Source organism: Lampetra fluviatilis, chromosome 26, assembly GCF_964198595.1.
Source record: "Lampetra fluviatilis chromosome 26, kcLamFluv1.1, whole genome shotgun sequence".
Classification (NCBI taxonomy): domain Eukaryota; kingdom Metazoa; phylum Chordata; class Hyperoartia; order Petromyzontiformes; family Petromyzontidae; genus Lampetra; species Lampetra fluviatilis.
In genome coordinates, this window is record NC_136300.1 from 7,761,298 (window position 1) to 7,833,386 (window position 72,089).

At 49.4% G+C, this 72,089-nt stretch overlaps 1 protein-coding gene across 2 annotated transcripts; it reads left to right on the top strand.

Annotated features, from left to right (window-relative positions):
* Window positions 1–16,117: 16,117 nt before the first annotated feature.
* LOC144942020 (uncharacterized) lies at window positions 16,118–48,910 on the top strand. Of its 2 annotated transcripts, none has more exons than XM_078868630.1 (5): window positions 16,118–17,407; window positions 37,445–37,702; window positions 40,898–41,888; window positions 45,599–45,659; window positions 48,445–48,910. In XM_078868630.1, exons 1-5 carry the CDS (start codon window positions 17,000–17,002, stop codon window positions 48,512–48,514), a joined length of 1,788 nt encoding a protein of 595 aa, XP_078724756.1. In that variant the 5' UTR covers window positions 16,118–16,999; the 3' UTR covers window positions 48,515–48,910. The 2 variants fall into 2 exon arrangements, with proteins under 2 accessions (XP_078724756.1, XP_078724757.1); XM_078868631.1 differs by lacking the exon at window positions 16,118–17,407 and adding an exon at window positions 17,595–18,423.
* The last annotated feature ends 23,179 nt before the right edge of the window (window positions 48,911–72,089 follow it).

Genomic DNA, 72,089 nt, shown 5'->3' on the forward strand with positions numbered 1-72,089 from the left:
CAGAACAACACCCACCCACCCTCCCCACCACCACAGGCACCACCATCACCACGCTCTCCCCCAAAGCCCGACTACCTTCGAGGCTCGCCCCCCCCACTCACACCCCATTAATGTCCTGCGTAGAGGCTTACACACACTGTATGCAAGGCAGCATGCTTTAAGCCCTCGAGCGAGCATCTTTGGGCCCTGATTGGTACCAGATGTGGCCGAGGCGAAGGGAGGGATGGGGGGGGGAAGCCCCCCTCCTTAGAGCGCGGTCTAACGGCGCTCATGCCGGCCCCTTTGATCTGCCAAGACCGAAAGTGACTTGCGTTTTGGATTCTTAGGATTCCGTGATGATAACACACACACACACAAAAAATGCCTTCGGGGGCCACCTTGGCGGCTAAAAATCAGGGGCAAACCCTCCCGAGATGGGAGCCAAGCGATGGAGACTGGATTACCAGCGGCTACGAGCCCCGCGTGCGCGCGCGCGCACAGAGCTGTGACTTTGAGCGCGCGGGAGCTTCGTGAGTAGGAGCCGAATGATGATTATGATGGTGATAATAATAATAATAATAGAGACTGTGATATGTCGCCGAGTCCAAGGTCATTGTGTCACGCCACCATACAAAACCGAGGGTGAGTCGGTGGTCGTCTGAGTTCGTGGCTCAGATATAAGCGGTGGGCATTCCACGTTCCCCTGGCTGCTGGCTGGTGTGGGGAGCAGTGCCCGTCGCACTATCCAGTTGCTTTTCAGTTCAGGTAGTCCCCGATTAACGCGATAGATGCGTTCATGGAAAATCGTCGAATAAGGTGAAATTGTGTTCATCGAACACTGATATCCCATAAGAAATTATAAATAAGTGTGGGGGGGGGGGGGTAAAGTGTAGGTACTCCCACTTCCTCCGAGACGTCCGGCCAGTAGTTACGACTGAAGGCGAATTCCCTGTCAAGGGGTTCCTCCATAAACCTCCCTTTCAGTGCACGTATTGTTCTGCTAACAGTGGCTTGAACCAGCAACCGCAGGGCTGCAACGTTGCCCGTCACCTCTCAGAGGATACAGACGTCCTGGGCCGACTGTCCGTTCAGCAACGCTCCTCGCAAGTTGCCCACCTTGCGTATAGGACGGGAGATTAACGCCTTCGCAGGGTTGGCTGAGCGGAGGGGGAAAGCGGAGGTTGCGCGGAGAATGGGCTGAACCCACGCCGAGGGTGCCCATCGCTTCAGTGGGCGGAGAAGGCTCCATCAATCCTAGTTTTCCCGCGCCGTGAACGCACCGACGGGGTCTTCTCGCTAACTACCGCAGTGGTCACGATGGCGTGTAGCCTTTGCGCCCGATATGACGAGCCTCAAGGACTGTGCGCCACCGTTTGGGATATTATTTCCAAACCGCCGTCATTTTTTTCTTCTTCTACTACTTCTTCTTCTTCTTCAAAACTTACGGTGCCTGCATTTTTATAATGGGAGTCATTATAGCGCGCGTGCTGGCTGTGGTCAAACAGGGCTCTCAGCCAATTCTACATACGGACACGTGAGCCCTCTGCACCTCGACTTCAACGTCGACGCGTCTCCCTGCTCGAAAAGGCAACGGGGTGCCATTTATTACCTCCATTGGCGGTCGCGTGATGCAAATTCCACGTTACCCTGGCAGGGGCTGTTTTCTCGTGCATTTGGCCACGTTGTTGGCTTACAATCAAATGGCACTCGTGTTACGGACCCCAGGGGAAGTGATGGGCTGCAGTGATCCTCAACCACGATTTGAACTCACCAACTTTGGGTGGTGAGTCACGCACAGAGTGCTGCCAATATTGTCACGTGACCATATCAACCCCTTTAGAAATTGTACGATAGCAGATAATAGATAATGCACTCTTGATGACTATGACCTTGCTGTAAGTAAGAATTTTGATTTAAAGCTTTCGTGACTGCAGGGATTTATATTCTTGGTTCTTTCGGTAAAGTCACGTAGAAGGGAAATAATAAAATAATATAAATATAAAACAATAAAAACAATATATTGATATTATTTTATTATTTCCCTTGTACGTGACTTTACCCAAAGAACCAAGAATATGTAAGTAAGAATGTTTCACTTGGCAAATAAAAGGGCCGGTGTGTTGACTAATTTGTCATCATGAGTGCTCATATTTCTGGCCACCTTACTTGGAATCATCATAGATATTTGTCTAATTATAATTGAACCGTGGTTGTGCTCCACCGAGCCGAGCCCTTGCTCTCTCAATGTGGAACTTCCACATTTTGTTTGGGCTTGGAGACACTGCGACTCACCTTTTGGTTACCGCAGAAGAATTTCAGATGCAAAATTTCACATTTTCTGAGCAGAAATAATAATAATAATAATGATGCCACTCATTAACCCAAATAAGCCTTGCTGAGTCATGAGACTCTTTTTTAAGAAGGGTCCTGCTTTGGGATGTGTGGCTAATTCCATTATTGAGAGTTTGGTTTCATGTGTTGGAGGAAACCAGAGAACACGGAGAGAATCCACCAAACCTGCGTGGGGGAGGGATTCGGCACGACCATCTCCTGGCCGCATTCCAGTCCCAAGCCTACAACACCTGGCAAGCTCTGGCGGTGATTGCCCCCCCACCCCCCTCTTTCCAAGACCTATCGAGCCTCATCGCTTTTTAGTTTCTGTGATCCAACGTGATCGGGCACATTCATTGCTCACAGGCATTTTACATGATTTGGTGGGAGTAGTAGTATTGATTTCAATATTATTATTTTTTTAAACAAGAATGCTTTTAATCAAATAAACTCAAAGTGTATCGCCGATTGAATGAGTAATGGGTCAGCATTCAGTCTCCGGGGCGAGCGATGGAAGTTCCATCGGTTACAAGTACGGTACATTCCCATCGCAGGGGCCAGTCTCTCTGTTTGATGACCACTGTTTTAATGTTATATAGAGTCTATAATATGACCGTCGAGCTAGTTTACTATTTCGTCTTCAAAGTCAACTTCATCCTGAGGGTTCATTTTTACACAGCCCATTCTTCACAGTGCGGGCATCAAGGGTCTTTGGAGCACTTTGGCGACAACCCCGAACCCAGGTCTGACCCTAACTCTGCACAGTTAAAAGCTAATCTTAGACACAACCCGTAGCGTCGGCCCGAAGCTTAATCTAAAGCAGGTTACACTTACAAATGCTTTTTGTACCCTGGCTGGGTGCCTGTTGCAGAGCACCGAGCCAACACTGCCAAGAAATCCGAGTTGCAAGCAACAGGTCAAGGTGCAGCCCTGCAATTGCTCGCTCGAGCCACTGCAGGCAGAAAGACCTCCGCTAGAGGGAGCTCTAAACACCCTCTCTAGAGGGTACCTGGGCCCCATTATCACTTTGACCAGGTTTTATTTTCTTTACCCCACCACACCCTACCTGCCGATTGACGGACATTGATGAACCCAATCTTGATTTGAAGCTTTCGTGACTGCAGGAATCCATACTCTTTGGTTCTGTCGTTAAAGTCACGTAGGTATAAAATAAAATAAACCACGACGTTTCGGGCGCAACACAAGCGTCCGTCATCAGGTGAGAAAGCTTTCTCAATAAATAAAATAAACCACGACGTTTCGGGCGCAACACAAGCGTCCGCCATCAGAAAGCTTTCTCACCTGATGACGGACGCTTGTGTTGCGCCCGAAACGTCGTGATTTATTTTATTTTATACCTACGTGACTTTACCGAAAGAACCTAAGAGTATTGATGAACCCGTTTCAACTGCTGGGTGGAGAGAGACGACGGGGTGTAGTTAAGAAACTTGCACCGTAGTTTCAAACGCCGCACCGGGGAAAACTAATCAAACCAAAATCGTCAGGTCGCGTGTGCTGGGGTAAAGTGCGGGTCCTCGTTCATTTTCAAACACGTGTGGTCAGCCTGAAAGAGAAGTGGGAACATTCCTCTCGAGGGGATCTCTTATCGGTCTTTCCAGTGCAAGCCCTTTCACCAGCGGTGCTGTGAGCGAGCAATTGCAGGCCTGCACCTTTACCTTCATAGCCAGATGGGTAGTGGTAGTATTACTCTGTTTCACTGAGCACTGAGTCAGCTTACACAGCCAATAGTCTGGTTACAAGTACACGAATTACCAAAGCATGCTGTCAGTTGTAAAAACCGACATTTAAAAAAATCCTGCCACATTCAAAGGAGAACAAGATCCTGAGCTGGTTCTCCGTTTTGAAAATTAATAAAAACCAAAACACAGCTTAAATTCCTTCGCGTTTTTTTTAGTCCAATCTATTGCCGTGCTCAATTCGTTCTTTGCGCGCGCTGATACAAATTGACCATCAAAGGGGGGGCCTGGAATGTTGTCGTCCAACTCAATTCGCTGCCTCGCGTTTTCTAGATTTCACACCGGGCCGCTGTGTAACGTTTAAGACAGTGTAGCCAGGAGCTCGCAGATTAAGGACCTCGAAGGGCACGAAGGGGTCGCGTCAACTTAAAAGGGGAAGCGAATTCAGCAAACGTGTCACCCGGCTCTCTTGCGCTGGCACACACACACACAAACATTTGGGGGGCAAGCAACAAGACACAGCCGGCCTGTGAGGGCAGCGGGAGGGCACACAGGGACCCGACCCACGCTGCCCGCCACGTTGGCACCGAGTTGAGAGTAAGCATCGCACTTGGGTGAGCGCGGTGGGGGCCCCGTTTGCACCTGCGTGCGCATCTTTCACATGAAACATTTATAGCCTTGCAAAGGAGCGACGATGAGAGACATTCTTGTCTCGGGTGTGGGTGTTTTTTTTAAGTTTAGGTTTAAAACGGTGCGCGGGACACAGTTTCGGATTTGTGATATTGTACTTGCTTGGGACATTTATAATCAGAATTTTTATTCATTCGGGAGAAATCCGATTTTTTTCACAGACGTCCAGTTGTTTCATAGATGTCCAGTATTTTAGGCACCCGCAAACGCTGGCCAAAATGAGGACGAGTTTGGGGGTTTGTTTACAACCGACACACGATGTGCAACTGGGCACCGCATTCTCCCGAGTTGTACGGTAGTTTAAGACGCACTCTCAAACGTGTGCCCGTGTCAATGCAATTGGGGCAAATCTGTTCTCGCACTCGCACTGAAACCGACGCTATGGAAGTACTTCTGGAATGAACTGGTAGGTCCCACCAGTTCGGTGTCGATATTTTCATGCCTGGTTTCAGTGAGCTCTTTTGGCTGAGACATCCAGGCAAGTAGGGAGGAGGGTGGGTGGGAATACAGGCCTTTGGCCTATCCTAACCCATACCAATTAATAGTTAGAATATGCAATTGTCATTTTTGTCAAAGGCTCAATGATGCATAGTTCTGTTGCAAAACGTAAACAAATCCAACGCTGTGATGTGTAACTTAGAGCTTCGTTTGTGTGGCCTACGTTACTGCATAGTCTTATGCTTAAGGTTTTCTTTAAAATTCTATTGTTATTTTATAAAATTGCAAATCCATTATTTCGGATATAATTCATAATATAATTGAAAAATGTTCACCTTTAGGCACAGCATTGTATCTGTTAGAAGTCATTCAGTGTAATTGTTTTTATTTCACATAATCCTGCACAAATTATATGAATTGCATGATTCTTTAAAGTGTGTTTGCATATACGCATTGGTGTCCTGTACTATGAACCCAGCCAACCGAGTTGGAGACCTGGCTGTGTCTAACAGAGAGGATTGATATTTGGAGTGCGCCTGGGCCCTTTCCTGCTTGACAAACCCACACCTAACCGCGTGCTCAAGCATTGCCACGAGCAAGCAGTGGACTCGCAAATGGATATGCATTCTTACGTAGAGCTTCATCCCCTATTGTTTATAAGTAGGTTAAAATACAGTAATTATACTGTTAAACAAGTCATCCCAATTCTCGATACTAATCTCAGTAGGCCGTCCAATAATCTCAATAGGCTGTCAATTGAATAAATGAAGTACACCTAATTAGTACACCTAATTGCATTGGTGTAATAATTTTCATATAAATCATGATTATTATCATAAAATAACGGACTGTATGATGTGTCGTTATTCACGTCTCACTTGATTGCGTTGCTCTGCGTGCATGTTATATTTGTAACATCAAAGTCCGGTCGTCGTTCCACGTCCCCATATCTCCTGCAGTGGCCTTCTCAATCGCTGGAGCAATCTTAACGCTTGTCTGCTTAATTGGTTGAGATGGAGACGCGGTGGGGTGGGGGGGTGTGGGGAGGGGTGGCTACATCTGGGCCCGCGTGCTTGGTTGTTGCTCATCGTTGATTTTGGCCTAAGGGACAGGAGATTATCAGCGATGCACCCAAGGACTTTATTACAGAGAGGCACGCGAGGGGGTATCGCCTCGTTTGGAGCGGAAGAGGAGCCATCATCCATCACCTTTTAAAGACCTTGGAACAACACATGGACGCATTCGCAAGAAGGAACCCTCGATTCACGCCTGCAATGAGATTATGTTTATGTTGTTGTTGTTGATGATCGTCGTTATCAGCAGCCGTGGTCAATCCACTGCTCGATGAAGGCCTCCCAAAGCTGCCTTCACGTATCACGATCCCACGATGTAATTAATCCACCCAGCTCCTTACACATACGTACACACACTGATTTCATCGCTCCATCTTCTCGATTGACATCCTCTCGGACGCGTTCCATTCCTCGTTATTGATGTTACCTGTCTTGAGGCTGCATTTTGCTGCAGGGCAGAGATTTCTTCCACATTCCAATTTTAATTGTACTTCTGTTGCTTTTAAAATGGTTGTAAAGCCTTGCTTGTTGGCACGCGATCTAATTCATGAAAATACCACCCATAGATGGCCACTTGCTCATACAGAACTCATTTTATGCATGTTGATGTGAGGAACCAATATTGCACATCCTATTATCTATGAAGTTATCCGCCAATTGACTCCACTTATCTTTCCAAAAAAATTGCAGATAACCTGCCGGCAATATAAAAAAAATTGTCTGCGCGACTACCCCAACCTTCCAAAACTATTTTGAATGAAAGGAAGCTTTTCCTAAAATCAGAAAGTAAAAATTCACTGATAATCACGGATAATAAAAGTTATCACAAACCGTACAGCTTCCATGCATGATAGGAGTCGCAGGTTGAGAGGGTTCTCGGATAAGACGAGTTGTCCTGTACTCTCCTTTGACAGCAGTGGAGGTGAGGAGATCCCAATGCTTTTATTAGCAAGGGGACGTCTCTGCAACCATTGGAACTAGAAAGCTAATTATGAGCCATGCAAGCTAACCACAGTGCCACCAAGGCCTGTATAAATCACCAGATGGTACCAAATTTGGTATCATTGAAACCAGATTGGCCTTCGGAACGTGAATAAATGATGAATAAATTGGTCGGTCGACAGACCGTAGAGAAATAAAAACGAAAGTATTCACGCGTGAAGACAACCAGGCCTTTAATAACGACCATGGTTCGCGATTTCCCGCAATTGTTTTTTTTTTACATGGACTGTTTATTAACTACAGTAATAAAAGAAACCTCATCACAAATCCGACCTTCCGATATCCGCCCCTAACCAACTGACAGCCCCCACGCGCAGTGCAAAATTGTGTTGCAACCGTGCAATTGACATCGACGCTAAAAGATCCGACGCTTTCAAATGCAGGAATGTGTTCTTGAAATCTCACATACATTCATTCACTTTCTTCTTAAATATCAGCATCCATGTTTGGAACAGTTTGCGTTCGATTTTTTTTGGCCAGTAACTTATTTGTCCACGATTGTGTTAAATGTCGATTGTTGATGTTGTTATTGTTGCCCATATCCGACCTTTTCACGTATCTGTTGGATAAGCGACGGCGTACTGAACTCGATTTGCACGACACAGCTGGTAGTTCTCCATCCTGGGATCAGCTCGTCCCTTTCCTTTGAGGTGTACACACGGTTATGTGTGTATTTGTGGAACGCATTGTGTGTGGTGGGGAGGGGCAGCAGACATGCGGGGTTGGTGGTGGTGGTGGTCTCAAGTTAATTTCGAGTCACGCCTGTCACTCCTCTTAACACCACGAGGTCCCCTGCCTTTGTACTCCCCTACGTCCACACAACCCATCACCCCATCCGAGCAATCGTTAGCGAATTTGAAAACGATTTGAAACCGCACACACGAGCGAAGCGGCTTGGGGTGAGAGGCGGGCGAGGCGGTGCTGGGTGGGGGTGGTGTTGGAAAGTGTGTCCAAAGCAGCCTTTAGTCACGGTCTCAATGTAACCACCACCATCACACCACACACACCACCCCCTACCCCCCTCTAACCACAACTCCACCTCCATCCCCGAGGGCCGTCCAAGATTTTTATCCTGCCCCGAAATAAAGTGTGAAAACAATAACGAGCCTTTAACGAGCCCCATAAATCATGGCTCTTGAATGGGGGCGAGCGGTTGGGGTTTGTGCGAGAGCTGGGGGCGGGGGGGGTAGTGCGAAGCGTGCGCTGTCTTGGCTGCTGCGGGAGGGTGCTGGTTAGTGGTGGTGGTGGGGCTGCAGGCTTCAGGAGTTGGTGGGTGGTGGGATGGGTACGGGCTGACGGCTGGGTCCTTGGTTGTTTTGATGGGGGGGGGAGGGGGGTGCGCGTCGGTTGCGAGCGAGGTTATTGGGGGTTGTTTAGGGAGTGAAGGGGAGGGGAGGACTTTAGTGACAAGCAGAGCAAAAGGCCAATTCACCTCTGGTCTCTAGTGCACTGCTGAACAACAGTGCACTGACAACACCAGAGAGCTTTTGGTAACGGATTTGTGCGTTTGTATTACCGCATGCGTGCGTGGGTGTGCGCGTGCGTGTGTGTGTACACGTCAGCTCTAGGGAGACAAAGACGGCCGGGCATGGTTATGGACACAACATCCGCTTTTGTGCCGTTCCAGCCCTCATAGGTCCCACGAATATGATTGAACACTTGTCCCTACAGTCTATGAGGCCACGATGCATCTTTGTTATCCTTTATGTAAGTCTAGTTATTTCCATTTCTAAGAGGACGTTCACCGCGGAGATGGAACGATGCAATCGGCCCTTGTGGCAGGCGATGGGTGGATTATTACATCACAGGATCATGAGAGATGATGGGGGCTTGGGGAGATCTTCATCCAGCAGTGGATGGAACATAGCTGATGGTGATGTAGGGCCCTCGTGTTCGAGCTCCTGTGGAGGGTTGTGGGTCTTTTGGATGAAATTATAACCATGTGAAGCCTAATCTAAGGTAAATATTAAAATGTAAACGACTCTAAAGTAATAAATTGATAGAAAATACAACGTTCAGGAATATTTGTGTCATCACACCCTGGCTTCGTTTAAGTGACTTCACCTTTTTGGGGAAAAAAACTCACCGACTTTCGACGACGTTTCACTGTTCAAATGTCATGTCGAAAGATGCGTCGTAAATTAAGTTATTGCGTCGTAAATCGATCCATTGTGGCATTATATAAATGTCGCAAATCTGAGTCTTAAAATGGGGCCGTCGTAAACCGGAGACCGCCTGTAATGTTTCCCAAATTTTTAAATATTTTTGTTCCTGACATTTATAAATAGAAAACAAAAAATCGCCCTGTAATTGAATATTACATTTTCACAAATGTTTATGCGTTCAAAAAACGGGCTTTGGAAAAAAAGCTGCACGTGACAAACAGAGGAACAAACAAACTTCACCCTTCCTCCATTAGTAGTATGAATGATGCGTAATTATGATACCGTGCGCTGTATATGTGTGTGTATGTATTATGTGGGGATTGTTTGCATTTTTCACTTCACCACAGCCCCAGCGACCTCGGTGTGATACTTACCCACGGTGCACAATGGCAGTGTCAATTACTTTGTGGACTTGTCTTGAGCATTCTCTAGGTCGACTCAGCCTCAAATGGTAATCTGGTGCCGTGGTGGTGGTGGTGTTGTGGTTCGCATCAGTGATGAAAAGACAAATGTGTGGTGCCGGTGATATTGCACGGCCCTGGCCACATTAACAACTCACGTGCCATGTCAAACCGATTAGGTCCTCTCTAACAGTGAACTGATATTCTATAAGACCAAACTGAGGCATCAGTGTGTCATTACCTGGATAAATGTTTGTTCAATGTGATCACAATGTCCAAGGTTCAATTCCTGGCCATGCACAACACCAATCGAATGTGACTTAAACGTAGACTGCGCCTCCATTAGATAAGGTAAGCCGATATTAATTAATTAACCATAAGGTGTCGAATGTTGTCAGATACCATCCCCTTGTGCCCCCATTGTGTATCATTCTAACCTTAATAGGTGCCAGCTGACAGCATTTACTCCAAACATATACGCATGCTAACATAAGGGATCCTTTGACTTATGGCTATGATATATTGGAAATATAGATTTCCTCATTACTTTTGAGTGAAAAAAATAATTTTCTAATAAAGGTGCATTCCTGCAATTTATGACAAGTACATCCGCTAGAGGGAGCTGTATACAGCCCCATACGATATTGTTTGGCCTACTCTTTGGCCCTGGCCAGAAGTCTTGGAATAGGTGAGAATATCCACACGTTACATAGGTCGGGGGGGGGGGGGGGTTAAAAAATAAACGTGCCCATTGTTTCCACTAACGTACCATGGGCGTTTGAACTTTGAAAAATCCCAAATGTTTAAATCCGAAAACTCATTCCGACTACCGACACTTGAACATACGGGCCAATTAACGTGCACTCTCTACATGCGCTCTGGTGGACTTAATAGGTAGTGCGGAATTTTCCCATAATGCTGTGCAGCCAAAATATATTTCATCTCAGCGTGTATAATTTGACAATTTGTTCTGGCTTGTGCTCACATGTTTTGTCCAGCTGATGGGGTTTCTCATCAGCTGGAGAGGATTATAGCTTGTTTAACAAGCCTTTATACTTTGCCAATTCCTCTTTTTATGAAGGCTCCACAGTTTATTGGGAAGGTCGCTCCATGTAATGGGTCTCGGCACAATCGCGGCTTTTGGGCAGCGGTGCAACATTGTACTGATGATCCATAATAAAGGTTAAACTGTTCAAGAATATAGCTCGTACCGTTTCTGTTAATGACCACACATTCAGATTGAAAAGAGTAAGCATATTGTAATTATGCCTAGTGAGAGAGAGCAGTGGTGTCACGGATTAATGTCTCACTCGATGTTTTCCAGAATGTTGATATCCTGGCGCAAGGCACTTCCACTAGAGTACACCCTATCTGAACAGTTTTTGTTCCATAATATTCTTATGATGTTTTGAACAGGTTCATTAAATTTCAATGCTAAATAAGGTGCCATGGATGAAACGTTCCGGACTGCGCTGGCTGAAATTAAGTCCGGGGTGCTTGTAAATTGTTGGCTCACAGTTCTAAAAACCTCGTCGTCTCGGATCAATTCCTGGCCTTGCAACGTCCCATCGATCTCCAACGCACAAGCGGGTTTCACGATTCCATATCCACGGAATTAAGTAGGCACATACGACATCGGCAAACACGCGTCGCCATTTCTCGTGAACCACGCATCACGGCAAACATTCAACATCAAATGATACATCTTCTTGGTTCTTTCGGTGAAGTCACGTAGAATGGAAATAATAAAATAATACAAATAAAACATAATATTATATTATTTTATTATGTTTTATGTCTATTATTTTATTATTTCCATTCTACGTGACTTTACCGAAAGAACCAAGAAGATGAATCCCTGCAGTCACGAAAGCTTTAAATCGAAATCAAATAATACATTGCGATGTTGCCACGGTGCACATGGGGCGCGCACTGGACTTGCAATCCAGAGGTGGGCCAGCAATCGAGAACACGTCGGCTCGGGCACACGCACGGCAGGCCTCGTGGCGAGAACGCTCGTGTCATTGAGAGGGAGCTTGGCGCGTTGCGCTGACACACATCGTGTGTCATCACGCCATTTCATCCGCGGGAGCGCACAGACGAGCCACGGAGCTCGCGTTGCTCTCACAGTGGGGGGTGGTGTGGGTGTGGGGGCTATGCTCACATCTTGTTCATCTTTGCACATCAGCCTGGGTCACATCTGGAGGCATTGACGCGATCTCACAATACTCCTATGCAAACAGTGCATCCTTTTTTTTTTTAAGCGGACGAGCGACTCAGCCCGCTCGATCATTTCTGGAACGCTGCTTCTAAAGCTGGCTAGGAGTATGGACTATCGGTGTAAGGCACTACCATCAGAGTAGACGTTATGCCTATCCATGCTCATATATTATCGTGCCGTATAAAATAGCCCGCGATGGTTGTGGATTACGAAAATAATTCCCGTAACCGCGTTCTGGACTATTTCGGTTGGGTTTCTAAGCACCGGTTACTGTTCATTCGAGGGTTAGAAGTAACAGAATGTAACCCTATACTTTGTTATATAAAAAAATAATGGTATATGTTTATGCAGATATAATATTGTATTAACACCTATGAAGGCTATCATGACACCACTTGACTGGTCATTATTTTCGAATCTTTTTTTTTATTCCAAGATTATGCTCGACTACGTTTCAGTATTATAGTATTACATATAAACAAAAATAATTTAATTTAACATTTAAAATAACACGAGTATTATTTAACTACATTTACCTCGGAAAGCCTCCCTGGCTCCCAAGACACCTTTATTATCCTGAGTGGGCTTTACCTGGTAGGATGGGGATGGTCTCGTTTTATTTGTGTTTGGGTGATGTGTTTACCTTTCTTGTACTTTGCACTGCTATCGTGTTTTTGTGCTGTTTGTTTGTTGTAACGTCCTTCCTGGACATCTGTGGGTAAAGAGCTTAATAGCTCATCGAATTCCCCCAGCATGAATCCATATTGCGATTCCGCTTTTCAGGAGGGTCCTGCAGTGTGGGGACCTTGGAGCGTTTTGTTCGCGAGACTAAACCGGGTGAAGCCTTCAGGCTCCGCACAGATAGATTCAAGAATCCAGTGCTGTAATGCCGTATCCTGGTCACGTTCGCAGCCCAAGTCCACGACGCCTGTTGTTTCAGCCAGTCTCTAATGCAAGCTCACAAAACAGACTCAAACCTGCTTAGCATACGAGCTGTGGCCGAGCACATTCCAGCTGCTTTGGTCGTAAACAACACGATGTGTTAATGTTCCACGCGCTCGCGAGCTTTGTGACGCGATCTCCAATTGAGCGTTGCTCTCTCTCTTCCTTGCAACAACCCAAGCGCTCAAATTCGTACATAACCTTGAGCAAATGCAAGTAAACGTATTGACCGACCTGTTGTGCCTTAGATAGCGCGGTGTGTTGCGGGTGTTTGCTCAGAAAAAGCAGGGTAACGACAACGGAAAAGCGCGTGGCAATAATCATTTAGAATTGATTTTTTTGGGGGTAATTATAAACAGTAATCAACAAATATACGGTAAGCGACGATAATCAGATCACACACACCGAGAAAGGGGTAATCGCACGGGGAGTATTGCCTCGACCTATCGGTGAGTGGGCTTCAATTAAGTCGGTGGGAAATACATCTTCTCGCCGATTTTGAACACGGAGACGTATTCAGGAAACGGGGATATAAGCCACCAGGAGTGTGGAGACGATCCGTCCTCAGCGTACCCGGCCCCACGTGGCTCCCCACGTTCTTAAGCAAACAACCACAAACATCGCTTCGTCGTGGCAATTGCTGCCGACGATGGTACAACTCTCCGATTCGGTTTTTTATGTGTTCCGGTTGTGTCGCGTCGCGTCGATCGGCACGATGTCCGACGTTTCGCTGCGCGTGCCGCTGAATGGGGAGCTTCTTTAACACGCACGGCCCGAGAACGGGAGACGGAGAGAGTTCTTCCGTCCGGGGATGAGAGAGCCTTGGGTCGTTGTGGGTCGAAGGTGTTCAAGGTGTTCACTTCAAGGAGACTCGGGGACTCTGTGGAGACGGCTATCGACATCACTCAATCCTTCTGCTGCATTTCTTATCATCGTCCCGTTCTTTCCTGTTGTCAGCGCTCGTAATGATTATTAAACAGCATCAACGCGTTAAAATATACTGCTCATGTTGCCTACATATGGTGAGCATACGCTTATTAAATAGGCAGACCGCCTCAGGGGTGGCATATCTGTCGATTAAATGCAATCGGAGTGCATGATGAAGTAAGGGGATATGGGCGGCGTGTTATGATCGTGATGTTGGAAGCGCTCGTTATTTATATTTTCTCGTTTAATTCCGTCACCTTTCTATGCTTTGCGGGTTTTCGCCGTCTCGTTTGTGCCAGTCTCGTTGGCTCAATTTTCTCAAGATGCAACAGCGTTTCATTTGCATGCAGTTAAAATGCACGCAACGGTGTATATTCGCACAATAACGTTGAGGAGTCCTTTAGCAAACCACTGCTGGATGAAGGCCTCCCCCACGCCGTGTCAGTCACGTGCTTCTGTTTGACCATACTTCACCACGCTGGTCAATGCGGGTCCCCTTAAGAAAGGGGGCAGGACCGGTTCAGATATCGCTCGCCACAGATCACAGCCAGGGTCAGAAATCAAACCCAAGTCACCGGTTTCACACCGCAGTGTACGTGACCGAGAAGTTGTCGCCGAGCAAATGGACCGCGTTCTTCTCGAGCGAGCACGTCATGCAGAGGAGATGGAGCGATTAAATCGACTCCGTGCAGCAGGTGCCTTGTGGATTTTGTGAGGGTTAGAAGACCTTCAGCCAGCAGTGGATTGGCTCTGGTTTGATGAAATACATCAAACATGTTCTCACACGCTATCCAACGCACGTAACCGTGTGCCTTAACAATGATTATTAATCGATGATCGTTACATCAGTATGCACTCGGGGGGCGGCGCGGGGGGGGGGGTGGATAGATTCATCAGCGCGGCAGGCATTGGCTAATGGTGACACATACATTGGAACATTGATACGTACACGCGTTGGGCTGTTAATATACAAATTAGGATGAGCCCAAAGGCGCGTGCTTGTAATTTGCTCTCAGCTGCCGAGACAGGGCGTGCGCAAAGCATCTCCCCTTCGTCGATTGTCCAAGCGCATTAACATCGAGGGAGGAGCTAATCACGCTCTTGCTCGAGCGAGATACGGAGACGGGGAATGAGAGTGAACGATAGCTGACGGCGAATTAGCCCACAGATGAACCGCAGGGGGGGGGGGGTATATTTATACGTTTGAAAATAGCATTGCCCGAGTGCTCATGACGGACGTGATGAATTGTTCTCATTGTGTCATTTGTTCTCGTGCACCACTGCCAAGCGCAGAATCACAACAACGCGCGCTTTATTTGCAAGGCGCTGAAGATACGTTCTAAGACAGCACTCTGACTCGGCGTGCAGCAATGCGGAGGGTGAGGAGGGAGGGAGGGGGAGGCTAGCAAATATAAGCGAGAGGTATCGGTAATTATGGGTTAACAGAGAGAGAGGGGGGGCGTAGATGGCTGAGATCGTCAACAATCAGCCAGCTAGATAGTTACAAGGGGACGGAGGGGAGGGATAGGCACATACTTGAAGCCAACAATCCGTGTGCCCTCTTGTTTTGAATTTCTGCCAGAAACCACGTAAGCCTGCGGTATAATCTCACGTTATTATTACTAGGCAGGTGTTAATGACGGAGGAGGCTTGAGAAGGAGTGATACCTTCCTTACTATAAAGAAAATGAGTATATACGTGGCCAAACGTACTTATTGAACTCGTACATAGTACAACCTTAATGGTGCTGTGTGTTGCTGGCCGCTGGGCGTGTCGGGTCTTTGGGGCTGTGCACGGCAAGGGGCGAAAGCCCAACAACACAGCCCCGTAGCGAGAGAGGAAGAGAGCAGAGCGTGAAATCTTGTGAAATGTTTCATTTAAAAGGGAGGGGGGGGCACATTAAGCAAAACATTGAAGAAAAAAAACCCGAAATGATGAACGAAGCAAAGTGCCGACTACACCGAGCATCTTCTTGTTTCCTCCGATCATAAAACAAAGAAAGAGAATTGAACAGACCGCCGGGGTAAGAGTAGACAGACCTACTTACACACCGAACTAAGACAATCTGAGGGGCGTGTTAACAAATCTAAAGACGAGAATAGACCCGAGTCGAGGCAGGAGATAGAGAGAGAGAGAGCGCGCGGGCGGTGGTGGTGGAGCGAGCGAGCGAGAGAGGGAAGAGAGGGTGGAGTGACAGAGCGAGCGAGGAACGCTTGGGAGTGGAGAGCGCGGAGAGGAGGGAGATAGGGGAGGGGAGGGAGAGAGAGAAGGGGAGGGAGGAGAGAGGGCGGAGAGAGAGAGGAGTGGGAGGGAGGAGAGAGAGAGACGAGGGGAGGGGAGAGCGAGAGAGGGGAGGGAGAAGCTACGCCAACAGGACTTCGTCATTCCCCGACAAAACTAATAATCTCCGCCGACCTGCTGAGACCTTTCACGACCTCCTCCAGAAATCAATATCGCCTACAGCGAGGCCGTCACAGCGCGCTAAACGGAATCTTAAAGGAACACTTTACATTGCTACTGTGCTGCTGGTGCCTAGGCGGTGCTGTTGCGAGTGGTGTGGTACCCGTGCGTGTGGCACGCTGCGCGCCGTGCTGCTACTACTGCTGCTGCTGTTGTTGTTGTTAGAGCCCCCAGTGCATGGGTAGCGAGTGTCGTTGCGAGATTGCGTTCACCTGCGGAACGCGTATTAAAGTTTGATCAGAACACGCAGCGAGAGAGAGAGAAGCTACATCGAGATTAGCCTAGAGTGAGTCCACTCGGCGTGCTGTAGACTACACGGAGAGAACGCGTTCTGTAAACACTACGACGACACTACAGCACCTAAGATCATCTGGACTTGTCATTTTTTTTCCTTCCCCTCTGGCGGGCACTTTTGCTTTTTTCCAACAAGGCAACGAAAGCGAGGCGAACGCCTAAACAGAAGCAACCTCTTCCAAGCTGCCGCCAACAGCTGCTGCCGAGTACGCGAACAAAAGCGAGACGCGCTGCCCAAGATAAACGTCGCGCTTTGCGCCAACACGACTTTGCCGACAACTCGGTGCGTGCGTGCGTGCGTATCGTCGGCGTGGGCTCTTTAAAGAGTGTGACAACGATCAAGTCGAATATCGAGGCGGTCATCCGCGCATAGAAGAACATGGCCTTCTCACAGCAACAGCAGCAAGGATATCAGCTCCGATTTGTACAGCAGCCCGGCTCTCCTCCCTCGCTTTACGCGGGACTGGCCGGCATCGCCGACAGACTGCCGCTGCCTCTGCCTCCTCCTCCTCCCGCCGCCGTGGTGTCGGCCACGTCTCCTCCTTCGCCCGTCCGGCCGTCGTCTCAGCCGCAGAACCCCGCGCAGCCATCCCACCATCATCACCACCACCATCACCAGCATCAGCACCACCCGATCCCGCCGGCTTCGGCGCCCGCGCCTCCTCCTCCGCCGACCTCTCTGCTCAGCCTGTACGCGGCGGGCTCGTACGGCGCGCATGGCTACTACATGTCCTACCCGGCAGCCGGGCCCATCGGAGGCGCCGACCTGGGGCTGTTCCCGCATCTGGTGGGTGGGTGGGTTGGGTCCGTGCGTGCGTGCGTGCGTTTGAAGGGATGGGTGAGTTGGTGAGCGAGTCGGTGGGTGAGCGAGTTGGTCGAGGGGGTTTAATGAGTTAGTGGCTGAGTTTGGTGGATGAGAGAGTGGATGAGCGAGTGAGTGTCTGAGTGAGTGGATGAGCAAGTGAGCGATTGGGTGGGTGAGTTAATGAGTGAGCGGTTGAGTGAGTGAGTGGATGAGCAAGTAAGGGATTGGGTGGGTGAGTTGATGAGTGAGTGGTTTAGTTGGTGGCTAAGGGGGTTGGTTAGTGAGTGAGTGGTCTAGTTAGTGTGTGGTTGAGTTGGTGAGGGAGTAGATAACCGAGGGGATACCCGGGTGAGTCGGTGGATACGCGAATGAGTGGGAGAGTTTGTACCCGAGTAAGTTAGTTGATGGGAGTGTGATTATGTGAGTGAGAGATGGTGAGTGGGTGAGTGAGTTGGAGGGAAGGTGAGTGCGTTGGTGAGATGGTAGATGAGTGACCTGGTGAGTTAGGTGAGTTACTAAGTAAGTTGCTGAATGATTAGTTGAGTTGTTAGTGAGTTGATGCGAGCGTGAGTTGGTTAGTGCACGAGTGATTTAATTGATGAGTTGGGAAGTTAAAGATTGAGTTGACGGGAGTGGTTATGGAGTAAGCTGGTGGGCAAGTTGATGGGTTTGGTTCTTGATGAGTGGATGGTGAGCGAATGAGTCGATGAATAGGCGATTGAACATTTGGATGAGTGAGCGAGTTGATGGTGGGTGAGTGAATGAGTAAGGTAGGTCAACGAGCGTGTGAGTGAGATAGTTTGTAGTTGACGGAATTAAGTGGTGGGGGAGGGAAAGGGTTAGGCAGTGTGTGAATGGTTCAGTTGAGTGAGTGAACGAGTTGTTGAGTGAATTAATGAGCAAACCGAGCTGGTAAATGGATGGACGAGCGAGTGAGTTGCATTCTGGGTAGATGAGTGAGAGTGGGTGGATGGACGAGTGATCGAGTGAATATATGGGTAAGTGTGCGAGTGGGTAAGCCCATCGATGAGTTTAGTGGATGAATGAGTGTGGGTGAGGTATTAGTGTGAGTTGATGGGTGGGAAGGGAAGCGAATGGCTGATTAAGTGAGCCGGCAGATGGGCGCGTGTGTGGATTCGTGAGATAGAGTGAGTGAGCAAAGGATCGCGTTAGCGTTGGTGAGTTAATGGGTTAGAGTATTGATCACTGGACGAGCGCATGGATGATCATGTTTGCGCGTAAATTAGCAAGCGAATTGGTGAGCAATTGAGTTCGTGGGTGAAATAGCAAGAGTGAGTGTACGCGTATATGCGTGTAAATTATCGAGTGCACTAACTACGTCGAAGATGAGTTTGCGAGGGGATGAGCGAGTGTGTTCACGTGCGAGGCAGATGTGATGATTCATTGCTAATGGAGTGTGGACTAGAATCGTAAATGACCGAGTGCGCGTACATGCGTTCGGTGTCGCGTGTGTGTACTCGAATTAGGTCGACTCGGCCGCAAATGAGTACCTAGTGCGGTGTGTAAACATCGCCGCGAGGGAGACAAAGGCGGTCGGGTGTGCCCACCCCATCGCGTGACGTGCCGTTGCGGCCTTGATATGTGCTAGCTCTAAGCACTTGTCCGAACAGTGTGCTACGGCTATACGGGTGATCTTTGTCTCTATGCGCGAGTTCTAGTAACGGCGGTTGCACGACCGAGCGAACGAATTGAAGAACGAATGGAATGGGTTGGCGAACGAGTTAGTAGATGAGTGACAGCGAACGAGTGAGTGAGTGGATGATTGGCAGGAAAAGAGGGGGGGGAGTGAATTGTGAGAACGGGTGAGTGAATTCTGGGGGGGGGGTTGAATGAGCAAATTCACTGGCGGGCGAGCGAGCGAGCCAGTGAGTGAATGATCGATGGCGAATCTGAGTGAGTGAGTGAATGAGTGATCGAACGAGTTGCGTCGCGAGTGAGCGAATAATGCGGCTTTTGTTAACCATGTCAACCGTGGACACGACAACGCATGCCCGCTTCCTTGTCAAATCAAACCAGGCGATATACACAAACTCACCTGTACATACAAAGACACAGATCCCCCGTATAGCCTTAACAGATTGTCGGGGCAAGTGCCGTCACCATACTCGCACGCACATTAATTGAATACACTCACCGGACCCACAGTTTGTTTCCTGCTAATCCCGTGCATAGCGCCGCGCACGTGGAAAAACTGACGGGCTTGACGATCCACAGATTTCGCACAGACAATTGGCTGTAAAATGATTTAGCGTTCACACGAACACGGCCATGCCAGTGTGTTAACATCAATGCCGTGGCACGAAACGTAGGAGGTTACGGGAGCGCATAGCGTACAGCATCATTATATAATGTATCGAGTTACATAATGTTGATGTACGTATATGTGTACGCGATTGATCTATCTCGCACGGTATATATATATATTTTATATACACCGCGTGTATAATACAGGACAAAGAGTGATTGATTAATAGGATGTTGTAATATATTTACCACCCGTGTTGTCAATCCACTGCTGGATGAGGAGGGACAAATCTTAATTTGGAGCTTTCGTGACTGCAGGAATTACTCTTTGGTTCTTTCGGTAAAGTCACGCCATGCGAATCGTGGGGGTCATTTGTCCATACTTCACCGCGCTGGTCAGCTTTGTAGGGCGAATTAAGAATTAAATCCAGTTGCGGGTGCTAAATAATAATGATGATGCACCACTACAGTTTGTTTTTTGTACATGCAATACATTTAAATCGCGTTGTTGTATTATGATAGACGATATGCCGTGTATGTTACCGTGAGCAGGAACATATGTGAATTATAAGATGTGTAATTGCACGCCTTTGTCATATGTGTGTCAGCAGCAGAACACAAAGTGTTTTGTTTACGCATTGGCAATGCTGCATTCCCACGCGCATCAGCCAAGCCGTACACATTTACACATGCGCGTGTGTGTGTACGTGTGACTCTGTGTGCGTGTGTGTACGTGTGACTGTGTGTGTGTGTGTGTGTACGTGTGTGGGGGGGGGGGCGGTAGTGTAGTGCTTTTGGCGCGCTGCGCTACGAACCCGGCGACCCGAGTTCAATTCCCGCTCACGGCCAACACCGGTGACGATTATCTGAACCGGACCTGGGCCTCCCCTAGGTCGACTCAGCCTCAAATTAGTACCAGGTCCGGTGTTGTAAACGTCGCCACTGGGGAGACAAAGGCAGCAGGGCGTGTGGTGCAAGGCTGTATGTTGTGTTCGTGAGCGTAAACAACGCAATCTGTGTATTTGAAAATGTATGCATCGGGGGGGTTCATCGTGCATCCAAATTTCTAAAAAGTACATTTGAACCGTGATATAAAGATGCACACACACATGACTGCAGCAAATATACATATACGTATCACAACCTGTACATACATCTTTATATATAAACGTGTGTATTATATAAACAGCATACGTACACACATACAGCGTAACTTATATCATGCTTCCACACGTATTATTGTATTATTCATGCGTGTGGATTACGCCAGATTGTCTGTGTGCACTGCGTGTGCTAAACGTGTCGGTGTACGTGGTCCCTACGTAACTCAGCTTCGCACGCATACACAGAACCTATATCATACATTACCCAAAAGTATAATTTATCCTTGTGGATTATGCGAATATAACTCTGCGTATACGCACACACTGGCGTGTTTACACGTCCGTGTAAAAATGGGTGCTTCGGTTCGACGAATCGGATTGTATCTGTGGGATACGGTCGAGTTTGTTCGTATTCACTTCCTCGGAATCAATAAACACTGGGAGGGGGGGGGTCTCAAAGCAATTTTTGTTCACATTACAAAAGTCGTTGTAACACAATGTCCGGATCGGTAGGAAACAAAAACTACACGAATTCTTGTCTCGAGAAGGGAAGTCCTTTCGTCGTGGCCAGCACAACTGGACATTGGCATCTGACATCCCTGGACATTGGCATGATATGCTAGAATAGAGTTGTGAATGAATGACATTATTAACGACCGCGTATGAAGCGCGCGCGTGTGTGTTTTGTGGTGTGTGTGTACGTCGACTCGGCCTTAAATGAGTACCTGGGGCTGTGTGCAAACATCGCCGCTGGGGAGACAAAGGCGGTCGGGAGTGGTGACGGCCACCAACCACCCCCCCCCTCGTGTGCCGTGCCGGCCTTCATAAGTGCTCGCTAACAGCACTTGCCCCAACAGTCTGTTACAGGCTACACGGGGAAACTTGGTCTTTGTGTGTATGTACTGTATACCAATGTGTGCGATTTAGTATCAATTGTTGTGTGGTGTATTTGTGCGTATTTTACGTGCACTATTTATATTTTTTTATTATTAATATATAAATATAATTTTTGATATTAATGCGAAACAAAAACTACGGTAAACGGGTGATGCGTTTGAATAACCAACTACACATATACATCAACTAGCAGTTGATATAACTTTACCGGTATATTTTACATATTTCGTGTGTGTACCACATGGTATGTATGTGTCACGCTGTATTTGATAGTGTAGGCAAGTGTACATTGTAATGCGTGATACATTTCTACTTTAAATACGTGTGTGCATTGTATATGCGTCAAACGAGCGAAACGCATCTGTATACGAGTACACGTGTATGTGATCTAATTATTGTACTGTACTTCTCACACGTCTCCGCTGTGAGCCTTCACCAAGCCGCAGTGACCACCGCGGTGAAGTATGGTCAAATAAATCTCCGCTGCCCGTGCGGCAGCGGCGTGGGGAGGAGACACTCATCCAGCAGTGGATCGACAAACGAATTGTAGATCTATGTGCCTGGACCGTATAGTTGTGCGTTGTACGTGTAGCGTGCGTCTCGTGTACATGGCACCACGGGTGAGTGTGTGTTGCCAAAGGGTAGGTCATTGACACTTAGACCGACTGTGAATAACTAGCACACGCAAAGATGCTCCTATAGCCTTCAGGGATTTCTGGGGCAAGTGCTGTTAGCGAGCACCTCAAGCAAAGCAAGGAGAGTTGTTAGAGCGCACGAGGGTTGTGGTGTGGAGAGGTACATGTTAAGGCCCAGTCGACCTAGCGAAAGGCGCCGGGTCCTGTTCAGATATTTCGTCGCGAATCTCGCGCCCTTGGAGCGGGTATCGTAGAGCGCGCGCCGCTCCGCGCAACGATCACTAAGACGCACCTCCCTCGTACCGCCTTTAACGGACTGGGGCCAATGTTTACATCTCGCACCGGCTACTAATTTGAGGCTTAGTTGACCTAGGGGTAGGCCCCAGGACCGGTTCGGATGATCCATCGCTGTCGTCTGCCCGTGAGCGGGTTTCGTAGCGCAGCGCGCTGATCGCTTCGCTACCGCTCCCCACTCTGCGCACGCACGCGTGGCGCTTGCACGCGCTATGATTATAATGTGTACATAACCTTACACACTCGCGAGCACAATGCAGCATTGTGCTCGCGAGTCAATTAATTGCGCTTCAAGTCGCACAGCGACTCCCGCCGCTGCTGACGTCCGCGCGCGCTGCGTCAACCGCGCTGTGCCTCCCCCCTCCGCCTCCTCCTCTTCCACCCCTGGCCGTGTCGGAAGCGCTTCCACACTAATCTTAGTTAATCTTGACACACACACACCACACACACACTACACACATACATAACGACAACGACCCCCCCCCCCCCATAGCCTTAACAGACTGTTGGGGCAAGCGTTGTTAGCGAACGCCTATGAAAGCCGACACGGCACACGAGGAGGTGGGTGGTCAGCACCACTCCCGACCGCCTTTGTCTCCCCCAGTGGCGATGTTTACACATCGCACCAGATACTCATTTGAGGCTTAGTCGACCTAGGGGAGAGGCCCAGGACCTGTTCAGATACTCGTAGGGTAGTGCGCTAACCACTGGGCTACCGCTCCCCACAATCGACACATAACGTACACAATAGACACATTACATACACAAAGACATACATCCACACACATGCCCCCACACGCGCGTGGCGTACACAGCCGTGTATATTGCACATACACACGCGCGCACGCATACTGATACGTATCTAGATGCGCACAATAACGTACGCGAACATGCACGCGTAGCTACATACATACACGCAGAAGCGCGCACGTACCGATACGGTACACACGTGTGCCTATCTCTACAGATAGTACAGAAGATACGTGCACGCAGTGTAGGGACATACATATAGTTATACACACGCACATTCAAAATACAGATACACACACACACATATTACGCACACATTCCCAGATGCCGTATATGGCTTAGACTGTTGGGGAAAGCGCTGTTAGTGAGCACCCATTAAGGCCGGAACGATGCACGAAGGGGTCATGTGATCAGAACCACGCCCGGATGCCTTTGTCTCAGCCACACGCTCCCTTTAAGTCTGAGTCGACCTAGGCGAAGGGTGGCGGGAGGAGGTCAGATCAAGGACCAGTTCCGATATTCGCCGCCGGAATCGAATCTTGGGCCCCGCTGTGTTCGTACGGCACAGTGCGGGTCACCACTAGGCTACCGCCTTCCCACCCCCCAGACAGACGGACGCTCCCACGTGGCACGCGTGCATCGCAGCGGGGAGGCAACGCGGATTTAGTGTCGAGGAGGCGACGTGTATTGGCCATAGGTCGCGTTATGTAACGCGATACGCGTGTGTGTACACACACATACACACACGCGTATACTCTATAGCCCACCTACTCTACTGGAACGTAAGGAACAGTTTATTAGTCAATAATATGAAATGGTGAATGTGAAGACGAGGGGCTGTTTGACCGGTACAAGTTAAATTGTGGTATTCGTACAGAACGCGTCCTGACGTTTCGTGTTCCTATAAAGCGCACACGCTGCGTGCCACTGCTTTGCTCACAGTGTACACACACACACACGTTGAACATTTGACGCCGGTGTTTAATTTTATTTTTTCACCTAATTTTGTTTACGTAAATTACGCGTTCGTTTGCGTGCGTCTCATTGAGTCTTAAATAAACGCGGTATGATTTAAATAAAGCGAGGGGGAGTATTAAATATATTTTGTTGTTGATTTCGTTACAATTTAAGCGTTTGGCATGCGTCGCATATATCCATTCGCGTGTGCGCACGACGGCATGCGTGAGCCCAGCAACATTACGGGGAGCAATTTGCGTCGAAGTTTTATTTCCCCACGTTGCGTATTCACGTGCGGGTATAAAAACCAACCACAAAAATAGTTACGACAATAATTATTTGGTCATCATTATCAGCAGTAGCCATGGCCAATCCACTGCTGGATGAATGCCCCCCCCACCCCACCCCCAGGCCTCCCCCGAACTGTCGCTGCCAGCTCTGGCGATCTTGCGATGTACCAATACGCCCAAAGGATAAAGATCCCCCCCCCCCCTATAGCATGAGCTGCCGGGTTGCCAGAACCACGCCCGGCCGCCTTTGTCTCCCCAGTGGAGATGTTTCCACGCGACACCACGTTACTCATTCGAGGCTGAGCCGATCTCGGGGGAGACCCAGAAACCGGTTCAGTTATACGCCACCGGTACCTGGACGTGAGCCGGAATCGAACTCGTTCGCCTCGAGAAAGATACCAAATAAATCTCGCGGGTTTGGCCAGGTTGAGTTCGTCTCGCTTCGTGCGAGGTCGCGATTTAAAGCGATCGCGTGTTTTGCAAGGGACGACGAAAAAATGCGCAACAAAATGCGTTGACGCGACACACTTCACGAGGCTGAGTCACTCTACGTTTCAAATCGCGTGTCGTATAAAATGCACGGTTCGTGTGAAAACAACCGCATGCGATTCAGCAGTCGGCGAACTTCTAATAAATACTGTCATCTACCGTGTTATGGTAAACGCAGATAAAGAAAACATTACAGTATAAATCAATGTATTTGTGCGCGGTGTGTGCGTGTATATTATAAGATGGTTTTAACTATGTATACGTGCGTGTTCGTTATATTTTCAGATACCTGTTTTAATACAGATAGTTTGCGCAATAATCGGATTATTAAGTCGTAAATAATTCGCGCATTACTCCTCCCAGATCTTTGAGTGGGATATAATTCCAGTGTTGGCAACTAAACCCTACAATTAAAACCAAATATATATATACAGTATATGTGTGTACGTGCAGTCTACACTCGTGTGTGTGTGTGTTTTTCGTTCCCACCTCACAACAGTACTGTGCTGTATCTATCTCGACAGTCTATACGGGGCGAAACGTCGATCTATGTTTGTGTATTTTTGGTTCCTTTTGTAATTATTCGGCTGCAATATGAATCGTTGTTTGTTGTTGTTTAGAATTTACATATATATATATATTCGCTGAAAGGGCAGAATGCGTAACTACATTTGTATCGCAATACAACGAAAACATAACCGATGGTGTTTATATAGAAACCAATTATTATATTTTGATGCAATATTCGAATTAATGTTAAATGTGAACGCGATTGACGCAGTCTTTGCGTACAATACGCGTAAGCTTGGTGAAACACGTTACATCGATTTGTCTTTTTTGTGACACGTGTGATGTGTTGTGCTTGTCTTCATTCAAACCTGTTTTTTTCTCAACGTATTAATATACATTTCGCGAGCTATTATAATAGTGCTGCTGGTTACTGGCCGTTTGGCGTTCCGTAATTATGGGACCGACTTGCGCTTGACAAAGCACGATTGAAAAAAAGTAAAAGTCAATATTTGTTTACATTTTTGTTTCTATACACATATTTAAGATGATAAATGTTGGGCTTTTGTAGGCGTGTACTGTGTACCCGGTGTGTGGTTTCAGACTGAACAGGTGCTCGCTAACAACCCACAAGGCTAAACATTCAATGCTTGTCTTTTGAATACAATTGAAACGAAATCATCGTTTTGATTGACCGTATTTCGCTTCAAAGATCTCCCACGCAAATGTTAAAATTCGTACAATGAGCACAATTAAATGAAGAAAATCGAACGAGATCATTATCATTCGACATAGTAAAGGGTTATTGTATTACTTTTCACATCTCATCGTCATCCATACTCAATCCACTGCTGGATGAAGGCCTCCCCAAGCCGCCGAAATATCTCACGATCACGCGATGCGCATTGAAAACTACACAACGAACATGGGTTACACATTATTTTCTTCCTATTCCTAAGAGCGCGTTAGATCATTACTAAACACAACGGATCCCCGCGTGTTTCGCCTTTTCAGATTGTCAGGACAAATGCTATTAGCGAGCACCTATTTCGGGGCACAGGGGTGTGGCGTGACGAGGCCTACGCCCGGCTGAGTCGACCTAGGGGAGCGTCATAGGGCCGGTTCAGAACTTCGCCGCCGATGTTCGCCGTAGGCGGTAATCGAATTCGGTTAGCCGGGTGTGTAGCACAGTGCACTTAGCCACCACTACACCGCCGCTCCCCTCTAATTAACCCACACACGCGCGCACACAACGCACACACGCACAGCGCACACACGCACGCACGCGTGGCTATATTAAAGCAATAGGTGGGACTACATTGCGACATCGGCTTGTTGTACACGTCAAGCGGTACCCACCCGGCGTGAGAACAGCTACACATGACGCCCCTTTGTCACTCCACTGCTGGATGAAGGCCATCCTAATGCTGTACTATGGGGGGGGGGTGGGAGGGTTTGGCCATTCCTCGCCACCGGATATCGCTCGCCACTGATGTCAGCCGTGGGCGTGGGAATTGAACTCTGTTTGACCGGGTTCATAGCGCGGTGCGCTAACCACTGCGCCACCACTCCTATTATAATTAATTATAATTCCCCTCCAAAACTGTAGGGATGTGTACCGTGTGTCGTTTGCGTTACAAGATCGCGTGGAGTGGAGTCCCCCGTGTTAGCATCACGTCACACGGATGTCGGCTTTGAGAGGTGGTGCAGTGGTTAGCACGCAGCACGATGGGCCCGGACAAACCGATTTCTATTCTCAGCGGTGCGCGTGATATCAACATTGTATTCTGCCCGCCTCCTTCACAAACCCGCACTGACCAGCGTGGTGAAGTATGGTCCGACAAAACACCATAATTGCCGGCATGGCGTGAGAAGGCATTTAATTGGTGGATCGGGAACGTTTGGAATGTTTGATTTTCATATTATAATACGAATCTCATGCATCGTCGAACGTTTGCTTGTATTTAACCGATGCTGTTGATGAGATGCAACTCCCAGAAGGCCATACGGCCGATGGGTTGTGTACAAAAATAAAAAGACTTAAGATTTTTGTCTTGTTGATCTGGACAGCCAAAAGTTAAAGGATTCGTTATTCATTGCTGGTCGCCAGGCACAGAGCGCGGTGCGCTAACCACTGCGCCACCACTCTCATCCCCCCCCCCCTTGTATTTAAATCGTGTGAAATATCTGCGCAGAAAGGCCGAACCCAAATGAATGCCCAGCGGCGCAGAGGCCCTGTCGGGAGGAGGAACATTCGCAAAACCAATAAGCTTGATGTCTTAACCAGGGCCCCCTTCATTGAATTCCTATTAGAGCGACACCCTCCGCCTCCGTGGACTCGCGTTGAAGAGTTTGTTTGTGTGTGCGAGGGACTGTGGCGCACAAGCACGCGAAACAAAACAGAACAAACAAACAAAAACTCTGACACATTCCTTCCGTGTCGAGGACTCGCTCGATCTTCCAGACTTGACCGATTCGTCTTCGAGTACACTGCAGGTCTCAAGGACAACAACCCCTCTCCCCTCGCTCTCTCTCTCCCCCAGCGTGTAGCCTGTAACAGACTGTTGGGGCAAGTGCTGTTAGCGAGCACCTTTTGAAAGGCCAGGAACGGCGCACGCCTGTGATGGTTGGGTTTTAGACGCACCTCCAAACTTTGTGGCCGGTGTCAATAAAAAGCGATATTCATCTGGGCACGCACCCCACACATTGCTTTTGCATAGAGGGGGCATAGTGGGGTAGGGGGGAGGTGCAGTGCGTCTTATAATCCGAAGCATACGGTATAAGTGCAACGCCTGGTGGTGTGGGCGATATAACAGTGGCCTCAGGTTTTGTTGTTTTGATTTTTTCTCTGACCACGAGTAGAGAGGTCTGTCAACGTCTATGAAAGCGTGTGGGGTGCCACTGACGACTACTGACAGTATACGCACCACACGTCACGGCGATACATACAAAGGTGAAACGGAGTTTCTAGCGATTCGTAGTCGAATGCGTGGCCCAGGTATTCTGTCATGAATCTCAACCATCTGTAAAAGCTCGCGTGTGAGCCCCGCTTAAATAGATCTATATATGAAGCCGAGTAGCAGTCACTTGAGTGCAACACAAGTATCGATACATGAGCGCATAGAGAATTAAAGTGTACTTTTGATGTACTGTACTAAAACACCTCTCCATTGAAGTCATGTTCATAGATATTTGTGAATAAGCGTTCGCAGTCGCTGTAATATATATTTTTTTCTACGACAGTGAATTGTACGTGTAGGCATATACAGCGATGAAATCGCGCGTGGGGTCGCCTGTATAAAATCTCGATGAAAGTCGATCGCGTGAAGACATCCCCTGTGAACTAAAGGATCACGCGCCAAACGTCATCAGAAACTCGGAAACGTCGTGGCGAGTCTCGGACACTTCCACGGATTTTACTACGAAATTAAGAGGCGGGTCATTTCAATGACACCTCCGCGGACGGGAAGTTGCGACCGCTCCCGAGTGCACCCCCGACACCGACTCGGCAAGTCGAGGGGATTGAACGCGTTCGAGAGGACGGTCGCAACACCGAACAGCGAACGGGGAGACGGAGCGAGTAAATCATGCTCGCCGTGTCGTTCGGGCGAGTGATGACCGGGTGCATCGCAAGCATCGTGAGAGTTTTGCTGCTGCTGCGGCGGCTTGGGGAGGAGGTCCTTCTTCACCCAGCGGTGGATTGAGACCGTGGCCGATGGATGATGATGTTGTTGGGCGTTGTACGCAGCCAATGACTTGATGATTCGCGCACGGCACGCACGCAGCAGCGCGGGATGCGAGATTTCTGTGGCTCGCGCAGACCCTAACGCCGCCGCAGTACGGCGCGAGGTTAAGCCCCGCTCGTGTTGGCGGTTTTGGAAAAATAATGTTTCCTCCTTACGTTTAACACATCGAGACGTCAACTCTCATCTTGATAAATGGCAGCGGTGCCATGCATGCATATATACACACACACGCGGCTGTGTGGAGAAGGAGCGGTGGCACAGCGGTTAGCGCGCTAACCCACTCACGGCCGCTAACACCGGTGACGATTATCTGAACCGGTCCTGGGCCTCCCCTAAGTCGACTCGGCCTCAACTGAGTACCTGGTGCGCTGTGCAAACATGGCCACTGGGGGAGACAAAGGCGTCCGGGCGTGGTTGCTCGCCGCTCCCCCCCCCTCTTGTGCCGTTCCGACCTTCATAGGTGCCGCACGCTAACAGCACTTGCCCCCAAAAGTCTGTCGAGGCTATACGGGGAATCTTTGACTTTGCGGTGGTTAGCCGCACCGCGCTACGAACCCGAACCCCACGAGTTCGATTCCTGCCCGGGGGGGGGGGGGGGGGGCTATCATCCGTGGCGTTGTCTAACCGGTGCTGGGCCTGCCCTAGGTCGACTCGGCCTTAAATGAAGATAGCCGGTGCGGTGTGTAAGCGATCGGCATTGGGGAGACAAAGACGTGTGCGTCGGGTGATCGCTATGACGAGCACCGACAGCCCTCCTAAGGCTATGCGATGGGGTGCGTGCAATTGTAATCGGATGTACACGCGTGTGCTGTAACCGACCAGTGTGGTGAAGTATGGTCAGATAGTCCCGCACGGTCCCGCAAAGTCGTGGGGAGGCTCTCATCCAGCAGTGGAATGACATGCACTGTATACGTACTGTACACGTATGTTAATGCGCGTGTCGTTTTGTATGTTTATGTACGCTATGTGTTTGTGTTTGTACAGCAGTAAGATTGTACGTAAGCCATGCGTTGTCTAAAAGTGTATACATTGCAGTGTTTACATGTGTATGTGGACTTATAGGTTTACACGTGTTTGTGCATACGTGTGTACGTATATGCGTGTACCTGTATTGATGTTCCAAATTGCCATCCGCCTCTGTCCATTATCTACTGCTGGATGAAGCCCCCCTCTCCCACCCGTCGTCGTTATTCTGCAACCGGGGTTGCTTGACCATACTTCACCACGCTGGTCCAGAGCGGGTTTGGTGAAGACTCGGGGCAAAGAGCCCAGGCAGACAGACAGACAGACGGGGCGTAACTATCGCTTGCCACTGATGTGAACCGTGGCCTCGGAATCGAACTTTGGGTGTAACTGGCTCACCTATTGCCAGGGCGCTAACACTCGCCACGCGTCGTGTATGTGTTTATGTACTGTGGTCGTACTGGTTACGGTTGAGTACGTTTGTGTGTGCATATATGGTTTGTGTGTACATATATGGTTTGTGTGTACATATATGGTTTGTGTGGACATATATGGGACCTGTATATGCGACGTATGCAATTCGATACCTCTGGCTATTATAAGAACGCATCAGCAGCGGCGCGTGCAGTACAAAACAAAACCCGCCCAGATAATCCCCCGAGATTCTCCCCTGGGTGGACTTAGCCCTAACAAAAATGAAGATGAATGCGAGTTGCGATATAGCCGTGTGGTCAGTGTTCAGGACAAATGTGGCCAGGGTGGGGTGGCCATGGAGTTCCTGGCGACTCCAAATCCTTGAGTGCACCGTGATGGACATTAATAGGTGCTCGCAAACCAAACTCGCCTCTCTCTATCTCTCTCTCTGGGTGATCTTTCGGGTCTAAGCAGAGGGGTTGTTGTTGTTGTTGCTGCTGTTCTTCGTCGGTGTTTGAACAATGAGCAATTCCTTCACTGACCGGCGTTATCAGAATGGTAAAATAACTCTGTCGTTCTGATGGGGGGGGGGGGGGGTCATCCAGCAGTGGATCGACAGGAAGGAGCTGTTGTACAATAACCCGATTCGCCGTGGCCCAGTGTGCGCGTGTCGTGGTATATTGTAATCATGGTGGTAATAATTATATTATTATCACCCGCCACTCTTAATGCATGAATACTTGATAAGGGTGAGCTTATTGAACAATTAAACGGCGCGGATAAGCGAGGGGGGTTTATGCGCCGTCGTGTGTACGGTATGTGTACATGCATTTTTCGTGTACTGTATATGTACGTATGAAAATATGCATGAGTGGTAAGTGCATCTTTGTAGGGAGACAAAGGCGGCCGGGCGTAGTGTTGGCTACCCACGCCCTCGTGTGCCGTGCCGGCCTTTATAGGTGCTCGCTAACAGCACTTGCCTCTACAGTCTGTTAAGGCTATACGGGATATCTTTGTCTTTGTGTATCTTTGTATGTGTGCAATATACACAGGTGCTCGCGAATAGCACTTGTCCCAGATTTGAAGCTTTCGTGACTGCAAGGATTCATACTCTTAGGTTTTTTCGGTAAAGTCACGTAGGTAAAAAAGAAAATTGAAAAAAAAATATTGCTTTATTATTTTATTTCCATTATTTTTATTATTTATTTTTACCTACGTGACTTTACCGTAAAAAACCTAAGAGTAGCACTTGCCCGAAACAGCCTCTCGGTACTTGTGCAGATATTCCTATGGTTCTATTTACGTGTATACAATTACACATCGCTGCATTGATATCACCCATTGCGCCGCGGATTGTGCGTGCGCGCGCGCGTATTAATAATGAATGCGATCGTGCACGGCCCTTTTGTTCAACCCACTGCTGGATGAATGCTTCGCCACGCCACGTCGGCCTTTGAAGCCCTTCTTTAAAAGCGGTTCAGATGTCAATCGCCACTGACGTTCGCCGTGTTTAGGGTTCGAGCTCAGGCCGCCTGGTTCGCAGGGCGGTGCACATCGTGTTTGTGTGCTGATGTGTAAGTGTGATCACGTGCTCCAGATAACTGTAGGCCTGAGTTGCAGGTGTGTACGTACACGTGAATTTCCACATCGTAATTGAAGAACATTGCTGTGCAAAGATTGCGTATGCATGTGTGTATGACTAAATATAACAATGTAAGACGGTATAACTAATATGCCTGTGTTGTGTACTTTTTGTGCACGTATTCAATTAAAAACGTCCATTTGAGGGCAGTACCGATATGTTTAGTTATCTACTTAATTATGCATTCGTTGACCGGTGCAGATATTGCCACTGATGCCAGCCGTGGCCCGGAGTCGAACTCTGGGTGGCCGGGTTGAGATCGCGTAATACGCTAATCACTGAGGCTAACGCTCGCTCAACCGTGGCATATGCAGTCGTCTATGTTGTCGATGTGAAAAAGCACGTCATGTTACAAAATAGGTCATTTACTTATAGATCGCTACACACCTGCGTTGAATGGATAATCTCTCTCTCTCTCGAGCGTATGGTATGCGCAAATCACACGTCCAAGTTTAAATCTGTTGAATGGATAATGACACGTTTTAAATGAAATATGTTTAAATACTTGCATGTATTTAACCATATTGTTGCTATGTCAGTGTCTGTACGTGTGTATGTTGAACGTCTTTCGCACCGCACGTAACCAACCGTGCTAATCGGAGGTGCGATGGAACTTGATGCGGTGTTCAAACTGCATTGGCATGGCGGTCGGTACGGCATTACACCGCATAGGCATTCGCATACATTTCAAGAGATAGCGACTGGAGATTATAGTAATTCCGGTTCATCATGGCCAATGCCGTTGACGCCGTCACACCTCGCCCATCGCTTCCTATCCTGCTGCTAGATCCCGAAGCTGTCGTACAATCGACACCCGAACGCCGAAGTCAAGTCGCATCGTCGTCATCATCGCCGTCATCAAAGCCCTTGCTTTAGTTAAGCCAGCAGGCTTAATTTCGGCCGGGAGCTGCCCTGTAGGCTGAGCCCCGTCAAATATTTCCGCACCTTGCGCGTTATGCCGTAGACACTTTTGTCTCGACGGGAGCAACCGGGTTTGCGTTTGGTGCGGGGAGAGGGGGTTGGAACAACCCGGAAAATATTCCACGGATTCCGTGCGACATTGTGCTCGGAGTACAACTACTGCACGCGACGGGGTCTATTGCAAGTACAACGGCATGGGTAGGCCTTCAACCAGCAGTGGCTTGAACACGGTTGATGATAACTACCGCACGAGAGAGCGCGACTCGCGGTCATTAGAAGGTTTCGAGCACAAGTCCAGGTTGGGAGCCGACTGAAACCATAATTCCTGGGGAGGTGTGGGGACGTCAATTAAACGAGTACCACTTCGTGGGAAGGCAACCAGTGGCAATCCAATGGATGCACTGGCCCTCGTCCAAAGAAACGTGGAATTTGCCACACTTAGGGGTGCCAACAGACATGAGCGCATGCTAAGGTTTGATACCCGCTGCAGTTTGCCACCCGGAGACAGTCTGCGTCCTTGTGAAATGCCGTTCGGTAATACTGAAATGTAGGCCATTGTGTTCCCGAGTCTCAATCACGCTACATGACGTCGTTTAAAACCAGCAGGCTATTACGCGCTTGGATATCTTAAGACCCTGTGACTTCATTTGCAAGAGTAGGCCACTGTGTGTGTAGTCTTGTAATCGTTGGCTCCCGTATTGCAAAATCGTAATAATAACAATACTATAATGATAGCAATTATGATCTCCGTAACCACAGGCTCTAGGTCTCTCTTATCCCAGCTTCTCTTTGCAGGAGCTCTAATTTTGGTTTAATAAATGTTCGTCGGGATAAGCTGAATACGTTACGCTAGGCTACTTGCTATCAACTTACATTTAACATTTTACTTTGAATTGTTTTACTTGTTTTGATTGATCACTGTTCGAAGGACAAAAAAAGCAACAACAATAATGTCCAGGCCTTTGTCATTCCACTACTAAATGAGGAGCTTCCCACACCGAGTCGGTCGTTTGACTATACTTCACCACGCCGGTCGATGCGAGTTGGTGAGGTGGAGGAGCCCAGCACCGAGACTCCAACAGAGGAAATATTATCTGGAGCTCAGCGCCCCCGGACAGCCCCTGGCAGAAGCGAAGCCTCTTTCGAGAAACCTCGTTGCGAGAGTGTGAAGTTAACGTTGAGACGGAGGGTGACATCGTCGTTGTGATTTAATTATAGAGCGAGGGCCCTTTGTCTGTATGTGCACTCTGCTGGGGTAGACCAGGTATTGCAGGTTCGGTTTCATGACTTGAACTAAACAAAATAAAAACTATTTAAAAAAATGTTGCCAGGTAAGGCCCACTGAGCTCACTTCATAGCTCTTCATCAGAAGTGACCTGACTATTGCAAATACTTTGAACGCACGTTGATTCTAAATGTGGAGGGAAAGACGGAAGGACCAGGAGAAAAATCCACGCGACCACGGAGAGAGAGAGAGAACATGTACACTCCATATATACAACAGGCGTCAGGGTCGGGATCGAACCCACGCCCTCCTGTATACCAGGCGAGGTAGTTAACATCTCGCCACCGCGGCACCTATCACCTTGGCGTGTTTCGCCTCGTTGCGTCTCGGAACCTCCGTATTTGGCTTGGGCTTGCGCACCCTGCGATCTGTCGGCTCCAAACATGATCGTGTGTCTCCCCGCTCAAGACGTGCGTGGGGCACAACTCATGTCGGTTATATCGGTGGCCTTGAAGTCAGTGGTGGGAAATTCCACGTTTCTATGGTGGGGGAGCAGCATCACTATACTTTTAAAAAAGTGCTAAACATTCTATGCAACACTCGAGCGTGAACATTTTTAAGGAGGGGTGCGTGGAAAAATACTTAGATGGGGGGGCAAGTCAAAGCCAATCCTCACCATCACTACCATCACTACCATCATCACTACCAGCACTAGCACCATCCTCACCATCACTACCATCATCACTACCATCATCATCGCTACCATCAGCACCACCATCATCACCATCACTACCATCACTACCATCATCACTACCAGCACCATCCTCACCATCACTGCCATCATCATCGCTACCATCAGCACCGCCATCGTCAGCAGCATTGGTACCATTATCGCCCCTCTGATTAGCACAGTTGGTTACGTACGGCGTGCAAGAAGTTCAACATACGTACATGCTCAACATACAATGTTAAACTCTAAACAATTGTTAATTGCGAAACAGAATGAGTAACAGTACAATCTGCGTGTGTCTATCGTGCCTTCTGCTCCGAGGGAAAGGATGCGACGCCCATCGCTTAATTTGCCGCCGGTGTTAGATATTGTACCAACACGCCTTGACGTGGCCGTAACAGTTTACGGTTATTGGCATGATTGACGCAGTTGTTCCGGCTCGTATCTTTTTTTTTGTAAGTAGAATCACGAGTCTACTTGTAAAAACATTGTTCATTCCGCCGAGACAAGATGTGCCCTTGTAAAATAAACCACGCTTCTCAAACTCGACGTTACCTATGATGCCCTCTCCTGCCGGGGCGTTGCGTGGCAGTGGCTGTCGATGGCGCAGAGAGGCGGTGGCTGAGAATCCACATCGCTGGAGTCGGGCGTGGTGGTGGTAGGTGGTGGTGGTAGGCAGTGGCTCGTCATTATCAGAATCAGAATATTTTATACAGGTAGGAACAACAGGTTCCACACTTCCCACCAGGGATTATTTGTCTGTCGTGCATATTTGTCTGTCCAACCAAGCTCCTACCTGCCCACTCCGAAGGAACGCGTTTTACTCTGGAGGAACCCGATGAGCTATGAAGCTATTTTGTTCACAGATGCCCAGTAGTAGGAGCGGGTGCAGAACGTTACAACAACAAGCAATACAAAAACACGATAGGAGAGAAAGGTAAACAAATCACTTTTTAAAATATATACAAATATATCGTCCGTATCAATCCACTGCTGCGCAAAGGCCTCCTCCCCAAGCTGCTGGTCCCGATCCTGCGGTGTCAAACCCTGCCGAGCCGCTCACGCACGAGCTGCGATCACAGCTCCATCTCCACGGTTGGCGTCCTCTCTCTCTCTCTCTCGGACGCGTTCAGATCCTTGGCTGACACTCCATCGCTGTTCGTGAATTGCGCACTGCATTGTGACGCTGGCGGCTTGAGTTTGATTACCGGACATGGTGAACATCCGTGTGCGAGAGACACCTGAACCGCTACCAGGTCACCCCCCCCCCCCATGCCCTTCACCAACTCACAGTAACCTACGTGGTGACGTATGGTCCAAACAACCCCCTTGGCAAACGTGGCTTGGAAAGTTATTCATCCAGCAGTGGGTTTACTGGGCTTTACAATATTATTATGGAATGGATAAGTGTATCGTTAGCATGACAACCACCTTTTACTTCTAACAATGGGGTGCTCTTTATGATACTTGTGGAGGGTGGTGATGATGATGATGATTTGGCTGAGTTGACTGACTAGTCCGTCGGCTTTTATGCTCACGATTGAAAGCCCAGTTACTAGCGCTGCATCCAAACAGATGTGACCCATTTTACAAACACAGCACCTACGCACACCCTACATGTACCCTATACAAGTGTAAACACAACAACAACAACAATACATATGTAAGCACGATGAATATAAAACAGACCACTCGTTTGTTATGGTTAGGACTCGTGTCTGGTCGGTCAGTTTGTTAGTTTGTTACTGGACATCTGTGAAAAAGAACTTTACAGCTCATCGGATTCCTTTAGTATGAATTAATATTCCAAAATATAAATGTTTTGATTCCAATTTTTTTTTTATGATATTGATAATGTTCGTGTTAAAGCTGTTGTCGGGCATGTACGGTGCGAAATAAGTTCAACACACACACATTGTCCGGTTTGACGGTATGTGAGCGTTAACGCTGCTGTTGGGTACGTACGGTGCGAAATAAGTTCAACATACATATTGCCCGGTTGGCCAGTTCATGTTGGGGCCAGAGTCTGGTTGGCTGCCCCACTAACCCCCCCTCGCCCCCCCCCCCTCACCCCCCCCTGCCCCCGCCAGCGTCGCCCCCTTCCCTGCCGTGTTTGCCGCGTAAGGGCCGTTCACCCCCGTGTCCGCCTGTGGCTCTCTTGGTGTTCACAGCGCCTGTGTTGTGTGTCCAGGGCTCGCCGTACGAGCTCAAGGAGCCGCACGGCGCCATGCTGGCCTGCGTGCCTCCCGGCGTGAGCCTCTACGGGGGCTACGCGGCCGCCTCCCCCTACGCCCCCTACGGCATCGGAGACCCGTCGCGGCCCAAGAGCGCGACGCGCGAGAGCACGAGCACCCTCAAGGCCTGGCTCAACGAGCACCGCAAGAACCCCTACCCCAGCAAGGGGGAGAAGATCATGCTGGCCATCATCACGCGCATGACGCTCACCCAGGTTGGTGGTGCTGAGAGAGAGAGCGCGCGGCGGAGCGGCCGGTTAGCACGCATTGGGTCGCCCGGTGACCCAAGTTCGGTTTTCCAATCGCTGCCGACAGCAGTGATGGATTATCTGAACTGGGCCTGGGCCTCCCCTAGGTTAACATCGCCAGTGGGGAGACAAAGGCGGGTGGGGGTGTGGTGCTCACGAACAGCACTTGCCCCAAAAAGTATTTTCTAGGGCTGGGCACGGTGCTGGCTACCTTTGCCCACGTGTGTGCCGTGCCCCAACAGTCTGTTAAAGCTATACGTGGGGGGGGGGGGGGGGTCTTGGTGCTTGTGTTTGTCTGCACGGACTACAGAAGAGATGGGCTTTTCATCTTCTTGACGAGTACATGAGTACTTGTTGTTCTTATAGCTTGAGGCGATTGCAAAAGGCGCTTTGTTTCACATACCGCGGTGGTTTTACAGTCGCGGTCAATGTTGCTCTGTGGTGTGTTAATCAAAGTCAATTCGGGAGCAATTTTCTAATTTGGATATTGACGCCGGCACACATGGCCTACACTTTTTTTTCGAACGTCGCGACAACAATTCAGTGCATGGTACCAAGGGTTAGTACGCCGGCAGTATTAACCAGGGCAGCCTGCTGAGCTCGAACCTCAAACTCCTGTGACAATGAGCAAACGCACCACTGCTCGGCCAGGTCACATCACACCACGTGGTGCAAGTGGGTTTTCTGTCAGCTGTGAAGGGGGCTTGTGAAGGGATGCTGCCGAGCAGTTGGAGGCAGTTGTCCTCCAGCAACAACGGAGAGCAGCTCACAACAACGAGCGGAGCACCGGGCGGCGGCTAAAACGCATAAAGTTGTCGCAGTGGGGAGCACAGGGGGTGCATCTGCCACTCATCTCAGTCAGTTAACCCATGGCACCAGGGTCTGTCCCGTGTCCTCCTGCTAGCAAAACCTTTGATGCTTCACATCACCTCAAAGTGCACCTAGGCTGGTGCAAGCGCCGTGATGCCATGCGCACCAAATTACGCTCGCCAAATTACGCGCGTAAGGATACATTGTTTTTGATTTGTATATATTGTGTTTGATTTGTTTGTGGCCTTAATAGACACTTGCTAGCGAGTGTTCGATTCCTAATCATGGATGACAGTAAATGGGTAATATTTATATGAAGTACAATGGACATGGAGTGAGTCCGTTGTGCTCCGTATGACGTGCTGGCATGTGTGAGTGAGACTGCATGCATTGCGTTGCTGAGTTATAATAATACTAACACGTATTAGTGTGTAATGAAGGTTAATTAATATACCTAAAGCAACAAAATGTCAGTCACACTGTAGCTATATCGCATTCTCCGAGTGAATAATAATGGATGTGTGTAACCACCACATATCAATAAAAACCCATCCTGCAATGTGACTTTAAGGACATTTCAGTCGACATGATTCCTTTGGAAGAGTTTTCTTAAACGTAAAACGTCCAGCTATTATTCGGGTTTTCGTCTTTTAAAAGTAATTTCGGTCAACACTATTTCACACGGTGCGTATATATACGCGCATGATCTGAAAGAGACCGCATTGCGAAAATGTACGCAAGAAAATAAAATGCGGCTTATACATTTTTACGCAAATTACCTCTTGCGGTTAATTACAGATTAGAGTCCGTAGTGTACACCCAACTGACGATTGAAATACTGCGAATTCAAGTTGCAATCTTGAATTCGCAAATGGGAGGGGTGGGGCTGGGTGGAGAGGGGAGGGTGGGGAGTGGCTGGGTGGGGAGGGTGGGGAGTGGCTGGGTGGGGAGGGTGGGGAGGGTGGGGCTGGGTGGGGAGGGGTTGGTCACCCCGTGGTGCCCTTATAAAACTCAACGTTTAACCTACTCACGCCGGCTTGTGCCCGCCCTCACATTCGGGCATATTTGCGGAATACGCCACGCCGCCGTTGACCCTGCAGGCCATTGACCGAGCAACCCAACGTTCCTACCAGCTCCCTCCGCAGCAGGAGGAATGTGTTTACAATATATACTCATCTGTGTGAGGACATTATTGGTGGCTGTCCCATGGAAAAACTGGTACCCCCAATAGGCATGCGGGTGATCAACTAGAACCCACCACAGCAATGTGGAATTTTCCACAACTGCCTCAGGGTCGACAGCGGAGGTGAGCCACTGTCCGATTGCCCATTTGGATAGGGAGACACCGTCACTACGAATTTGGTGACATAAGTTTGATCCCTTGCCAAGGTGAGCGCCAGTGACGATTGACGCCGGGGTCAGTCCTGGGCTCCGTTTCCCTTCCCGAGCATGTATTGCCCAGAGTAGTAAAGTATGATGAGTAGAAGAAAGAAAGAAAACGATCGAGTCCTTCGGCCGTTGGTGGCTTGAGAATGACCGCGTTTTATTTAATTTGTAAATTATACATTGTGTTCAGACAATCATGGTGGGATAACTCTCAAAGGCTAGACAAAACAATCCACTTGCAAGTTTGACAACCATGTAACCGTTTCCTAAGAAGGTTAATATTTAGTTTCCACGAGAAAATTAGTTTTCCTGACGCCCCTATAATTTTCGATACGGGTGCAGTTAAGCCGAGATGAAACGCGTGTCCCTCTCTCTCTCTCGCTCGTCAGCTCGGTTGCGTTTCCGTCCATTGTGCAACGGCCCCAAGTTTTAAGTGTTACAGTTGCACACGATTTGAACGCAGCTGTGGAAAGCAAATGAATTACAAGAGTTAATTGCAGTGCACGTTTCTCAACGTTACACGGTTTCATAGGACTCCACAGCCTGGCGTGCTCGCACACCCTTCATTTGCTGGTTATGAAACCATTTAGACGAATTAGTAGTCGAAGGTCTGATGGCTGGGTGGCTCAAAGGTCAAAGTGCTGAGTCAGCACAGCTGAGATCCTGGGTTCAAATCTCTAGAGTGGGCCACCATCCCTCAAGTGCAGCGAGTATCTCGATAGCCCTCGCCAACACTTTGAGTTGGCGGTCTCAACAACAAACCGGCCGCACGTTCACTTCTATTGACCCGGTGGTCTGGACAAGGCTGCGGACGCTTACGCGTGCGATGCCGCACATCGCGGCGTGTTGTTGAATTCTGACAAACGAAGCTTCCCGCCGTCACGACGAGCGCGTCGCCGTGTCTCCTCCGAGCGCGCCGCTCTAACCGCGCCTCCCGTGCCGCCCGCGCCGCCGCCGCTGCCGCAGGTCTCCACGTGGTTCGCGAACGCGCGCCGCCGCCTCAAGAAGGAGAGCCGGGGCCCGGAGAGCGGCGACCACGAGGATGGGGAGCCCTGGGGCCGCGACGACGACGGCGGCGCCCCCCCGGCCCCCGGCGACGCCGACCGGGACGGCCGGCCCGAGAGCCGGTCGGGCGACGCCGCGGCGGCGGCGGCGGGGGCGGCCGCGCGCCAACGCGGAGACGCCGGCTCCCCGTGGGCCGGCACCCCGGAGAGGGGCAGGGGGCGGGGCGATGACGAGGACGACGACGAGGACGACGACGACGACGATGAGGTGGACTTTGAGCTGGACGCGAGCGAGGCGGAGGACGCGGGGTGCGATGGCGGCGACCGAGCGCGGTCGTCCGGCGAGCGGCACCCGGGCGGGCCGGAGGACGCCGCCGTGGCCGCGACGGCCGCGGGGTCGCCCCAACCGCCGCGGAGGAGGGGCCCGCCCGGGGAGGCCGAGCGCGGCGCGCCGTCGGCGTCCCCGCCGGCCCCCCCGTCGCCCGTGACACGCGAGGGCGGCCGCGCAGAGGCCGCCGCGGTCGCGGCGGCGGAGGTCGAGGCCGAGGCGGAGGACGAGAGGCGCCGGCGGCAGCGCACGCCGCACCCGCCCTGCAAGGCCAAGATCTGGTCGCTGGCCGAAACGGCCACGGCGCCAGATTCCCCGAGGCCGCTGCGTTGCGGCGGCGGCGGCGGCGGCTCCGGGGCGGCGGCGGCGGCGGCGGCGGCGCAGCTTCACCACGGCTCGCTCCACCACCATCACCACCATCACCACCACCCGGCCTTCCTGGCCGCACGACCGCTGCAGCTCACCTGTCCCGTTGGGCCGGCACGGCTCGCACCGTGGGGCGCCAGCATCAGGATTCAGCAGCAGCAGCAGCAACAGCAACAGCAGCGAGCAGCGTTTGAGACGTGCTGCCTTCCTGCCGACCCTCTCGGCCGCTCGCTAGACCTGCGATGTGGAAGAGCAACGGGTGAGTGACTCGTCGTGAGCCGGCGATGTTGGCAGTGCGCTGTATGTGTGTGTACGTGTGTGTACAAGCACGGTGCTGGAAACGCCAGCCCTTGTTCGTAGTTCATCGGTGCACGCTGCACCATGTGTGCGTTTGCTAGTTCGTGTTGCTGGGAGGCAGTGGTGCAGTGATTACAGCACATTGCTTTCATACCACTGCCCTGGGTTCGATTCCTTATCATGGATTGCAACGGTGGCAGCTGGAATCTGAAACTGTGCTGGACCTCTCCGAGATTGATTTGGTACTAGATGAGAACCTATTATGGTGTGGGAATATCAGCAATGGCAAAACAAAGGTGACTTGATATGGTCCTGGCCACAACATCCCCCGCTTGTGCAGTCCTAGCCCTAGTAGGTGCTCACTGACAGAACGTGTCTCTGCAGCTATAGGTCTAGCTTCGTGCCTGTTTGAGATGATATCCAGACCAACGAGCTTGACCAACTTCTGCAAAACACAACCATGTTGGGGCTTGGGCAATGTCAACTCCCAGTGTGCACACTGACACTCCTCCAAGTGTCCTTCAGTCGGCAAGGCCTCGTTTCTTCGCTACGACACCCAGAGTAGTAGTAATAACAATAGCCTATCTTACCCTCCCAGAAGCCAACAGGAGTGATTATATGTTTAACATCTAAATATCTTGCTAATATATATGACTTAAAGCTTTCGTGACTGCAGAGATTCGTATTCTTGGTTCTTTCGGTAAAGTCGCGTAGAAGGGAACAATAAAATAAGGAAAATATTAAACAGGCAATCGTCATCAGGTGTGAAATCCACAGCAAGAAAATTCTAATGATTGCTTGTGTTGCATTCGAAACGTCGTGAGAATTTTATTGTATTATGTTTTTGTTATTTTATTGTTTCCCTTCTACGTGACTTTACCGAAAGAACCAAGAATATAATATATATGACTATATATAGTGTGCATGTACATGATTAACTGTACTTGGAGGCAAAGTGCACATAGCCTGGCAAGAGAACTGTGGTGATGTCATCGTGGCAAATGGCGGCTGTTACTGCATCTATATCTGAACCTGGCCCTTGCCCTCATCAGATCTGACGATTGATACAATTGATCAATTCAGTGTATTGTTGGTAAACATTACAATTCAAGATTAACGTGCAAATTATATGCACACGTCACTCTACATAAAGCTGTACAAAGAATACATTTTAAAGGAACACAAATAAAAGAAGATGGTACAAAGCAGATACAATTTAATTGACATTGTAATGTTTATGTTATTTGCAGCTCTTGCATGTTATTGTGCATTGTCTGTTATTACACAATACTATGTGTCAATCAACGTGATGGGCGGAAGTCAAGTGAACTGGCAAAATTCAATGTGAACCCTTTCGCCGGAATGTCGTCATTGGCACGCATTTGGCAAACAAGTGAAATTCTCAATGTAGAATGTGGCCTGGGACTCCTCTAGCTTGGCTCAGCCCAAACGGCGAACGGGTGGCGCATTGCGGCCGACGTCAAATCTGGGGGGAGGGGGGCAAGGCGAACATGGCACTAGCCACACCACAGTGCAAGAAAAATTGTTTAACATACGTACATGCGCACGTACACAATTACCCCCTCTGCGTTTAACTGCATGCCTAAGTAGATAAGGGGCTAAAGCATATTCATTGCTGGAGGCTTCTTCAGTCCCCTCCCACCTGTGTCCAACCAGAAGTGTGACTAGCCACACCAAAGTCGGTGGGCACATCGAGCGTGGTGGGGTAAATCGGGGTGGGGGGGGGGGTGTACTCCCACCTCGTCCGAAATGTCTGGCCAGAGTGGAAGAGTAGGCCAAAGTACCCTCTTGCGGGGAGACCCTTCCGCTAGCAGCGGCACGAGCAAGCAATTGCAGTGCTGCACCTTAAGTAATGCTGAAAAGCATTTCGCCCAGCAGAGTTTGCTCTGCTTACGACGGCTCAGCGGCAGATCTTTGCGCAGCTAAATAGCCCAAGTTGCCAGTGCACACTCGCCACTGAGCCGCCTCTGTTTACGATCGGGGAAGAGCAAAATTGCGCTGCGCCCTCTGAAAGGGACGTTTAAAAACGGCGACGTAGTTTTCGAGGGTAGACCATTAGCCGCAACGCACGGTGCAACTCAAACGGCAATTTTTGAAATTGGTCACGACTTAAATTGCAGAATGTCAGACGTGACTGCTTTGAGACGCTCACAGTGTCGACTTGTGAGTATGAACATATCGGCCATGAAACGGAAGGTCCAATTTACGTAATTTATATATTAATAATACTCTAATAATAATAATTTAAAACATTATAATTTATATCCCTTCGTAAATCCACTGCTAGATCCATTCCTTCCAACCCAGTGCCAGTAATGGAGCTTGTTTGACCATGCTGGTCATTGGGGTTTGATGAAGGGGGGGGGAGGGGCAGGACAATTTTGCATATCGCACGCGATTAACGCTAGCCGTGGCACGGCAGTCAAACTCAGAGTGCCGGGTTCGTAGCGCAGTGCGCGGGGACTGCTCCTTCGTTATAGGAAGAGAGAGAGAGCACGCCACCGAAATCCCCCCAAACGCTTCTCGGATATGCACCGAGGCAATGTCCCGGCCGTCGAACACAGTCCAGGTGATGTTCCTTCATGAATTACCAGGACAGTCACGCGCTCCACCGTAGCGCTCCTGTGCCGTCAATCCATTCACGTTGTTTTGAAACATTTGGGCGGAGTCTCGAAGTGACATTTCGCGCTGCGGACGGCACACCTGAAAGTCGCCTAAAATGTATTTATATTTTTTTCTCTCTTTATCAAAGCTGTAAAGTCTCGTGGGGCAGCGGAGCACTTATAGATGTGTCTCTACAAGAGACATTCGTCCTTTTGAGTTGCATTTCTCTAAACCCGCCGAGAGTTCATTAAGATCAATTATCTCTTTTGTAATACGGTTCTGTGTTACTCTATACACATAATGGTAGGTGGTGTTTTTTGCACTTTGCACATGGGTAATTACGGAATTTGGATTGTGACACGCGATCACAATGGCTTTCTCTAGACAACGATGATTACATTGTGTGTAGGGGTATCTGCAGAATTGACAAGTTGGTTGGTACCACGTGTTATGATCCCTGTTTACCCTGGTTCGATCCCTGCTCATGATGCATCACCACATGGAAAGATGTACTTGACCCAGGTCTGGACTGCCCATAGGCATTATTACACTGGTGCAGTGTGGTCATCGTCGGCACAGGGGAGACAAAGGTGGCCAGCTAACAGCACTTGCGCCTACAGTCTATAGATATTAAAGGGGATATTTGTCTGCGTGGGTGTGTCTGTGTGCACGTGGGGAGTGGTAGTCTAGCGGTTAGCACACTGCGCTACGAAACCCGGCGACTCGACTTCAGTTCCTGCTCACGCCCAAACACCAGTAACGATTATCTGAACCGGTCCAGGGCCTCCCCTAGGTCGACTCAGCCTCAAATGAGCATCTGGTGCGGTGTGTAAACATCGCCACTTGGGAGACATGGGCGTCCGGGTGTGGGGCTGGTCACCCCACCCCCTCGTGTACCGTGCCCGCCTTCATAGGTGCTTGCTACCAGCACTTGTCCCAACAGTCTATTACGGCTATACGGGGATCTTTGTCTTTGTGTGCAAGTTATTGTAAGCACAACACACCGTTTCACATTGACAGTGACCAATGTATATTTGTCTATTTCAGAACGAGACGGTGAATTAGAAGCCAGCAATGACTCAAAACCTCTCCATGCCATCTTCAGAAAGTGAGTTCTGCTTTTGTGTGTGCTCTCATGAGTGTGTGTATGGCCTTTATCGGTGCTTGCCAACAGCACTTGCCCTACCAGCCTCTGTAAGCTACAAGCGGGGATTTTTGGCATAGTGCTTTACAAACCCGGTAACCTGGGTTCGATTCCTGACCACAGTTAACATTCTTGGCAATAATTTGAACCGATCCTGGGTCTCCGATAGGTCAATCCAGCCTGAAGTGAGTAGCTGGTACGGTGTGTAAACATCAGCACCGTCAAGACAAAGATGGCCAGGCGTGCTGGTAGCCACACCACTCCCTCGTGTGGCCTTCATAGGTGCTCACTACCAGCATGTTCCCCAACAGCCTGTGTAGGCTACACGGGGGATCTTTGTCTGTACCTTGTATGTGACAAGGGGAGTGGGGTGAGGAGATAGAGTGGTTCACCCACTGCGCTAGAATTCTAGCGCAGTGACTGGAATCTGAACATGCTTTGAGTTATCCCTGGGTCAACGCTGCCTTAAATGATTACCTGGTGGTCTATGAGCAACAGCAATCGATGAGCAACAGCAAATGGGGAGACGAAGGTGGCCAGGTGTAATGTAACGTTGGCCTCAATCGGCGCTCGCTAAAGTGGGAAGACGTTCAGGTTTGCAACGCTCACTTCCCCAAATGCCCCGCGAATTAGGGCACGCATTGCCACACGCGCGCTCTGCCATGCGCCGGCAAATATTCACGAGAACTCGAAAACGTCACCAGATGTGTGGGCCTGTGGCGTAAATTAAAACGCGGAGATTAGCGGACGCGGTTGTATTGGGCAACGCTTTGTCGGTAACAGTTCAGTGCAGGTATCTCCCGACATCGTGCCCTCTGCCTCAGCATTGGGTTACGTGACCTGCTGCGGCATTGCAATATATATCGGCACCGTGATGTGACTGTCGGTTTTAGGCGGTTGGTATGGTCTTCGTTGTACCAGGGGATCCATTTTAGTTTCAGTTTCTTTTATTAGCTATAACCCTGTGAGCCATGCGGCTCTTGACTCGGGTGCAACTGCAACAAGCAAAAACATGAACAAGAAACCTCCCTAAAATAATATGAATGAAGTTGCGTAGGGAAAAAAACATTTATTCATTTCAAAGTCTCTACGTCTCTCTGATGAATCCGAATTAGGTTCATAAAAAAAATGTTAAAACTCCTCCACATCTACGATTACGGAGCCATCGCTTTGACAATATCCAATCAGCTGCTCACAAGAAAGTCCAGAGCATCATTATTAATCAGTGGGGTGACTATAAATGGATCGCCCTTTATTATCAAGCAGTGGAATTTAAGAGCAGCATGGCTGGTCGCACTGCTCTGTTAGCCCAACAATCTGGGGTTTAACTAAAACTGGTTGGCGAATCTGGCCTGGGCTTCTCCTAGGTCAACTCAGCCTAAACTGAGGACCCAATGCTGGTGCTATTGCTATCCACGACGACCTGCCCATCCCATCCGAGATAGCCCAACCCGTAATAGGTGTTCACTAACAGCACTCGCTCAATCAGCCGGACACCTACAATTCTCTTTGTGAAGTGCTTCATTTAAAAAATAGGGGAGAAACCATCTTTCGCCGATAACATTGCAGATTTATCAAGAGTGTTTAATAGGCGACGTTTTAGGCAATGGCGCTTCTTGGCAGCACATCGGGAGGGCCAGAGAGGTAGAGTGGACATACAGATGAAGGACATGAGCACGTTATCAAATCCCATCTCTTGACAACTCTGGCCTATCTATGTGCTACGAAGAAGGGGCATTGTCCTGAACGCCGCCTATTATACACTTTGTCATTTTAAGGCCGCGGTGTTATTGACGACTGTGTAGAGTTTTTTGGCTACGTGTGCATTGTGCGCCACTGCCAATGCAGCAGCAGCAGCGGTGGCACCGCCACGTAATCTGGCTGTTTCAAGACAAGGTAGCCAGGGCCACACCTGCAGCGCGCGAGCACAGAGAGTGCGCGTGCGCTGCACAAGTGCGGGAACACGCACGCAGGGATAATAATCCACGAGCAGCGTCAAGTTGCCGACCCGGATCATCACGATGTCCCGAAGCCACGCTGGCACAATTGGGATTCTTAGAATTCGGTGTAGAAGCCCCAAAGGCCTCTCTGTATTTTACAAAGCAGCCTGTTCCGGAAGTCTAAACGTGGCGGGAGAAACTCGTCAAGCTGGAATTCACAAACGGTCACCTTGTGTTTCCCCTTGCATCATCAGTCGTGGTCAAATCTACTGTTGAATGAAGGTGGCCCTAAATGTCTGTAACGCCTCTCACGATTCTGCAGCGTGTAAGTCCACCCAGCACGTGCACACGAGCCGACTTGAGTGTGCAGACAATGCTTCGGTTTTTTTTTATTTTCGACATAATTCTAACCCAGTGGTTCATAACACCACTGGTCCCCGTGCCCCCTCTTACACCCAGGTTACCCTGGCCACATTACACAGAGAGATCACGTGGCCAAGTCTCTAGTTAACACTGTTAGCATTGCATGTGTTTCACGCCGCGTATAAGCGCGTTCTGTGTTCGCAATGTATTTGTTTCAAGCCGTGCGTTAGCGTGCTTTGTGATGCGTTTGCACGATGCTGTCTCTCCGGGGCGCGTTCTGTTAACCGCAGCCGACGTTTCCCGCGCACACGTTCCGAATTTCTCCTGCACGGTGTCCATGCCGCAGCCTGCTGCCGCACATACCAAACCCACCCCCCTCGCCGACGAAAGTCTTTCTGTTGAGCGGCACTTTGCTGACCCCGGTGCGTGTATCGTTGCCGCCGCAGATTTCACCCGCACCTCGACGTCACGACCATTGAAAACCTGTGCAGAAGAAACGACATCGTCCCCATGTAACGCGGTCACGGCCGGAGGATATATATAAAGCATCGACCAAGCGACACTGATGACATTGTTATCATTATTCTTCTTCTTCAAGTGTGAATATTTTCTAAAGCATTTGTAAGTTTCGCGTTTCAGGATGTTTGCTGTTGTGACTTTGCTTAGCATAAATCGTAGACGCCTGTTTGTTAAAATGTAAAAAAAAGAAAAATACAATAAAAATTGTGATTATTCAGCAAAAAACACGATGACGGGAGTTGACGTGCAAGTGATTTTGAAGCCTGTGAGAACGTTGTTTGTATATGGAGCGCCGTCTGTGCTGTGTTTATAGCAGGGTGAAAGGCAGTCCCGTGCCAAAATGTATATCTATTTTTTTTATTATAATAAAGTTGTCTGGAACATTAAAATGCCTCCCGCTCGAGAGGGACAATACGTGCTTTGTATCTGCGAGAGACAAACACAAGACACACGTTCGATGGCCTGCGTGACCACTGTGGGAGCAGTCGTAAGCCACCGCTTAATCTAACCGTTTGGAGCTAGGGTTGGTGGACAATACACAGATGCGGTCAACGGGCATGGAGGTGCTCGGAGGGCAGCACAGCAAGTAGGCCGACGTGCGAGATGCTGCCACGGTGTCATGGTGAGCACGTAAATCCTGAGGCGGTCGCCGGTTCAACTCCGTCTACCGGTGGGGCAGTCGAAACGATGGCGCGGGTTTCGTAAATCTCAACCTCTGTCCACACAGCTGTGTACATGGGTACACCACATTGAAGTCAATCTGCAGGTCGCGTGCGGTGGGATGAAGGGTGGGGACCTCTTCTGAAACGTCTGACCGACATGGAAGAGTAATTTACACCATTGGAACATCATTTGCCAGTAAAAAATATGATAATTGTTTTTTTACCCATTTATCTGGCAACTAAACTGACACCATTTTTTTACGAGGAGTCATGTTTGCATAGACCACAATTATCATATCTTTTTACTGGCAAATGAAGTACCAATGGTGTAAATGCTTACCACGAGCTCTCATACTCTTGTAATAAACGACTGGACCACGATGTCTGGCTCAGTGTCCTTTATTATTCGGTTCGTGCTGTACACCCACACGGCTGTCTTTACTCTGTAGCTTCTCCACGGTGCTGACTCCAATGTCGGCCCGATCCACAACAGCAGCTCCGCTGCTGTTTCTCTCACACAGCCCCCCTTGGCTGTACTCTCTGCTGCTCTTCTCCCTCCGCAGCTCTCACAGCTTCTTGCTCTCTCTCTCTCTCTCCGCAGCTCCTCCTGGCAGCCACACCGCTGCCTCTAACACGCAGCCCTCCTGGCTGTCTCCTCCCCAGCTGCACACCACTCCGCAGCTTCCTCTTATCTTCGGGGTTGGCTCCCGATCGCCGTCGGCGCCCCCCCCTCTCCACACTTGCCCGCGTGGCCTCACTCTTTTCCGCTCACACCCCGACTACCTTCCCCTTCCGGTTTACCCGCTAAAAGCCCCGAACCTTACCCCCACGTCACATGACTCCACCCCCCGTGACGTCACCTCCGGAAGGTCGCTTACGCCCGCATTACACCACCCTCCCCCGTAGAAAAATCCCAGCCGACCTCGGCTGACCAATAGCAAATCGTAATGCGGCGAACCGAGCTTCCCCCCCTAAAGGACACTAAGCATATAATGTAACAGCAAGAACAACAACAACCAATCAACATCAACGATCGTACAAAAGCATGCAATAAATACAACTGTAAGACAAAAATAACAAGACAGCAACAATCAACGAAACGTAAGCGATTTGGAACGTGTGCGGGTCGCCGGCCCGTCCCGGACGGTCGGCGGCCCACTCGCAGAACGGGAACGCGATGAAAGTCGAGGAACGACGGGGTAATCCCCCTGTCGCAGCTGGAAGTCCACCGCCATCCCGTGTCTCTAAAGAGTTAGTCTTGGGCTTGTCCTGTGACCGTGCCCGCAGCTGGGTCGGAAGGGCTGCAGGGCTCGAAGGTCCCGCAGACCTGGCAGGCGTCCTCCGAGCAGGGCCCCTCGTCCCCCGCAATGTCACGGCCGGCCTGTCTGGAACAGGTACGACAGGCGCTCTAGCGAGATCAATGGACGCAGGCAGGGGAGAGTCAGCAGCAACAGACCCCGGCAAGGCAATATTGGGGGATGACGCATCATGTAAGGGAGCAACATATGGTTTCAAGCGCGACGTATGCACAACCCAGCGACGAGACCCAATCTGGACGCGTGCTGTCTGTGGGTTGGGAACCGCAATGAGGCGTACGGGACCATGCCAGGGTTTGTGCAATTTCGGCGAGGTCCCCGGACGTACCTGTGGACAATGAAGCCAGGCTAGGTCCCCAACCTTCCAAGGGCACTCCCCCTCAGACCGTCGCGCATATCGCTCGTTCCGGGCCTGGGCTTTGGCCGTAGCCACGCGGGCATTCTCCCGCGCCTCCGTGACTCGGCGAACCGTGTCCTGGATGTATTCAGGAAGTGGTTTCCGAGGTCCCTTCACCCCAGTTCCCAATTGCACATCCACCGGCGGCACGTTTTCCCGACCATACATAAGGTAAAACGGCGAATATCCTGTAGCCGCATGAGGCGTCATCCTGTACGCCGAAAGCACCCCGGGGATGTGCAGATCCCAATCTGATTGTTGTTCACTCACGGTATGGCAAAGCATGGCAGACAATGTCCTGTTCAGCCGTTCAACCATACCATCCGTCTGCGGATGGTATGGGGATGTCCGTACTTTCTTAGTCCCAAGGCCCGCGCACACTTCCGCCAATAATTTAGAAGAGAAATTCCTGCCCTGGTCCGTGAGGAGTCTCTCAGGCGCCCCCTTATCCATAATATACCCAAACAAAAAGGCGTCGGTAATGGCCGCGGCCGACTGATCGGGCAACGGCCAGGCCATCGGCCAACGGGAGAGGTACTCAACCCCTACCAGCAAATATTTATTACCCCTCGCCGATGGTGGAAAAGGTCCCAATATGTCCAGTGCCACCAATTCATTGACTCGAGACACCTGAATCGACTGGAGAGGCGGCACGTAAGGATGTTTCGGCGGCTTACGTTGTGCACACGCAGGGCACGCGCGCACGTGCCCTACGACATCTGTCGCCATGCCGTGCCAAAAATAATGACGTTGCAACGTCAACAAGGTCTTCTGCACCCCTAAATGTAAGAGAGTGTCACAATGGAGGGTTCTAATCAACTCGAACCGCAAGGACGTTGGTACCACCAGGCGCCAACGTTCCTGGAACCCCTCCCGCCACATAAGCAGACCATCTCGGAGAGCGGTTTGCGGCCCCACAGCCGTACTCGGACACCCATTGTCCTTAGCAGACCGCTTCCGCAAGGACACCAATGACTCATCCATCATCTGTTCCCGGATCCAGACAGACCGCGGCAGATTCAAAACCCCGTCAGCCGGTCCCGGTTCCATCGGAGTGTCCGACTTCTCGACGGCCAGCGTGAGCGGCTGAGGGGGGTTTGGAATCGGCGAACACCTATGCGTCCCCGACTCACATTTACAAGGGCCGCGCCGCGGTAATCTGGAAAGTGCGTCAGCGTTCGCATGGCGCACACCCTTCCGATGTTGAATTTGGAAGGAAAATTCCTGTAGCGTGTCCAACCAACGTGCCAACTGTCCGGATGGCTGGTCAATTTTAAGGGCATATTGCAAGGCCGCATGATCCGTACGCACAATAAAAGAACGACCGTAGAGGTATGGTCGAAATTGCCGTAGGAAAAAAACAACCGCCAATAGTTCTCTGCGAGTGACACAGTAGCGGGTTTCCGCAGGAGACAAGACTCGGCTACCATACGCCACGACACGCTCTACACCCCCTTTAGACTGTGATAACACCGCCCCAATACCTGTGTCACTCGCGTCCGTATCAAGAATGAATGGGTGATCGAAATCGGGATAATCCAATGTTGGGGCCGTGGCCAATAGATCACGCAGACTCCGAAAGGCCGCCTCCTCCGGCTGTCCCCAAACAAACTTCCGTCCTTTACCCGTAAGGAGATGCAAGGGCCTCGCAATCGTCGCAAAACCCGGCACGAATCTTCGGTAATACGAGGCAAATCCCAAAAACCGCCGAACATCCCCCACGGTGGCCGGAGTCGGCCAATCCCGGACGCACGCCGTCTTTTCCGGATCCGTGGACACTCCCTCAGCGCTCACAATGTGCCCCAAATAGCGGACGGACCGTTGCAGTAGGTGACATTTCTTTGGTTTGAATTTCAATTTGGCAGAACGCATCCTCGTAAACACTGTCTCCAGCCGCGTCAAATGTTCATCGAATGTGCGGCTGAAGACAATGATATCGTCCAAATATATAAGACATGTCTCCCACTGCAACCCCGTCAAAACGAGCTCCATCAATCTTTGAAATGTAGCAGGGGCCGCATTCAATCCCATCGGGAGACAGTTGAATTTAAATAACCCCTGAGGCGTACGGAATGCGGTTTTCTCCCGTGAGGACTCGTCAAGGGGAAGCTGCCAAAATCCCGAAGAGAGGTCCAGTGTGGAAAAGAACTTAGCCCCCGACAATGCGTCGAGGGAGTCATCCATACGCGGCAGAGGGTACGCATCTGCCACCGATATCTTATTCAATTTGCGGAAATCAACACAAAATCGCAATTTGCCATCCTTCTTCTTAACCAAGACGACTGGAGCGCCCCATGGGCTGTTAGATGGCGATATAATGTCCGCAGCCAACATGTCTTCCACTGCCCCCCGTACGTGTTCTCGCTCCGCAGGACTCATCCGATGCGAATTTAATCGAATAGGGGCAGCATCGCCCGTCTCAATGTGATGGTAAAGCAAGGAAGTGCGGCCCAAATCCAAATCATCGGAGCTGAACACATCGGAATATGTCAACAACAATTTACGCAGCGCACCACGTTGCTCCATGGACAGGGAAGAATTTTCGTCACATAATTGAGCAACCCAACGATCATCCGAACTCCTTGGCTCGGAAACCCCAGCAACAACTCCCCGGCTATGTGGACAATCATGGGTCGCAAACGCCGTAGTGGCATGTGCCACAACCGTACCGGCCGGGACACGGACGTTTTCTCCCCCCGCATTAAGCACCTGTAAAAACGGTAATTGATCCGGCCGGACGATGGTCTGTGCCCCCACTAACGCCAACCCGGTTGTTATCGTGGCGGACGGTGACAACAAGACCCCTACTGCTCCTAGCCGATCAGGCAGGGGCTTCCGATACCGCAAGGGTATAAGCATCTGTGTACCAGGTGGGATGTCCACAGATGCGACGGACAGCGCCTGCACTTGTACGGCCGAAGCAGGTCGCCCCCAGGGCGACGGCAGAAACGAGATTTGACGGCCCCCCGGCAGTTCAATACAATTCTCATTGATTTTGATCAAAATGGGCATCTTAGCCAAAAAATCGGTGCCTAACAAACAAGGAACCGCCAAAGATCTCGATATCAACACAACACCCGAGGCCGACACATCCCCAATAGATATCTTAGCATCCACCTGACCCACGATGCCCATGCTACCCCCGTTCGCAGCGACGCACGACCCATAAACCGGACGCACAGCCCCCGACGGAATGCCCAACAGATGGAAAATGACATCCAATATAATAGTCGCAGACGCCCCCGAGTCGACCAAAATGCGCACGTCCACACCTTGTATGGACCCCGGTACAGTGGACGAACCCGTAGCGGCCGCGACAACTCTCCGTGCCAATTTGCGCCACTGCGTAACTGAATGACAAGGCCCCGTCGATGGCCTTTCTTTAACAACAACAATAGGATCGCGCAACACAGGTGGTGGGTGAGGTGGAAAGCCTTGCCGAGTGTCTGGTGCGTGCCGACATGCCTGTTTCGGAGGATCTTTAGCCGACTTGACCGGTGCCGAGGCCTCCTGCTGCGGCGGAGCCGGGAAGCGGGCCCAGCAGTCTCTGGCGTAGTGGCCCCTACGCCCGCAGCGGAAACATTCGGCCTCGTTGCGCCGAAGCGCAGGCCTCGCCTCCTGACGGCCCCGTTCTGGTAGCACCGCGCGCGGTCTCGGCCCGCCGCGTCCCGTCCATGGAGCGGAGGCGGCCGTCAGTTGTTGAGGGCCCCGGTCATCCGGAACATAGACGGCCTGCGCAGGGTTCCATCCCAGCGCATCCCCATCTTTGACGGGCCCCCCCGTCCACGCCGTCACTTGTTTCCAGCGACGGAGGTTGAATTGCGCATCGAGACACTTAGCAGCCATCCGGGAAGTTAGCTTCTCATGCCCACACACAGGCATGGGGATCCCTAGATCCCGAGACAGCTCCAACATTTTCCCTAATATGAGAGGCTCAAGCAGGTCCTGTGGCGTCTCAGGATAAGCTGCCATGGCCAGCTCCAGCACCGCACCCCTGAACGCCACGGGCGACTCCTCTGGTGCTCGTTGTCGTTGAGCGAATCGCCGATGCGCATCATCTGGTGGCTCATAAGCATCGGCCATTTCTTGAAAAACACCACGTAAAGTTGCCTTGTTATCGGTCGCTATGGAACGGAAGAATCGGACAGATTCGTCGTCCAGGAGAGTCGGCAACACCTCCAAAGCCTCCGCATCGGTCCATCTTGCTGTGCGTACCGCCGCCAAGAAGCGGCAGGCGAACGTGCTCCAGTCCCCACCGACGGAAAATTCTTTAACCGTTGTAAGGTGGCGACTCCGACTCCTCTTCCCGCCGTCTTCCAATGGTGGTGGTTGTGATGGCAAATTCAAAATGGCGTCGGCCCGCGGCGTGGCCAAGATGGCGGTTTGGCGCCACGGAGCGCGCAAAATGGCGGCCTCTTGCCGCGTGGGCAATGGCGGCGGCAGGACAGGCAACGTGGCGGCCCGCGGAGCACCACTTGCATCATCCATCGTCCCTGGCGCGACGAGATGGCATAGATGCGCCAGGACGTCCTTAAGTGCCTCCAGTTGTACCGCCATCGCTTGCCATCGTTGATCCGCGTCTGATGATGTCGACGGACCCGCCACCGCGCCAACATCCTCCACTCCCGTTCCCGTGGTCGCCTCAGCCTGGCTCTCCTCCACCACCCCAACAGGATCCGTGGTTGGAGGGAGTTCGTCGTCGTCGGACGAAGAAGCCGATGCAGGCGCCGGATTAACTTTCTTCCTCACTTGTTTCGACATGCCGTTGCACTTCCGACACCAGTGTAATAAACGACTGGACCACGATGTCTGGCTCAGTGTCCTTTATTATTCGGTTCGTGCTGTACACCCACACGGCTGTCTTTACTCTGTAGCTTCTCCACGGTGCTGACTCCAATGTCGGCCCGATCCACAACAGCAGCTCCGCTGCTGTTTCTCTCACACAGCCCCCCTTGGCTGTACTCTCTGCTGCTCTTCTCCCTCCGCAGCTCTCACAGCTTCTTGCTCTCTCTCTCTCTCTCCGCAGCTCCTCCTGGCAGCCACACCGCTGCCTCTAACACGCAGCCCTCCTGGCTGTCTCCTCCCCAGCTGCACACCACTCCGCAGCTTCCTCTTATCTTCGGGGTTGGCTCCCGATCGCCGTCGGCGCCCCCCCCTCTCCACACTTGCCCGCGTGGCCTCACTCTTTTCCGCTCACACCCCGACTACCTTCCCCTTCCGGTTTACCCGCTTAAAGCCCCGAACCTTACCCCCACGTCACATGACTCCACCCCCCGTGACGTCACCTCCGGAAGGTCGCTTACGCCCGCATTACACTCTGATGGTGCATTGTCTTTGAGTTGTGCGCCTTTTGGCGCCATCTGGTCCAACCCATGTGAGACTAGGCTCTAAGGAAAGCTGTCTCGGGTGTGGACCAATCAACTTCAAGGACGGTGCATACATTATCAGAGTTGTGTTTTTTGTTTGCATTATGACTGCAGGTATTGTGGTCTATGCAAACATGACTCTTCGTAAAAGAGGTGTCAGTTTTGTTGCCAGATAAAAGGGTAAAAAAAACAATTATCATGGAAGAGTAATCCAAATAGCCTCGATTGGGGGCGTTTCGCGGTATGAAGGGACACGCCAAAGTCGTTGAGGAAGGTCGCGTGTGCAGGCCCTTGTGGACAGCAGTGGCACGGGTTAAGTTATTGCAGGGTTGCACCTTTAGCTTTTTACTGTGGTTGCATTCCACACGCTAGAAACACGCAAACTTGGAAAATAGCTTCACGTAACAAGGCAGGATCCTTCTGAAATGTCGTCTTGAGAGTCGGTGTATTCAACTAAAACAATATCCATCATTCCGGACAATTATAGAAGGATTGGGATAGGCTACACATTTTAAAGACAGAATATCGATTACATTAAGTAAATATGTTCGACTGTAAATTTGCTGAATATTGTATTTCTCCTCTACGTATTCACGAGCTAATTTGAATGTTAAACATTAAGCATTCCAAATTTGATATACATTATGTATTATTCAGCCTCATGTTATGTGCAATATATTTGTACATCTCAATAAATCACACGCTATGTCATGTGCGGCATTTTGTTTATAAATGGAAGTGCACACACGAGATACATAATACATGAGACAATGCATATGTACACTCTAATTTAATACATTGTCAAATGTCAGCACCTATTACATGTAATTATCCCTTATAAAATATGTATCGTTTGCATCTAACTTATTGAATGTGCACGCATATATACATATGGGTGTAGTGCTGGTACATTTGTCAGCAGACTGCACGACAATCGACTCAACGTGGGTTCAACTCCTGACCAGGATGCAATTCACGAGTGGAGAGTGGCATCTGAAGCTGGCTGCATCTGGGCCTCCTCTAGGTAGATTCAGCCTAAAATGATTAAGTTGTGCATTCACGTTGTTAAGAGCAACAGAACTGGGGAATAAAGGTGGGCAGGCACCATTGGTCTGAATAGGTGCTCAGCACCAGCAGTTGTTACAATAGTCTACACGATATATAAATATATATACTATTCGCATGTAATTGATGGTATGAAACAATTAAACGATTTCGACCGCCGGGGAGATGGAACGATGAAATCAACTCGTGCAGGTGCTGGGTGGATTACCACAAGATCAAGAGAGGTGGCAGTGCCTTTGGGAGGCCTTCATCCAGCAGTGGATTGACCATGGCTGATGATGATGATCATAATGTGTATACTGTATGTGCAACGGGGACTCCCTTGTGCACGTGAGAATTAGGTTAGTATTCATCGACATTGGTAGTGCTAAGCCAGCAGTGGAAATTCGACATTACCATGGCAGGGGCTAGCTCGCGCATTGCACCGCCACTCAAGGCAAGTGGGGTTTAAAACTCTTTGTTTTTTTCGGTAAAGTCACGTAGGTTAAAAAAGAAAACAAATAAATTAAATCACGACGTTTCGGAGGCAACACAAGCTTCCGTCTTCAGGTGAAACCTCCCCCCCGAAAATTGCTGCAATTTTGCTGTTGCAGCAATTTTTCACCTGAAGACGGAAGCTTGTGTTGCCTCCGAAACGTCGTGATTTAATTTATTTGTTTTCTTTTTAAACCTACGTGACTTTACCGAAAAAAACAAAGAGTATGAATCCTTGCAGTCAGGAAAGCTTCAAATCTAGAAGTGGTGTTCATTTTGTCTAGCCTCGAGTGAAGAGGGGATTATTCCCCTGTTCCTGATTGCGAGTTGATCACTCTAACCGGAGCACACTACCCTGTCATTACATATTCATAACTATGACTAAATATTGATAATGTATTCATATGTGTACGTTCGCACACACACATACACACGTATACACTGTTACAAATCAACGCCCTGCCCTTGTCAAGTTTTAGAAGCTGCCGCGGTGTAAACGATGAGCAGCAGCAGCACACTGGAGTTGCAATCCAGAAATCGCCAGTTCATCCTCCCGGCACGGCAGTTGAAACAATATTATGAAATGCCCCCTCCCTGCGCTGTAAGTAGGGTGCAACCGTAAGTCGGCCGATAGACGGGTCATGCTTTCGGTGGCGTAAAACTAAACAGATATTTTTGTTTTATTTTACCGGGTAAGGTTCCACTGAGCTGTGTCGGTCTTTTTGCAGAAGTGGCCTGGCCACATGACAGCACAACGAAGTGGCTTAACACGTGGAGATGTATAGCAGCCAAATACTCTAAACGTACGTTTTTCTATATGTGCCGGGGAAAACTGGAGGACCCGGAGAAAAATCCACGCGACCACGGGGAGTGAGGCATGGAAACTCCAAAAATACAGCAGCAGGCGTCAGGGCCGGGATCGAACCCACGACCTCCTGTATACCAGGCGAGGTAGTTAACATCTCCTAGCCACCGCGGTGTAAAGTGTGGATACTCCCACCTCTTCAATTACGTCTTTCCAGTGTGGAAGAGTAGGCCAAAATCACCCTCTTAAGAGAGGCCCTCCAGAGCTCCCTTTGAGGGCAGAGTCCCTTTCCACCAGCGGTGGCGTGATTAAGAAATTGCAGGGCTGCACCTTTACCTCCCCCCGTTATCTAATGAATTGCATATGAGCTTGAACACAATGCGTCGCGTCATTCGCGGCACCTTTCTGGAGGCTATAACAATCCAACACAAGCACGGTTTGCATTTCATATCATGGACGCAGCAAAATGTTTTTGTTGAACAAAATTGCACAATTTTTAAAAGGGAACGCACTTTTATATATCCTGCAGCAATTGCCTAAGCCTCTCAAACACAATTTAAATAACGTACTTACTTTTGGAATAAATTCAATTTTCTAAAATACACAGACCATTACGTGTTATATATTAATTCAATACACACCGTATAATATGAATAAAGTAATTTATTTTTTTAATGCAAACATAAGCTGGTTGCGAAGCGCATTGAGTGTAATGTGGAAGTACATTATTCGCAGCATTTACATATCATTTCCCAGCAATTTTGCCGAAACGGATTTGACCATATATTTTGTAAGTACGCAGCAATTTTAGCATTCGCGTACACCCAGAGCTGCGCATGCATAGTCCCATTAAAGTAGCACTGCCTATCCCGTGTGGGTATGTGTGCGTGTGCGTGTGCTGGGAGTGGGGAGTGTAGTGGTTAGCGCACTGCGCTACGAACTCGGCGATTAGACATTTGCACTCGTGATACGAAGGCGGCTTGGTGCGACGCCCTTGATGCGTGAGGAGGTTCGTACCTCCCCCAAGTCGAGCCCGCCTTCAATGAATGATGCACGGTGAGTAAATATCAGGACTAGGGAGACAAAGGCAGCTGGGTGTGGTGCTGGCCATAACACCCGCTGTGTGCCGCGTCACACATGCTTGCCCTAACAGCTGCTCACTAACAACACTTTGCCATAACATGTGCGAGTACTTAAATTCACTTGCAGTTATTTGTTATTGTTATTCAATTTCCAAAGGTTATTCCAATATAACGTAGGTTTTTTTTGCGTGTAAATAGATTACAGTTATTGACAATATGCATCCATAACTTTTCAGATTTACTTGAACTCTTATGGACTAAAATATATATTTTTTTTAAACAAAAAAAAATGAAAATACCAAGTCAGCTACTAAGGTTTGAGCAATAGCCAATGCACATCGACAAAGACGTACGGCCTCCAGCCGTGGTGCTCCAGAGGGCTGTTATTCACGACAAACAATATTCGTGATACTGCTCAGACAAACCTCTTGACAGGGCATCACCATTGTTCGTTCCTCCCTTAAGACTCGTCTCTTCTCTCGAGCGTGCCCCTCTACGACTTCCTGTCCTTCTCCTACAAATCTTTACCCCCCCCCCCCTTCCTAACCTCGCCTCTGTACTTTCCCTATCGTTACCATTTTCTTGCCACCCCTTCGCCTCCTCAACACTCAAATCCCGTCCATTTTCCCCCATCGGCCAATATTAATGAACTGTACAATTCTTGTAAAGCGCTTTGACGAAAGCGCTTCATAATACATTCTAGATAAGATTTGCTGACTTCGTTACGCAGCGATGCTCGTGTTAACGATCCCAGAAGGATTACGAATCTCAGTGGAACTTCATCCAATATTTGAACTCCCGACCATGCGAATGAGCCAAGCGCCACGTGTGTACACCACCCTTGGCTACTTAGGCAGAGGGACGTGTGTGCACACTATGTACCACGGATCCCCCGGTGCTAGTACTTGCATTCGTATCATCAACGTGCCTGCCCAGGAAATGCTGTCTGGCAGGATTGTGGCTCAGTTTAAACGGGAGGTCATAGTAACCTACACGCTGTCTATCCAAGGATGCGTGTGGTTGTAGTGATGTCTTAGCCAAGTACACTTTTGTAAACGTGTTATTGCTGTAAATTGTTTTTGTTCCCTGGCATATGTGCTCCTATGTCTACACTGATAGCGTTAGCGTTCAAATAGTGAAATGTGTTTTTTTGACATCTCAGAACAAATTTTACTTAATCACAGTGGGCCATGATCTATCCACTTCTGGATCAAGTCATGGGAATAACTCACGGCCTTCCATTGCAACAAACTTCTCGAGCCCCTGCACGCCAGCTGGTTTCATAGTTCCATCGCCGTGGTTGACATCATCATCATCATCTCTCCTTTGGCTGGCATTCCATCACAGGTCTCGAACACCATCGTCACTTAGACTAAGTGACGTGTCCTGGCCAAGCCCACTTTTCTCAACGGTCAGGCGAAGTGCACAGCCTGCTTGTCAGCTTTCCGGTCCACGTGCTCGCCCTCCCGTCACTCTGTGAAATTCCAAACACGCATCTCTCCGTGCTGATTTGTGCACTTTTCAGCTTGTGTTCTATCTCCTTTGACCACGTGCCTGATCCGAGTGTGACTGCAGGCAATGCACAATGAGTAGACACTTTATTATTTCAATAATATGCATCCCTAATTTAGCAAAGGCCTCAATGCAGCATGCGGAATGGTTTGGTCAGGAGCTAAGGGAAAGGATCTGAACCCGCATGGTAAGATACCGGATGGTGAATACCAGATGGTGGAATACCAGATGATGGGACGCAAAATGGTGGGATATCAGATGGAGGGATATTCGACGCTGGGATTCTATCCAGGATTTTAAAAAATCTGAATCTGGGATACCAGATGGCAAGATAGCATTTAAGTGCGTACATCGAAGGATTGATGTCAAGTTTTCAACAACTGCTGAACATGGCAAAATGAAGGAAGCGATGACCAGGAGTGGTGGCATGGTATTGGTGTTGGGGGTCCGTAGGAGGCTCACTCACCCCCCCCTCCCTGCGGAAGGCTTAGCCAGCCCCCCCCCCTCACTTCCATCTGCTATATTTGACACCAGTGGCCGTGAAGCGATGGGAGTAGCAGGCCGCCCCCACTCGTGTACACAGCGGATGAGAGCCAGAGCGGAACACGCGACGGCAAGACGCAGGCGGATCTCGCATCGTTACCCATTCTGCGCAGCGTTTAACATTTGTTTAAAGTGTTTTTAACATCGGCTGGGTCGTGCTGCCCCCCCCCCCCTCCATGAGCTGTGCATGCCCCTCCCTTTAAAAGCAGGTCAAGTTACACCAGACGGTGACCTTTAATAATAACCAATGATGACGACGATGACGACGATGATATTTTTGATGTGATATTATTTCAGAAAAAAAAAATCTATTTCTATAACAGGTCAGCCGTCTCGCCAGCAACACACAGCTCAAGGCTACACAATGCTTCATGTCATGTGATTGCTTTTTTATTTATTACCTTATTTTCCACCGACGTTATGCATGCTTTATTTCCAGAACTGTGTTTGTATCAATCTGTTTAAAGTCTGTATTGTATTACACTAACCGGTCTGATAAATATCCCTGTTTCATTTACCCATCGGGGATTTTTTTTCTCTCTCTCTCTTTCTCTAATCTTTTTTATTTGCTCGCGATGAAGCTGAAGTCACGTGGCTGCACACGGGACAGCCTCTGATAGCCGCGCGGTCTCCATGAGGAGCTCTCACGTTTTGGATGTAAGAGTCAACCTCCCGGCGCGGCAGGGAGTTTCAATACCCCCACCTCAAACCCCAGCTGTATAGATGTGGACACCCACAGTTAGTCGATCGGCAAATCGCCCATGTGGTGGGGTAAAGTGTGGGTGTCCCCCGCCTCCTCCAATACGTCTGGCCAGTGTGGAAGAGTAGGCCAAATACCCACTAGAGAGGGGGGGGGGGGGCTCTCTAGAGCTCCCTTCAGTGAAGGCCCTTCTGTGAGCAGTGGCGTGAGCAGGCAATTGCAGGGCAAGAGAAAATGTCTCTCTCATCTGTCCTGCGTCTCTCATTTCAGCTCCCCAAACTCCCTCCTCGGCTCTCTCTCTTTCTCTCCCTTTCTCTGCTCGGGCCATTATTGTGCGGCAGTGGCTTGTTGAACGTTCTCCGAGCCCCGATTTCTCGCGCTTCGGTAAGTAATGTCAACCTCAGTGGAAACCCACATTTTGTTTCTCCTCGTGAGCGGATATCGTGGCTGCATTGACGGAGGGTCCTCTCGGGCGCATCCCCATCCTTCGGGCTGCCACTCTGCAATTGGCCTTGACCGCCGCCGGCAATCATTATTATTTGTAGCCACGCATCCTACCCACCGACCAAGCGGGACCTTTCTTAACAATCGACGGGTCTCTCCGTGCCATTCCAAGGAATTCATCTCGCTACGTTTTCCCTTCTCCGGTTTGAGCGCAGTAACAACGTCACACACGCGTCTGAATCGCTCGGGGCTGAGGTGTAGGTGGATATGTGAAAAGTTTGGATATGTGGGACATCTGTGGATTGACAGTTGACACCGGGCACACAAGTGCCGCACTGGGGGAGGGCGGTTAATTGGGCCGGGCGGATATGCGACTTTGCTCTGTTCTGTATTTACAACACAGTACAGTACTATACGAGGCAGTACTCCTCACGGGCCATTAACTATGCAGGAAGTGTTCGCAAGTGTCTCAAGACTCACTCGGTCAGGATGTCTGACCACGTGGCGCTGTTGGCAAAGCGCTCGACACCCACAAACGATCAGGTTGCCGCTTCAAATCTCAATTGGTGGTCGACTCAGCTCCTTAGGGGCCGTCCATAAATGACGTCACGCACACGGGGGGGGGTGGGGGTCAGACATTTGTGACGATGTGTGACGAGGGGAGGGGGGGTTGAGAAATGTGACGTCACATCAAAATGCGCAACTTTAAATAAATATAGACAACACGTTCTACTTAATTAAAGACTTTTTAATAAATGTTTTCTCCTACAACATCAGAGTGCAGCGCCACATTAAATAGGCACTACAATGACAATAGTTTAAAGCGATTTGAAGAATGTTTTATTTTGGGGGGGCAGAGCTTTGTGACGTCATATTTAAGGGGTGTCTGCCTTTTTGTGACGCCGTGTGACGAGGGGGGGGGGGGTCAAAAATCATCCAAAATCGCGTGACGTCATTTATGGACAGCCCCTAACACTGTGGAGCCTTCAGCCACATAGATTAGCAGTGCCTCGCAGTAAATTTGAAGATGTGGACTTTTTTACGTTGTTTTTCTTATTCATCGGGATGTGCGGTCAGTTGCTAAATAGGTTTAACACGTGGGCTTGTAATTACTAGCTAAACGTCGTACTCAAGATTGTAAATATCCTTGGTTCTTTCGGTAAAGTCACGTAGAAGGGAAATAATAAAATAATAAAAATATAAAACAATACAAATTGTCACGACGTTTCGACTGCAACACAAGCAATCGTCATCAGGTGTGAAATCCACAGCAAGCAATTTTTCGTGAGAATTTTAATTGTTTAATATTTTTATTATTTTATTATTTCCCATCTACGTGACTTTACCGAAATAACCAAGAATGTGAATCCCTGCAGTCACGAAAGCTTTAAATCAAAATTCAGATTGTAAATGTTGTGGCTTGGCTTTCCAACACACCGGTGTGCTGTACTAGTGACGAATTGTCCACGTTCTGTTTACGTGACAACCTTACTAGTTGGCTGTGTCGGGTGGTGGCGGGTTTTAACGACACATTTATATATTTACGCGATCTAACCCAAAACAACCCTCTATTATGGATGCTAAATAGGTATATTTCGGTATATTTATGGATGACACGGAGTTTAGCAAACAACATCGTAAATTTGACTGGGAAGAGAACAACGTGCACTCTGAACAAACGCCGCTTGTGAGTCTCGATCCACAACAAATTCCACAAGTCAGGGACGCAGGATATTCGACGTGACTCGTTTTATGGGAAACTGCTGCACTGGGATCGTTGTGCCGCTACGATCTTTGTGATGGGCACATCCATCTCACCTCGACGAGGCGATAACTGCGGGCTTCAACACGTTCCCGTTTAAATTATCGCATTTGGTGTGTTTGCGTGCGCTTTGCTGACAAGTAGATTTCACGCATCCTCAAAAAGGAGTGCGGGTGATAGATACATTACTTTTGGACAATTCGTCCACAAATTGTCATTTTTTTAAGTGACAGCATCTTCTTACATGGGTGAACGTGACCTGGACATGACTTAAATTGGGAACAAAAACAAGCAGAAAACTTAAAAGGCGACCCAAAAAAAATCTTAATTCGCTACAACGGCCGATCACACATAAAAGACAAAACGAATCGACGCCAAAACCGAACATCTGGTCCGCGAATAAAGGGCGCTCTTTGTGATGGAATAAAACTGTGTTGTGCCACGATCTGCTTCCATTTAACACGTTGTGTGTGAAATCGCGTGAGCTGGGGAGAGGACGGTCGAAACACCTCGTCCTGCATTTGGCCAACCTGCCAACGAGGCTAATGTGCAAAAAAAAAAGCAGTTTGTGATTGTGTGTCCAGGAGAGGGAAGGAATGTCCTGGCCCGAGTGTGTTCCCGGAGGGGGAAAAAAAGTGATTCACACTGGCAAATCCAGTCCATTAAACGAATCGATGCTTCTTCGTATGTTGATCAATTGTGATACAGCCCACGTTGATAATTGGAAACCCGTTCACGCGATGGAAGGACGCTGGCTGCCGCTGGTGTAATGGGCAGTAGTGGGTTGGACTTGCAATCCAGGTGTCGCCGGTACGATCTGATCTCCCTGCGCGGTGGTTGAAACAAAGAGTTTAGATTGTTAAATCCCCCACCCCCACGCCCACACCTCCTCTGTCCCCCTAGAAGAGGGGTCGGCAACCTACGGCTCCGGAGCCGCATGCGGCTCTTTACGGGCTGCTTCTTGACAATATGTACATATGTACAGTATGTACTCAGATGCATTGCGGCTCTTGAAATACTGAATTTTGTACCGAATTGTAAAGAAATGGCTCTTCTTGTTATTTTGGTTGCCGACCCCTGCCCTAGAAGTACAAATGGGTACACCGTATTTAGTCGATCATCAGGTTGTGTTTGGTGGGGTAAGATGTGGGTAATTGTATGTCTTTCAAGAAATCTGGACAGGATGGAAGAGTAGACCAAAACACTCTACGAGACGGTCTCTCTGGAGCTCGCCGTAGTGGAGGCCCCGTCCGCTAGCAGTGGCATGAGCCGGCAATTGCAGGGCTGCACCTTTACATTTGACACGATGGCAGTTTCTCCAAATTTGAATGCGGACTCACGCTGACTTTAATGAAGTGTTGCTAATTAATTTGCAGCTTTTTGAACATCCGGACGATACATTTAATAAATCATAATTTCCACCAAGAAATTATTAAGCAGCTGTGGGAAATGAACTGTCAATTTTGCGCTACACTGGCTCAGTACTGAGCATACTGATCGCTCGGCGACAGCTCATCTCTGGTGACTAAGTTCTTTCTTAGCAATAGCTGGCGTTTTTGGAGGCTGCCCCCAATGGCTTTGTTGGTAGCACAGAGATGTGGCCCGGCGGGCAGAGCGTGTGCCACTTGCTGCAGATGGTTCGCGATTCCGATCCGGCTGGCCGCCCTTGGTAAATACTGCGGATGTATTCATTAGTCATTCCAATACACGCCGTCCGCTGCGCAGTGGACGTTAAAGGTCTGACTGACGTCATTAAAAATTAGTAGGCCAATTTGCCAAGTTGAAAAAATTACCTGCAAATGACTCAAGTGGAATTACACAAAGCAACATTGTCCGTTACTGGCAGACGATATCCGTCTGTGAAACACAGCACCTTCATGATATCCCTGTGCTAAGAGAATGGCACGAATATCACATTGACAATTGTATTCATGATAAATTATGCACGTTAGAGAAGCCTAACCTTTTTGCCTCCATAATGGTTAAGCCGTCTCTGTCCACTCGTTGTGAAGATATTTTTTACTTGACCGCGTGTTTGTCCATCCATCCAGCCGGCCATACGTCCAGCAGCTTGTCTGTATGTCTGTCCGTCCGTCCGTCTGTCCTGGCCATGTGCTCATCCACCCGTCAGCGTTACCACGATCGGCCCAGATGACTTCGGCGCATGTTTGACGGCTGAACACGAAAGGCAACATCCAAGAGCAATGAAAGGGCTTGCCTTGGATGTAAGTGGAAAAATAATTATAACTGTTTGCTTCATCTTCATCAAGATAATTAGCGCACATTTGTTGCATCTTACACCCTCTTGATCTGAGATAGACATCATAGGGCCCTCTGTGAGTAAGGAGGTTGGGGAGGAGTTGGTGGTGGAGCGGTATAAATTGCAACGACGCTACAATAATGATAATGTGTTGTTAATGCAGAGGATGTTGACAGCTTTTTGAAAACCTGGTTTCATCTCTGAAAGGAGCGATTTCTTAGAATGTGACAACTTGAATCCAAGATCAAGCCCAGGATCGCAGTCTGCAGCGCTCGGTGGATACACACGCACGCACACTGGCACGCACGCTGGCACGCGCCTGCCGTTCGCCCACTGAGCCACTGCCGGGACATCTCTGGTGCATCCTGTTACATCGGCGGCCACGTGCATGAGGTGTGTCGTATTTTTCACGGTAAATACACCCATGGTAATGACCGGGGCGGCTTGCTGGATTCGAGCCGTGAACCTCTGCGATTGCGCTGACGCTAGGCCGCGTCTCCGCCACCCCCACATAAAAACAGGAATGACAACAGAAATACAAGAGGAATGCATGAGTACACAAGGCACATATTCTACTGCATCAATTTCCCTGGATCAAATGAGTTTTAATTATCTGCAAAATCTTCTGGATTAGGATGTATGTGGTCCAGGTAGAAAAACTTTTCGGAAATCAGGCTTGCTTGTGCGATTGGTTTAAGCTGTACAGTACATTTGCCGCTGTTTAATTTTCTAGCATCTATGTGAACAATCTGCAGTGGTTTAATGGTCTGCACGCTGGCCTTGCAATCCAGAAGTCGCTGATTTGATCTCCCGGCGTGGAAGTTGAAACAATGGTGCTGATTTCTAAACTCTCCCCAGATGCCTCTGTCCACCCAGCAGTAGAAATGGCAGGTCGCGCATGGTGAGCTAAGGTGTGGGGACTCCCACCTCTTCCAATACGTCTGGCCAGTGTGGAAGAGTAGGCCAAGGTACACTCGAGAGAGATTTTTTTTTCTAGTCGCGGTCGTTCTTCCAGCAGTGACGTGAGCAAGACATTTCAGGGCTGCACCTTTACCCAGCTACATGGGATATGAGGCTCAGTGCAGTGGAAAGCACTGCACTGACTCAGTGATGAGACTCAGTGAAGTGGAAATCACTATAATATTTATTTGCGTGACAAATAATTGCATGTTGAAAGTTTATTCAGCCTATTTGCTGAATAAGCTTTTACTGCTGGGTCTGACTGCACCAAGTATAAGAAAAAAAAATACCATCTAAGTGAGAGTGTGTGAGTGGAGGGGGAGGGCTACTGGGGATGGAGAAGGGGGGGGGGGAGAGGTGGTGCTGTGATTAGTGGGCTTCTCTAGTATTCTGGCAAACAGGGTTCGATAGCTGGCCATACTCATCACCAGTGGCAAGTGCTATCTGAACGTGTCCCGGGATCCCTACAGTTATTGCTATCGATTTGTGAGAGCTTGGGTGACTGTATCAATGTCCACTCAATACAATGTTGTTGGGGTTTTTTCACAATCTACAAATTCTGCTGTGTAGTAGTTTCTCGATGGTCCACGGTAGAACAAACATTTTCCTAAATCAGTCTTGCTCGCATAGTTGGTTGGCCTCTAAATTGACCATTATTCCGTTCCATGTGATGTTCGTCACCAACGTTAGAGACGTGTGATCAAACGAGCACCTGATGTGGTGCGAAAAGTGCGCGCTGTGAAGACAAAGGTGGCTGGGCACGGGCCTCGCCTCGACATTCCCTCATTTGCCGTAGGAGCATGTGTAGATGTTAGCGTCCAGCACTTGGGACTACAATCCCTCAGGCTGAAGGGCAGAGGTCGCAAACGGGTTTTGATTCCTTACCCGTGCCCGGCCGCACCAGCGTCGCAAATTGGTACCCGTACCCGTACTTGGCCGGGTACGGGTAGCCGGGTATCGGGTAGGGTACGGGTATCGGGTACCCAGTTGCGACCTCTGCTGAAGGGGGATGATTGGATATCTGTCTCTGCATGTGAACTCGCCACACAAAGGAAACGTGGAACCTGAGATTTGAACCCATGATTTCTGAGCAGCAGTGGAAGCGTAATTCTACCGTGGGTATCAACGGTGAAACTATTGGGCCACCCACACATGTTGTTTGAGGTGCGTACATTTTAAACAAAACGAGGAAGAAAAAATCTGCATACGCATGGATTCTGTCATGCTTCCCAATTCGCCTTGAGCCTTGGAGGTATCTAATCCCGCACCTCTGATTAGCACTGTGGTGGCGAGATGTTAACTACCTCGCCATGTATGCAGGAGGTCGTGGGTTCGATCCAGACCCTAATGCTGTATATTTGTAGTTTGCATGTTCTCCTCGTGGTCGCGTGGATTTTTATCGGGGCCCTCCGGTTTGTGTCCTTCCTCACTTGAGAAACATGCGTGTCGAGCAATTGGCTGCTATTCATTTTCACATCACGTTAAGCCACTTCGTTGAGCTCTCATTTGTGGCCACTTATGAAAATTCGCGATATAGCAGCTCAGTGGGCCTTGCCTGGTAAAATAAAATAAGTAATATTAAAAACAACTTTTTTTTAAACACGCTTTTATGAAATACTAGTGATGGCAGAACTCCACGACTCCAGAAAGTGGCCCCGAAGCTTGCCATAACGTAATGAACCGTAGCCAATTACAGCCAACGTCAGTTGACTGTGAACAATTAGACCCAAGCCGAAACACAACATATAAAAAAGAATGTAAAAAAATATATATATTTTTATGATAGACTATAGTATTGTCATCCGTATGACATAAGTATACCAAGTGTGCAGACGATAGCACATTGGGAAGTGGGTTACAATTGAGTTACAAGATTTGAGGATACAACAACGACAACAACAACAGACAGAGTGAGTTAAAGAAAGCGTGTAATAAATGTAGTTTCGTTTAGGTTTGTTTCGCACGCTCGGCTACGTACGGTGCAAAAGAAGTTCAACATACGCGCAATCAGCAGGAAGCGCGGGCCCGTCCGTAGGCTACGGTGAGACAACGCGGCTCGGTCGGCCGGCCCTGCCGGAGAGGGCCTGGACAACCGTTTGGGCCAATGTGGCCGGTTCTCCGTGCTTGGGTGAGGAGTCCTCAACAACAACAACAACAACGAAACTCTACACAGCAGTATTCATATTCTTAGGTTTTTTCAGTAAAGTCACGTAGGAAAAAAATTAAAATTAATAAAAGTAAAATAAAAAATAAAATAAAAATCACGACGTTTCCGAGGCAACACAAGCTTCCGTCTTCAGGTGGAACCGTCACAGCACGATAGCTGTATCAAGTGAGAGCAATTCCAAGAACACAGTATTTGTATATAGACGGAAGCTTGTGTTGCCTCCGAAACGTCGTGATTTTTATTTTATTTTTTATTTTACTTTTATTAATTTTAATTTTTTACCTACGTGACTTTACCGAAAAAACCTAAGAATATGAATCCTTGCAGTCACGAAAGCTTAAAATCTAGAATCTACAGGGCAGTTTAGTTCCCTGCTGGGCCGTGTCTACCTGAACCCCCGCGTTAGGGACGGACGAACAAAGCTTGACGCTTCGAACACTTCCAACCCGTGGGTTGGATTGCGTTCACAATGCAGGAGAGTGCTCCGTGTTGAAGCTACGCTGCCACCACAGTGCTGAGAATCCGCGATGTGCGACTCATTTAAATCGTAAAACCGCGTGATTAAATTCTTACACCCTGCCCATTGCCTCGCCCTGGGCATTGGCTCCGTCTTCTCGTAGTCAGAGGAGACGGGTGGGGAGGGGGAGGGGGCTCTCTGCTACCAAACGAGCACTGACAACGCCTCTCGCGTGGACTGCGCCGCTCAAAGGAAGCGCGCTCGGTTTGGCGTTGCACGACGGGACGCGACGAACGCCGGTTCGTACGCGAAGGCCCTCTGCTCCATCCACTGCTGGATAATTCTCCCCCCCCACACACCCCCCCACACCCCCCCCCACACCCCGCCCCCCGCCCCCCACCCCCCGCCCCACCCCCACCCCCCGCCCCCCACACCTTGGCGGTCACGGAGGATATTCTACCATACTTTTGTCGCCCTAGGTCGGCGTGGGTTTGCCGAAGGCACCGATATGGATCGTGTGGATGCGAAGCTAGATTTGTGTGTCCCGGGCGTAAGTTTGAAAGCTTCGATAATGAGAAAGCCACTTTGAATTGACTTTCAGGCGCAGGCCGCAGTGATGGCATGAGAGTGTACTGCGACAAGACGCATACAATGTACTTGAAAGTTTGTTTTAACTCGTTTGAGACAGCCCACGAGCACACAACCCACACACAACGTAGACAGCTGTCTACAAGATAACATCTATTTTGGTTTACTGTGAAATTGACTACGTTGGTTTATGTATATACCCTTTCAGTGATTATTATTGATATATGCTTTATACAGTATAGTTTTAAACTGTTTAAAAAGAAACAGTTTTAATTTTTATTTTACCAAGTAAGACCCACTGAGCTAGTGACCTGGCCACAAACAATATCTCGACTAAGTGGCTCGTCATGTGGAAATTTATAGCAGCTCAATACTCTAAACGCGTGTTTCTAAATGTGTAGGGAATACCCGGAAGACCCTGAAAAAAAGCCACACGACCACAGGGAGAACATACAAACTCCAAATATACAGTCGTCAGGGTCGAACCCACGACCTCCTGCATACCAGGCGAGGTATTTAACATTGTACAGGGTGGTCCAGGTGTCTTGTGCCCCCCCCCCCCCCCCCATTGAATTCTGTTAAATGTATTATTTTAAAAGTAAGATTAATTAAAAACAGAAATGAATATGCAAAGGGAATATAATAGGGGTCCATTAACTGAGGGTCACAAGACACGTGGACCATCGCGTGCATAGTGCAGCATCAACTGTGCTGCATTGCAGCAAAATCGTTCCAGAACGCTGTTCGGGGAATTGTGAAGGCCATCTCGCCTTATTTGTCCACAATAGAGGTGTTTTTGGGCAAGATCGCGTAAATATATAAATGTGTCGTTAAACCCGCCACCACCCGACACAGCCAATTAGTAAGGTTTGTCACGTAAACAGAACGTGCCAATTTGGTTCTTTCCGACAGCCCTGTTCTCCACCTGAGGACGGCTGCTTGCGTTGTGGCCGAAACGTCGTGAGAATTTTTATCTTATTATGTTTTATTTTTATTATTTTATTATTTCCCT

Bases quoted from the DNA above. Each gene is read 5' to 3' on its own strand.
- LOC144942020 (XM_078868630.1), top strand. From the start codon at position 17,000: ATGGCCTTCTCACAGCAACAGCAGCAAGGATATCAGCTCCGATTTGTA. The intron at 41,889-45,598 runs GTGAGTGACTCG...TGTCTATTTCAG, and splicing joins GCGATGTGGAAGAGCAACGG to AACGAGACGGTGAATTAGAA. The intron at 45,660-48,444 runs GTGAGTTCTGCT...TTGCCGCCGCAG, and splicing joins CTCCATGCCATCTTCAGAAA to ATTTCACCCGCACCTCGACG.